The sequence below is a fragment of the Mesoplodon densirostris genome, chromosome 10, assembly GCF_025265405.1.
Source record: "Mesoplodon densirostris isolate mMesDen1 chromosome 10, mMesDen1 primary haplotype, whole genome shotgun sequence".
Taxonomy (NCBI): domain Eukaryota; kingdom Metazoa; phylum Chordata; class Mammalia; order Artiodactyla; family Ziphiidae; genus Mesoplodon; species Mesoplodon densirostris.
This window is the reverse complement of record NC_082670.1, coordinates 3,284,732-3,344,071: the sequence shown is the minus strand read 5'-3', so window position 1 is coordinate 3,344,071 and position 59,340 is coordinate 3,284,732. Positions and strand designations below refer to the sequence as shown.

Here is a 59,340-nt window from a genome sequence, read left to right as displayed (position 1 = left end):
GGCCCTGGCGAAGCCCGTCCCGGGAAGGCTGCTCGGGAGGGCCGGACAAGCAGAGGGGAACACTTTCCACCCTGGGGCCGCAGAGGGGGTCAAACGTCATCAGGGCTCAGTCAATAGAACGGGTGTAAGAACCGGGCAGGACTCAGCTACGCACATCGGGGCCCAGGTTCTGAAAGGGCCCAGCCTCAGGGCTGCCCTGTCCTGAGTCACTGAGCTCCTGACCTACGGCTCCTGCAGGCCCCCAGCCCGAGGTCAGACCTCAGGCTCAGACCTGCAGGGGATGTCAGCGGCAGCTCTAAGGGCTTGTGGAGGCAGTTAGGCCAAGGAGGCCATCCCCGGCCCACTCCCTGCCCTAGACTCTGACCTCCAGCCACCCCTCCTGCTGTGACACGTTTGCAGTCAGCTTTGCTCCACCTGTCTCTCACCCGCCTGGCTTCCACGTGGCTGCCCTCTGGAAACGTTTTTCTTTCACTAATACATCCCTCAGAGGTGCTGCTGTTTCCAGACTTTCTTATTATTGTAAACAATTTGAGGAATTCTTTTTTCTTTTCTTTTCTTTTTTTTATGGAACTGTTAAAAACAACAGTGTAGATTATAGATGACAGAGACTTGGAACCATCTCCAGCACATCTTGTGAGATGAAAATTCAAGTTGCAGGAAAATACTTTTATCTAGCATGATTTCAATGCTATTATTTTTATGTTGGTCCGTGTAAAGATATATTTCTCTTTTGTTCGACATCTGTATGTATTTGGTATTTGTATATATTGTGAAATGATCACCACGATAAGTCTAGTTAACATTCTTAGTCACACATTTTTTTCTTGGGATGAGAAACTTTTAAATGTGCTGTAAGTATTATTTATTAGCTATAGTCACCCTGCTGTACATCGTCATTTTGGCAAAGTTTAGGGGTAATCTCTGTGGTGATTTCTTCCATGAAGGAAGTTCTGCTCTCACAAAAATGTATCTGAATGAGAAGAAAAATTCATGTTTTTCTTCCTTGTGAAAAGTGTCCCGTCATGGGGGCGGGGAGGGAGGTGAGAGGAGGGGCGCCTGTGAGCTGGGGACTGAGGGGCAGGAGGAAGGGTCCTCCCCACCGGGTCCCAGGGACCCTGAAACACCACTGCTAAAATGTCCACATGTCCTGGTGAACTATGTTTAAAAGTTTGTGAGGAATAGTTTGGAACTGGGAAAGCATTTTTCTGTGGAAACAGTACCATCAGTGGAGGATTCACTTTTCAAACAAATCCACACAAATGCATTTAATCCACGTGGGCCTCGCTGGCTGTGTCCCGTAGGGTGTTGGTGCGCGTCTGCCCATCTGCGAAGCCAGGGGTCCTGTCTCAGAGGGTTGCTGGGAGGAGTCCACGGGTTTCTAGCTGTAAAGTACTTGGGACAGTGACTGGCACATAACTAGGTATAGGTGTATATATATCTTATGTGGGTATACATATACCTATGTGTATGTATATATATACTCCTGGGGGGACTCAGGGCCCAGAGTGGAGCCCTCAGAGGTGAGGGCTGGGGGCTGCACTCCCACCTGGGGTCCCACGGCGGTGCTGGGGAGGAACCGCAGCTGAGAGGATGCGATGAAGTCAGCTGCTCTGCCAGGGGCCAGGGGTCGGCTGCGTCCCCTGCGCTGGACCCGGAACTAGCGTGGTCGAGGACAGGATGCTCTATGACAGAAGGGTTCAGGGCTGTGGGGGAGAGCTGGTGGCAGGACGGGCTCTGAGCACAGGTGTGAGTCTGGGAGCCACTGGGGCACCTGGAAAGGGACTGTCCCCCGAGTTGGCCCAGGAGCCCCATCCTGCCTTACAAGACCCTCGACTAAGATGTCCCCGACCCGTCCATGGAAGAGTTTTCATCTCTGCGGGTTGCACTTTGTGGCAAACGCCTCTGCCCAAGGCCACCAAGTGGCTGTTACAGAGGCCAGGCTTCCGGGTTCCTGAGCCCCTGGCCCCCTGGCCCCCTGAGCATCCCTTCCAGGGCCTCTGAGTCACAGAGCACCAAGGACTCGAGTGGGGATGGGAATGGGGGGCCCTGGCTTCCCGGGGGGCGAGGCGTCTCAGGAGCAGGGCCCGAGGGGCCGGGGGGCAGGGCTGCGCCCCACGGGGGCTGGAAGGGGGGCTGGGAGGGGGGTCAGGAGCACGTCATCAGGCCCCAGTGCGGGGGTCCAGCTCGGGCTCCTGCACCTGGTCCTGCCTCCCAGGTGGTCCTCCTCCGACCCCATCTCCGCCCTCAGCCCCGGCCGAACGTTTCAGCGAAGCTCCGCTGCTGTCTCATGTGGTTTACAGAGCTCAGCCTCCCGTCCTCATCTGTGTAGATTTATATGTCCTAATACTTTGTATTCTTTCACACATGCACGCACTTCTACGCTACCGTCTGCACACATAGCAATTCACACTCATAAACACTATTTCCACAACGTTCCGGAAATGCGGTTGGCGTCGTTTCGAAGGGTTTTGAGTACTAACGGGCGAGGCCTCTGAGGTGAGGCTCCTTCTCAAAGCTCCTCCTGCAACGCTACTTCTTTCGCCCGCGGTTATGTATGAAGCATCCACTGGGTCATCCCCAGTTTCACGGAAACTGGCATCACTCCAGGTGACGTGGCATTTCCAGAATCACACAACTTGCTGTTGTACCTTTTCTCTGCGTCGGCTCCCAGCACTGTTAGTTTTTGTTTGTGGCAGGTGTTCATCCGTAGAGGTGAGTGATCGACTGTCATGACTTAGAACAGATGTCTCTCACTTCCTGTGACACCCAGCTTTCACCCCCCCACCGAAGCCAAACGAACTTGCCTCGAGCCCCATCCACTATGGTGGTAAAGATCCAGGTGTCTGATGTGGGGGCACGGCAGGATGGAAGTCTGCGGGAGGTGCCGTGGGTACCACTGGGTCCCTGAAAACCTAGGCTGAAGCCTCACCATGTGGGATGTTTGTTTTAGACCAGACGACACACCTCTCTCGCGGGTGCTATCCTGTGCCTGAGACATGAAGACTCTCCCCTGCTTCCTTGGCCACATTTTTATCAGTCTGAATTGTCCTGCTGTGGGATGTCTAGGAGCATCCCTGGCCTCTGCCCACTGGGTGCCCAGAGCACCACCCGCAGTCATGACAACCAAAGATGTCTCCCGATTTTCCCAAGCTCCCTCTGGCTCCTTTGTAGTCAAGCCCTGTCCCAGCTCCTGGAAACCGCCGCTCTGTCTTCTGTTGCCATAGTTTTGCCTTTTCTAGAATGTCACCTACATGGGATTACACGGAATGTAATCTTTTGCATGCGGCTTTGGTTCTCTTAGCAGTTTCTTGAGATTCATCCATTGGCCTCCGTACTTCACATGAGATGACGAACCGTCTTTAACACTTCAGCTGCTGTCACGTGGGTTTTCCACGCCTTGAGGTTGGCATCTCTCTTAAGTGATAACGGTACTGGACACCACGTAGGAAATTCCACTCATTGTTTGAGGTCCTCCTTAACACGACTTCCTCCCCGGGGAGACTTCCATGATACTTCTGCTCCCACAAGTTACGATTCCTCTGTTTTGAATCCTTATGGTATTTTATGTTCCACCCCACACCCCAGAGACAGCCGTATTCTTCTCTGTAATACAGTTAACTGTGCTCCGGTTTAATCGATCCTGGTATTTCCAATCCATTAGACATTGGGCTTCTAAAGCCAGGAGCTGTCTTACTTGATGGCAATACCTTCCCATCTACACACATCACCCTCTGCCGGTCTGATGTGTGAGAGCGTTGCCGTCTCTGCTCTGGTCATTCCGGCCTCCTCGCTGCCCCGCGTGTGCCGTGCTCACTCCCGCTCGTGTCCTCAGGGGGGACAGTGGGCCGCAGTGTCCTCAGGCCTTCTGGTGGCATGTTAGTGACGGGTCAGAAGGCCAGGTGTCTGAGTCTGGGGACGGTCTCTGCCCGGCATGTCGCAGGACAGGCTGGCTCACAACGTGTTTCTCGGCAGAGGTGGCCACGGACCCTTTCGAATTCTCTTCTCCAGCTGTGGCCTCTCCAAGCTTTGTTTTGGACCCTTTAAGAAAACCGACAACTCAACCCATGTCCTGTGTGGCTATGCCATGTGGAAGTGGGTCCCAAGCCGCCCCAGGCCCCCGTAATGACTCTTGTTGCTCTGCTGCGGGACTTCTCAGAACCTTCAGGAAACCGTGAGCTTGGTGCATCCCCAACAGAAGGATGGCATAGCCAGCCTTTCCCAAGTGCATTTAACCACAGACCCTGCCCCATTTCAAAAATCTTCACTTGGAAATGATCCCAGGCTCTCAGCAAGCTGCAGAAATAGTCCAAAGAGGTCCTGGGTTTGCTCCCAGTTTTTATTTTTTGTTGCAGCAATCTGTCAGACTCCGAGACTTTTGGAAACTGCCTTTGAGAATTATGCGCTGCTTGTAACCTAAGGTCTCCTGTCAACAAAGACAGAGAGGATTAATGAGCTCCTGCAAGAAACCTGAGGGGTTTTCACATTTAGCTATGAACATCTGTTTGTTTGTGAACCGCACACACAACTGCTCTTTTCAAGCTTAGCTTCTATATTCCAAGGGCCAGACCCATAACATGTATGTTTCAAGCTTTAGCAGAAGCTACAGGCAAATTAAAACCCAACCAAAATACTGTATTTTCAGAGTAGAATGTGTGTCAGATGGCTTATTCCTTCCTGAGAGTTCGTGGCTGACACTGGTCATCGGCAGAGGAAAGCAAGCCCTAATCACAGAGGGGCCAGGACGTGAGCCGTCGCAATGAGAGCCAGAGTCCAGCCACACGCAGCCCCCCACTGCCCTACAGATTGCCACTTGCTCGGGAGTAACTTCTACTCAAGGGCAGGCTAAAAGGATGGCACTCCTGACCCAGGTTTTAGGAACACCTCTCCTACGAGCATCCCAAGCTCATCACAGATGCTCTGGCCTCACCCTGCCTTCGAGTGTTTCTCTCTCCCTGGTCCTCTCCGGCCCTCCCCACACCTCCCATCACATCAGACCTGGGCCTCCCCCCGGGCCAGCCCTGGCCGGCCGTACCTCTGCACGTGCCAGGCTGCTGCCTGGCCTGGCCCCCACCTCTGCCTGGAGACACCCTGCTACATCTTCAGCCTCAGCTGGACGCCCGACCGGGAAGGCCTCCCTGACGCCCCAGTGAGAACCAGCCCCCTCTCTCCCCTGCTTCCTTGGCCACGTTTTTATCAGTCTGAATTGTCCTCCTAGGCCCGGAAACCCAACCCCGACTGACTTATGCAAAAGAAGGCAATTTACCTATCTTGAAGCCAAACTGCGGGAAGAACAGAGGGTCCAGGAAGCAGAGCCTGGGCCGAGGTCGAAGCTCTCCTGGCCTCTCTCTTAGTGTCATCAGCCTGCGTCCCAGGACCCGTCCACGGGAGACCCCACGGCGGCCGTGTTCCGACCCAAGGCCACAGCCTCACCCCCAGGAAGGAAGGGCTTTGTCCTCTCAGCAGCAGCTCAGCAAGTCCCGGGGAGGAACCCTGGGATCCTCACTGGGGCTGGGGGCAGGAGGCATCCGGATGGGGCCAGGGCAGGTCGCGGGTGTCCGCGTCCATTCAAACCACTGACAGGGTGGGCGGGAGCAGGAGGCCCATGGTATTGGTAGAAGAACCGGGAAAGTGATGGAAGATGGAACAGTAGCCACCGGGAACAGGACTGTTCTGCTTCTATTAAGAGCAGATCGCATCTGAAACAGACTCACAGACGTAGAGAACAGACGGGTGGTTGCCAAGGGGGTGGTGGGGGAGGGCTGGAGGGGGAGTTTGGGATGAGCAAATGCAAACTAGTCTATACAGGACGGCTAAACAACAAGGTCCTACTGTAGAGCACAGGGAGCTGTATCAATATCCTGTGATAAACCATCATGGAGAAGAATATGAAAAAGAATATATGTATGTATAACTGAGTCACTTTGCTGTACAGCAGAAATTAACACAACATTGTAAATCAACTATACTTCGGTTAAAAAAAAGAAAAAAAGAATAGATCACATCAGATACATCTGGACCCACAGGGAACCTCTGTGCTTTCACTCTGGTCTGAGAGCTCTTTGAGGGAAAACACCTGGTCTTTCTGATCTTTCTGGTCCCCTGAGAGCAGCACCGTGCCATGCCTTACACTCAGGGGGCCCCAATAATGTCTGCTGAGTTGAATAGTCATTAATAAGGTTATTTTGCAGGGATGGACTTAATGTAACAGGATTCATGAAGTTTGTAAGATTTAGGATCTCTGCATATTTTCATTGAACCATGGGGGTCAAGGAGGAGGTTGAGTGAACAGTTCCTCAAGGTCATCTTTCCCCCATAGCACACTTATATACCGGCCCAGAGCCTGTCCTTAATTCTCTAATTAAAATTTAAAAAATAAAGCAAAGATCTACCGTCAAGCGGCTACTTTGTGAAATTATTATCTGTTAAAGATTACATTGTCGGGCCTCCCTGGTGGCGCAGTGGTTGAGAGTCCGCCTGCCGATGCAGGGGATACGGGTTCGTGCCCCGGTCTGGGAGGATCCCATATGCCATGGAGCGGCTGGGCCCGTGAGCCATGGCCGCTGGGCCTGCGCGTCCGGAGCCTGTGCTCCACAACGGGAGAGGCCACAGCAGTGAGAGGCCCGCATACCGCAAAAAGAAAAAAAAAAAAAAAAAAAAAAAGATTACATTGTCTGATAGGGCTTTATTCTGGGTTAGTTCAGTCATGATAAAGATTAAGAAAAACACTTTCATAGATTCCAACTTGCCAAGTTCAATATTGCTATATTTTATATAAGTGGCTGGCCCCCTTTTGAGTCCTATGGCAGAATTAGATAAAGTAGTTAATATTCCAATAAACTAGTAACTCAAAAAAGAGGTGTTCATTTAGACATATTGTCCCAGGCTCTCCAGGACAAAAGGTCACTCACATTCATACAGGGTTGTTTTGGAAAAACATATAGTTTGCCTATTAGGTCCAGGAAATGCTAGGCCTGGTGTGTACATAAGGTGTTTGGGGTGGGAAAGATGTCCCTCCCTCCCTCTCCGGAGAGATTATCTTGGGTCTTATCCCCTGTCTTTCTCCCTTTCTCTGTCCCCATTCTGCCCTGCAAATCCCAACCCCTCAACTTCACCAGGCTCTGTGTCCTTGTCTTTATCCTGATATGAGTGCCATCGTCTAGGTCTGCATTCTCTCCTCCGAGGCCAGGGACTGGCAAACTTTTTCTGTAAAGAGCCAGATAACAGACATTTAGGCTTTGTGGGTGTACAGTTTCTGTCCCAGCTTTTTAGCTCTGTCGCAGTAGAAATGGCCATAGACAGCGTGTCTGTGAATGGAGGTGGCCCTGGTCCAATAAACCCCAGGCTGCGGGCTGCGTGTGGCCCTCAGGCTGTAGTTTGCCAAGCCCCGGAAAGCATTCTCCAGCCACTTCATTCCGACGTCAGTGGCCTGTGTGTTTTTCGTCTTTATATCTCCAGGCTCTTACAGGGTGTCTGGTACCTAAGAGACATGCAATAAAAGTTTGTAGGAAGAGTGCTGAGTGCCCCAGGCCAAGCATACAGGCCGAGGATGTCGGTCTGTTACCGAGCTGTTAAATATTATTTCAGTTTCAGTAACTGAAAAGACTTGGAGCTCTTTTTAGATTTATTAAAAATTAGAAATCTATTCCCCTTCTAACAACACAATTACATGTATATTGTTTTGTGAACAGTTGTTTCAGCAACATGGCATCCAGCACCTCTAATTATAAGCCTTTTAAAACACATTCCTCTGGTGTTAAGTTTGACCAAGCCTTAGACAAGAGGCATTTTGTTTTTTGTTTAAACAAGAGCATCTCAGACACAGGAGAATGATGAGATCTGCTAGCTGCCAGGAAGAATGTCTATCATTAAACTCATTGTTGGCTCAGGCGTGTTTTGCTTATCTTTAGGGTTAATCATTCTTGGAAGAAATTCCTCACCTTGTTCCTCTAAGTCACAGCAAAAAAGCTTTGCTCTAAGTGTTTGCTCTTAGGAGGAGGGGTTGCCAGGGGTCACGCAGCTTCTCTCTGCCCAAACACAACTCCATGCTGGGTGTGGTCACGCCCCTGGGGCAGCCCGAAGCCATGTGTCCTGTGCTGGGCAGGCGCAGCCACCACCAGAAGGAAACCTTGTGTCAGAATGAGATTTGGGTAAATTATCCACCAGCCCCATCAGCAATCTCCTCCAAGGCATTGTGCTTTTGAGAAACTATTAGAGGATCACAGAGCCAAAATACCTCCCAAACAAAGCAGCTTTGGGGCTATAGACACCCTGTGATCTGCCCAGGAGCCAGGGAGGTGCTGCAGTCCCTTCCACAGCCCTTGAGAGCCAGGAAAGGAAACTGAGTTATTTGTAGTGAGGTGGATGGACCTAGAGTCTGTCACACAGAGTGAAGTAAGTGAGAAAGAGAAAAACAAATACCGTATGCTAACACATATATATGGAATCTAAGGAAAAAAAAAAAAGGTCATGAAGAACCTAGGGGTAAGACGGGAATAAAGACACAGACCTACTAGAGAATGGACTTGAGGACACGGGGAGGGGGAAAGGTAAGCTGGGACAAAGTGAGGGAGTGGCATGGGCTTATATACACTACCAAATGTAAAATGGATAGCTAGTGGGAAGCAGCCGCATAGCACAGGGAGATCAGCTCCGTGCTCTGTGACCACCTAGAGGGGTGGGATAGGGAGGGTGGGAGGGAGGGAGACGCAAGAGGGAAGAGATATGGGAACATATGTATATGTATAACTGATTCACTTTGTTATAAAGCAGAAACTAACACACCATTGTAAAGCAATTATACTCCAATAAAGATGTTAAAAAAAAAGTTATCTCTTAAATTCCAGTGGGATGGGAGAATTCTCACGGTAGAATTTTAAGCAAAAAAGCAGGATTTAAAACTATATATAGAATATAAAGCATAAATCTAATTGTGTGTGAAGAAACACACATACACATATACACACACAAATACACACACACATCAACTAAATCAAGGTGTTAACAGAGTTGTTATCTATAGTTGTGGAATTCTGAGCAATTTTTAATTTTCAATTCACTCTTTTGGTTACTTTCAAATTTTTCTACAATGTCCATATGTGCATATATTACTAAATTAACTTTTTAAATAGAAAACCCCATAAACACAATTAAAAGTGAAAAAGGGTACCAAAGAAAAATTTTGCAATATATGTGTGTCATAAAATTACTATCATTAATTTATAAAGAACTCACATGCATCAAATAGCAAAAGATGAACACTCTCATAGAAAAATGGGGTAAAGCCTATTGTGGTAGAGATTAGCTTTCCACCTAAATCCCTCACCCAGACCCCGAGGTCCTGGTTTCAATCTGGGTGCCTGCCCAGCTGCACTGCATGTTCCAGCATCCCTTGGAGGAAGGTGTGTGGTCTTGCGACCAGGTTCTCTCCAGAAGAGAATGATGAAAGTGGCATGTACCGATTTTATGACTGGCCCCACAACCCTGGGGGTCGTTTATAAAACAATAGAACCCCGTTTCTAAACTTAACGTATACTGAGCTATTAACGAGAGCTCAGCACTTCACACACATGATCTCATTCAATCCTATCAACAACCCCTTGGAGAAGTAGTATTATTCTCCACACTTTAGAGATGAGAAAACTGATACCAGAGACTGTTTACACTGTGGCATGTGGTATATGTATGTACAGAAATGGCCTGAAGAGTATATTCAAACACTTTAGTGGCTTTTCTGGATGTTCAGATTGTAAGTACCATATGTTCATATTTTCTCAACCAACATATATTACTTGTATAATTTTTAAATGGTAGAAAACTTTTAAGTGACAATAATTCATTAGAATTTTATGGACAATAGACTGCACAGCTAAGACATTAGCCAAAGAACTTTCAGAGGAGTATAAATTATCCTTCCTCTCTCTTTTTTTTTTAGTACATTCTCTGCACAAAAAACAATTTTCACTTCCACAATTGTAAACCAAATCTGAAAGCTTCAAAAGGAGGTCAGACGATCTAATAATTACTGTGACTTAAAAATGTACCTTGCCCCTCTGAGGGAGGGAGACCCTCTGAGTCACCACCATCTTATAATGATCATGACCTACAGCCTGGGTCATTGAGTTCATAAGAGATATACCAGCATTAATTAACACGCTTTAAACCAGGGTTTGGCATGCTTTTTCTGTAGAGAGCCAGATAGTAAATATTTTAGGCTTTCAGGTCATACGGTCTGTTATAACTACCCAGCTGGGCATGGCTGTGCCCCAATAAAACTATTTACAAAAATAGGCATCTGAGGGACTTCCCTGGTGGTCCAGTGGTAAAGAATCTGCCTTACGATGCAGGGGACACGTGGGTTCGATCCCTCATCAGGGAACTAAGATGCCACATGCGGTGGGTCAACTAAGCCCATGAGCCTCAACGAGAGAGCCCGGGTGCTGCAGACTACAGAGCCCACGTGCCCTGGAGCCTGCGCACCACAACTAGAGAGAAAAAACATGCACGCCACAGCTAGAGAGAAGCCCACGCTCCATAACAAAAAATCCTGTGGACCACAACAAAGATCCCATGTGCCACAACAAAGACCTGATGCAGCCAAAAAAAATTTTTTTAAAAAGCATCTGGCCTCTGAGCCACGCTTTGCCAAGCCCTGTTTCAGACTCGCTATTCAAAGTGTGGACAAGCAGAATTGCATCAGTGGAGAGCAGGTCAGAAATGCAGGGTCTCAGGCCCATCACAGACCTGCTCTTCCGAATTTGCATCTTTAGTAGGATGCCCTGGTGATTTGCATTTTCATTCAGGTTTAGAAGCTGATTCTCAAGCATGTCTGCTCACTGGTGTCACCTGGGGAGTTTCTGTAAAAAGCACCGATGCCCAGAGATTCTGATTTCTTTGATAGCAAATAAAGCCCAGGCATGGGGATCTTTAAAAGCTCCAAGTTGATTCTAATGTGCAGCCACAATTGCAGACCTATAGACCTGGTCATCTGAGCATACCTAATCATGACTCAAACCCAAAGGACACCGCCCATGAGAAAGACAGAACATTTAGCATCCCTGGCTCAGCTATTGAGAACAAAATGCGCCTTGTTTGCCCCTAACCCTGAGGATGAGCCCTATGAGGACCCTTCCACCAAAAGGCAGAACTGCCACTGCTGGTTCTCGTCATCTCTAGCAGGTTCCTGCGTGGCTTTCACAGACTTGGCCACGGAGTATGCCAGGCCCTGGGAGCTGGGCCGGCCGCACTCAGCGAGAATCCGGCTGCCATGATTCAGCTCCAGGAGAACATGGAAATGCCTACATGTCACTAATCCAGAAAGGATGGATGACTGCGGGAGTCGGGAAGGATCACGTGATCAGAAAGCCTAACCTTAATTTCACTGCAGAACATATTTACAAGAAGAGCAAATGTAAAGATGCTGAATGCCAGATGGAGTCCTTCGGAAGTTTCTTGGGGGTGGGGAGGGGGCACGTGATAGCATGAGTTGCACTGCTCAGATCTGTTGGGAACCAAAAAGGCAAGGCACCAGTGAGAGTTTACAGTTTATTAGAAAATTGGAAGCTGCTTTTGCAGAAACTCCAACTGGGTCAAGAACAGCAGTGCTACCTGGCAGTGATGCTCAAACCTGATCCATGGGACCTGAGACTGCATCCCTGTTTGGAACGAACCAACAGGCCAAGGTTCAAAGTCTCAGAACGACGCCTGCTGAGGTGTTCAGGGGCCAGGTGTCATAGGGGCTGCGACTTGGACTCAATAATTGAGTCTGGGTGCTGCAGCTACTCTTTCAACTCTTCTGTGTGCTAGTAAATTAATAAATAAAATGGGCGGAGTTTAAAAGTCTCTGTACTAGTTACCAGGAAAATGCAAATCAAAGCCACAACGAGATACCACCTCATACCTGTTAGGATGTCCACAATCAAAAATCAGAAAATAACTTGTGTTGGTGAGGATTTGGAGAAATTGTGACCCTTGTGCACTGCTGGTTGGGACACAAAATGGTGCAGCCACTTGGGATAACAGTATGGAGGTTCCTTAAAAAATAAGCAAAGGGCTTCCCTGGTGGCGCAGTGGTTTAGAGTCCACCTGCCAATGCAGGGGATACGGGTTCGTGCCCCGGTCCGGGAAGATCCCACATGCCACGGAGTGGCTGGGCCCGTGAGCCATGGCCGCTGAGCCTGAGCGTCCGGAGCCTGTGCTCCGCAACAGGAGAGGCCACAGCGGTGAGAGGCCCGCGTACCGCCAAAAAAAAAAAAAAAAGCAAAGAATTCCCGTATGATCCAGCAATTCCACTTTCAGGCATATGTCCCAAAGAAGTGGAAGCAGGGTCTTGAGTAGGTATTTGTGCACCAGTGTTCATGGCAGCGTCATTCTCAACAGTTATAAAACACGACCCAACGACCTTAGCCCCCCGTCAGGTCGTGCTGTGTGAGGGAGGGCTGCCCCTCCACTTACCAGTGCGTGCAGGTGAGGGCGTGTTCATTCATATTTGCACCTTCTATCTCTGTGCAGAGCTCCTGGATCAATTCAGCTGCTTGGAAGACATCTTAGACGGGAAGCGGTCAGGGAGTGAAGGGGACAGAAGCTTGGTTAACATCGATGCTGAAGGTCCCCACCGCGTTCCAGGAAGGCCACAGAGACTGCTATGCATTGCAAAGCTTCCAGACTGGCGGGTAATTAGCCGTGGGCCCCCTTGGTGCCCTGGCCTCCCTGGCCCCTCCCCTAGCACCCCCAGATCTCTCCATAAGCTGCATCTAAGGGGTCACAGCTGAGAGCCTCTGGAACCCTCCTCAGCCAATGCCCAAGCTGACCCTTGGGTGCCCCTGCCTTGCATGTTGTGGTATATTTTGCGGTAAAAGTTCCATTTGTGTTGATGGTTTCAAGTAAGAACAAATAGAAGAGAAAATAATGACAGCTAGGAGATCCACAGGTGCAGAGTACGCTGGCCTGAGCCTCTCAGGGCCCTTCCACCACGACCCAGCGGAGCCCTGGGCCCCGGCAGATGAGTTTCAGATGCTCACCCGCCGTGCAGAAGTGAGACCACCCTGGCAATAAGCAAACGGGGGCGGCAGCCTCCTGGCACGAAAGTGCTCTTGGCTCTGTGCCAGTGGGGTGACTCACACAGGGCTTTGGAAAGCTTCCTGGCGAACACGCACCTAGGGCGGATGGTTCGTGACAAGTGCCGGCTGGAACCGGAACAACCAAGCATTGGAGGGAGCCCACCGCTCGGCCAAGGGCAGGCTTGTCCCACCTGAGCGGACCCTGCAGAGCGGCAGCTCCATCGCCGCAGTGCACTTCAGGTCATACCAAAGTGGTGAGCACAAAAATGATGTATACTTCGCATTTTAAGAAGGAGAGCCATCGCTGTTTACCGTCAAATGCAGACTCCCGGAGTAACCTCAGGCTGGTTTGGACATGCAGGATGGGAGGCAAGAACCGTAAAGGTGGTTGACAGGATTAAATAAGACACAAATTAGTGCAGTTTTTCAGATACCGAAATACGGCCTTGCACAGCACGTTTCCCAGGGCAGAGGTGATTAGGGGCTGGAAACCATGGCTGGGGTCAGGGGAACGTCGTACGGAAGATCCACTCCACACCCACCAGGGGACGCAGTCCTGGGCCTTGTACTGGTACCCAAAGCTCAGCTCGTCCAGCAGGACGGGGCTGCTGGCGTCCAGAGCTGTGGGCAGTGTGAGAGATAAAGTGTCTCACATACACTCACACACACACCTAGACACACACACACACTCACATACACACTTACATACACACACTCACTGTGAGGCCACAAGAGGTTCATGCCTGGATGGCGTATAGAAATAATGAGTTAACGTGGATGTGGTTTCAAACATAGACACCGATTTCAGTTATGAGTAAGGGATGCAAGTCGGCTGAACTGGGTTAACTCAGACTCAGACAGCCTTTCTGGTAAAGAAAGGCTCTATTTTCATGCCAAGCAGGCGGCCTGGGCAGGACAAGCTTCCGGAGGCTTTGGCGGCTCCCCCTACCCCTCCCACCCCCCTGTCTGGCAGCATCGAGCTGCGTGTACTCACACGTCTTGCTGACTCCACCTCATTCTGTTCTCTTAGAAGGAACTTCAAGCTGCTGCATGAAAATTACACGTTGGTGACGGGAAAATGAAGCTAAACCCCCAAAGCCGCTTTCCCGACCAGCTTTCCGTGGTGGTGGTGGAGGGGGTCCTACAGGAGGCTGGGAGGCTGAGGAAGCTTTCTTCCTGCCCTGCTGGCAATCGTCACTTACTGATCTATTTACTTGGAGGAGAAAAGAGCTGACGGAAGAGGCTGTCTCCCGAATTCTGTGCTGAGTAAATCAGCAGAGCGCACCCCTCCCGAGAAGAGGGGCGGCCCTCAGGGCATCAGGGCCAACACCCCCAGGCCCTTGAGGGAAGCTGCTGCTGGGGGGGCGGGTGCACCTTGAGGGCCCTGATGTGGGTCCCCCCGAGGCACAGGGCCGGAGAAACCCCAGCAGGCCCCTGGGGGTCTTCAGGGCAGCTCGGCAGCTCTGCATCTTCCCTCACCTTCTCCACCGGTTCAGGGTCCTGACTGCTCCCTTCATCACATCCAAAGGACAGTGAGCTGGCCCGACGGGGCCCCAGAGCTGGACACGCTGCCCTGGGCAGCTACCCCTCAGGCCCTTCCTGTTCCTCGCATTTTCCTCCCTGTCCCGTCCTCTCTCTTAGACGATGTCTTAACTAGTGTCTGGAGCTCCAATTTCCCTTGAGTTCGGCATCTCAGGCTCAACCAAGCCCCACCTGAGCTCAGGGGCTCTCCCATCCCCTCGGGTGCCCCTCGCCCATCAGAGGTGCCATCAGGCACAGGAGCACAGCTCACAGCCCTGCTCCCCTCCCCCAGGCCCCGCATCTGGTTGGTACCAAACCTGACATCAGTCCCTTTTCCACGTTCCCTCTCCCACCCCTTTCCTACTGTTTCCAAGGGAACTTTCTGACTCAACGGACTCCTACCCGCCCGCCCTGCCCCACCAGAGACTGTCCCCCAATAGTGTAGAGCACAGCTGCTACTAGGGGTCCCCCAGGATAGGTGTGCTCACGTCACACATGCTCTCCAACACACATGCCTGGGCATGCACACACACGCACCACACGCCACTCACCCACACGACATACACCCAACACACACATACACAACCACCCTCCCCCAACGCATGTGTACACACATGCGCGCACACACACGGCTCTTCATAACATTCAGAATAACGCCTCTAAACAATGCCCAGCCTGGCATGCAAAGCTCCCACGTTAGCTCCAACCCACTTCCCCAGCCTCTTGTCCCACGAGCCCCCGATCCAAAGATGACACGTTTAGGCACTATTTGAAATGAGCCCATTCCTTGCAGTGGAAGGAAGTTTTCCATGGGATACTTTGCGGTTGTTCGTCTGTTCTGTAGACAACAACGAAAGCTGTATATATACACACCCACACAGGTACACATACACAGACATGCGCGAAATAGACGTGTTATAGATATTTTAATGTATTCTATAGGTTTCTATATAATATATCTGAATGTACGAAGAAGGTGAAATTGCTCAAACGCTGGTCCCCACCCTTGTCACCTTCGGGACGGTGGCAGGGGTGAGGATGCTGTCGGCACCCTCGTCTCGGCTCTCAGCACAGCGGCTGTAACCCCTGGTCTGCTCATCTGTCCCCGACTGGATGGAGGTTCTTGGGGCAGGGCCACAGCTTCACCTGCGTGTTGTCAGTGGTCAGTGTGAGGCCGGGCACAGAGCCAGCGCTCAGGAACGCGTGTGGGTGGAGCTTGCGTCTCCTATAAGACACTGTCCTCAAGCGGGACTTGCGGAGCAGTCTGTACTGGCGGGGGTGGAGGGGACAGTGTGCTCAGTGATGTGGGAGTGGCCTCCAAAACCCACATTTGCAAAGGTGTCATCTTTAACAGTAACTTGCAGGCAAGTTTCAAAACCCTTCAGGCAAAATGCTTTTTCGGGTGTGTGTGCTTTCCTCAAGCCGCTGTGGACTCCTTGAAGACACGGAGCATCGGGGAGAAGGCCAGGATCCTGATGGGGTTTCAGGCCTGAGGCCTAATTGCCCCCAAACTCCTTCCACCGCTAAGCCTGTCACAGTGTCCGATTCATCCCCTTGGGCGGCTGGCTCACAGCCACACGTTGGAATCACCTGTGGACATTGGTCCTGACACTGGAAGCTTCCACCCAAGAGTCTGGTTAATGGGCTGCGCTGGGCCTGGGCACCCATTTTTTAAAAGTTGCCCCGATGACTCTGATGGGTGGTCGGGACGGAGAACCTCGCTGAGGTACCAGAGCCACAGAGCCTCCCGACCCCTTCCCGGGTCCCCAGGAGCGTCTCTGAACCTGTTCCGGAGGGTCATGTCATGAAGGTGCTGACAGCACCTGCTGCTCCTTCCGTTTTAAAATCATAAATGGACCAAATAGCTCTTCAGAGATTCCCCCTTTACTACTGGACAGCTCGCAGCTCTGAGAACTGAGGAGGGAGGCCCCGTGGTGGGCGTGCAGGAGGGATGGGACTTTGTCACCCAGTTCGCCGAGAACAGCTGGCCGCGCTGCCTCTCCTGACAGCATTTACGTGATTTCTTATCTTAGTTTTACACTGTGTAATTCATGCCCGCAATGGGCCATTGGTTAAGTCAACAAAGCATTTGGAATACGGACATTTAAATCCAAGTTTATGAAGAAAATAACAATCGTTCCTCACATAAGCTTCCAAAATGTTACCAGTTATGTTCAATAAATTGAAATTCTTACAGGATGTCAGTTCAGTATCTCCAGACCATTGTCTAAAAGAGAAAAAACAGTAATCATTGTATCCAATTGCTTTCCCATTTATTGAAATTAAAACTTAACAAAAGAAACACCCTCTCCCTTATCTTATCATTTTGAAACAAAATAGGAAAATTCTTTAAAAATTAAGTCCATGGTCCACTTTTGATGCCCTTAATGTGGTTAAATTTCAAGCTGCATTGTAATATTTGTTGTTTGCCCAAACCAAACACAATATAAAAATCATTTAAAAATTGGTTTGCCAAAAAACTGTATCCTTGTTTTTGTATAAAATTAAAGTATGTTACATATCACAAGCCACTCATGAAGGGAGAAAAAGTAAAAATGCATCTTACAAATTATGATCATCATTAACATTACATTAGAAATACTTTTTGACATCCTTTGATATATTGATCTGAAATAAGATACTAAAATAAATGACTTTTGGCGAACATCATGTAAAAATTTTTTTTAATTTTGAAGGAGTTTTTTTAATTTGAAGGTGTTTTCAGATTATATATTACATGAAAGGGGTGCATGGGTCAAAACCTTTGGGGAAATGACATCTCTTCCCCAACTTGATTATTTATCAGAATTACACAAAGAAACTTCTGGGCCCCTGCCCACCCCCAGCTCCATGAATCAGAGTCTCCAAGAGATGCTGGGGCACCTCTATTCTTTGTGGGGGCACTTCTATTTTTAATAGATGACTCTGGTGATGAGCCTGGTGTAGAAAACGCCCATTTGTCAGAAAGCAGGTCCCGAGGCAAAAAAAAAGCCATAAGAGGAAGTGTCAGCTGGCAAAGCACATAGTTGGCAGAAAGAGGTCTGATGTGAGTGTGGTCTTGCCCTGGAAGGTCTTAGAAAACCGGCCTGAAGACACTGAAGGGATAGACCCAGTACTGGGTGACAGTTGAACCTGCACATATTCCTGCAAACCCACAGACCCGGTGACCCGACTCTGATCCGTCCCTTACCGTGGAACCTAGAGAAAGTCGTTTGCCTCCGGCCCCTCATCTGTATAATGAGGATTAAAAAAAAAACAAAAACAAAAACAAAAAAAAAAACAACCTCCAAGGATTGTGCTAAGAGTTAAACGAAATCATTTGGACAAAGCATTTGGTCCCAAAGCAGCTAACCCCAAGTGAGAATGCAAAGAAATGGAAATGACTTGGAAGAGTGATTTTGACTCTGCCTTTGACCTATCTCAGCGAAATTCTGATGGTAGTTTTTGCAACTGCAACCTGTCTGTTGTCCTATACTTTTAGGGATGGACAGTTTCTTCATCGATCCCAGCTATCTGGGGTCCCACGCCGTTTCAGTCGGCTGGCACTTCAATCACTGAACCCTGTCTCCAAGGCTGCGAAATGGTTATTCTCTGGGCTGATCAAATGAAAGCGTCTCAGTGAAGGGGGCTAAACAATGCTGTATTAAGAGCGTAGTTCCTGCAAGGTTCTCTGGGCGAAGATGAATGTTCGAGAGAAAGGGGAGTTTATTCTCCAGCCTCCACTGAGCAAGCAGAGAAGTTGGGCTGGGGGTAGGGGGCCACTCATGCTGAGATCTTTGATTTATTCTCCCCACAAGGCATGCTTTCATTTAACATCTTTCAGAGATGAAAATGTAATCGTTAGCTCAGCTTACAAATTGGAGGTGCGGTTCTAAAGCCTGGAGAATAATTCAGTGGAAGCACACAGGCTGGTAATGAGATTAGAGGTGCAACTTTCAGACATCGCACAGAATAAAATGCATATTCAGGAAGCTGGAGGTGGGGTCCCATGCGGACCAAAACTATGTTATGCAAATACAGTGTGTCTGTATTCGTCAGGGAAGTGATGCAAAATAGAAAGAAAGCTGTGTTCCTTAAAGAAAAGCTGTGGCTGCTCCAGAGCTGTCCCCCTGAGAGGATGCCTGGCTGTGCAGAACGTGGACGGCTGGCTCTGGGGAGGCACCTGGGAAAGACCCCCATTTGGCACTGAAGATGCAAACAAACGGCACATTAGGGTGAAAAGGGGGAAAGAAGGAGATGGTTATGTTCATCTTTATCCTCGTCGTTCTCACAGTTACTCTCAATCTATTGTGAGATCTGACTGTGTTCTCCTGTCTCTTTCTTTCAGACACAAGGCTCTTCACTGCTGAAAATTAGTAGTGCATTTCAGCAAAACTCCTACAGCAGAAGTTTACCATGTGGTGATCATTCTTTTCATCTGAAGATTGAAATTGGAAGTTTGGGAAATTCCTGTTCATAAAGTGACATATCCATAGCTTCTCTCCTTGATGAGTGTTTCCCCTAGTCAACAAGCTAACTAAATCCAGGACAAGACATGTGTATGTGAATTTTATAAAGAGAACAGGAGGTATTTGCTATGACAAATTGAATGTGCTGCTCTAAATTTACTACACAGGTCCCACAGGGGAGCCCCTAGAGATATCAATCTGTAATTGAGCTCATTACCACAGAGAAAGGTCTCTTAAAATGGGGGAGAAAAACTGGTGCAGAAATGAATGGTCTGATGTCTGGGTGTGCAGCAAATACCCCAAGCCTTATCTCCAGGGTGCATTCTAGAAAAGGAATAGACAGCACGGCCATCTACTAAAAATGAAACAGGGCTCTAAAGAGCTCACACTGATTACAGTCAGGGATGCGGCAGCTACTGCTTCCAGTCTGCCACAAATTTCTTCCACTTTGAAATTAAACCCTGGTGGCATTAAAAATTGATAGATAAACTCATCAGAGGTACCTGACCAGCTTCTAGAATATCAACTTCCCTCTCTCCCGGTCCTCAAGAGCCAGGAATTCCTGATCTCTTGGGCTAACAAATCTAAATTAAAAAAACATAAAGGAAGACTCACAGACATAGAGAACAGACTTGTGGTTGCCAAGGGGGTGGGGCTGGGGGAGGGAAGGACTGGGAGTTTGGGATGAGCAGATGCAAACTAGTATATATAAGATGGATAAACAACAAGGTCCTACTGTAGAGCACAGGGAACTATATTCAATATCCTGGGATAAACCATAATGGAAAAGAATATGAAAAAGAATATACATATATATGTATAACTGAGTCACTTTGCTGTACAGCAGAAATTAACACAACATTGTAAATCAACTACAGTTCAAGAAAATTTTTAAATAAATAAATAAATAAAAATAAAAAACATAAAGGAAAACCCAGACCACCTGGTTACTTCTCAAGATCCAGAGGGATTGTTTATCTTTTCTGAAGAAGCACCAAAACTTCAGACAAACTCCTGCTCATTTTGGTGCTGTTCTCACTAGATTTATGACCCAGCAATAAAAAATCTGTTGAATCAGTGAAGGAGTGAGTGGTGAAAATAGATGGACATGTGACAAGGAGGGACTTTTACAAGGAAAGGGAGATTGTGTTGATGAATATTTAAAAAAATTAAATTAGAGGGGTAAAAAAATGACACGTGAAAAAAATCATTGCTTAATTGGGTAAAGAGTCATAAGCTTTGAACCTGGATTTATAATCAGTGAACTGAAAAGAAAAAAACAAAAAACCAAACAAACAAAAAAAGCCTTCTCTTGAGATCACCAGTAAAGTCACAGAAGCTTTTAGGAGTTTCATTTCCTTAGGAAGTGTGCTCATTCATACCACGTTGTCATAGAAACATTTTTAAAAGTGTTTTCCGGCCATTTTGTTGTTTCAGTAAAGAAGCAGGGGACCACCAAGCACTGGATTCAGAGGAGACAGAAAATTTCCCTCCTGCCCACTCCCCACAACTGAAAGAATTCTGGACCAGTTCTTTGACTTAAGAGTTCCTGGAAGTGCCTTTTGTTTGAAAACACTGACTGTTCCTCCCAGCTGGGAGCCAATTCAGAGGAAAAGTTCAGCTATTAAGGAACAAACCTTGCAGGCAGAAGGAGGTGGACGGTGCAAGCTTCCTGTATGATGGAGCATCAAATGCTTGATCATTTGGAATATGTGTAAATATTTTTACCCACCTTATTAAAATGCTTTTAATTCTAGATTTGTACATAACAGTTAAATGGTGTAAAAAATGGTCTAAATAACACACTTTAGGCCTATTTGTTTTCCTGTGAGCCTATGACTTAAACAGGGTATTCCCAGATTCCATGTCATTTTCTCCGGAGGGTCATCCTTCCTCATTTCTTATGCCTCTTGGGGTGAAATGAACAGCCAGAGCAATGGGAAAATGAGGTGATTTAGGTATGCTTGGTTTCTGCCCCAAATCCTTAGCTGTCAATTTCATTCTTTTATTCGTTGTTTTGGAAGCCACTTTGAACACGTTTTGGAATGAAGTTGTTATAATAAGTACTTGAACCCTTGGTATGTGTTTGTATTCCAGGAAGAATTGCATTTTTCTAACGTGGGACTTTAAATTGGGATAAATTGGAAAACAGTCTCCTCGATTCCGTTTGCTCTCAGTTTGAAAGATACTGACTACATGTCAAAACCCGTTTCCCTGAAAGCGACCAAAAGCAGCAAAATTAATCACCAAGAGCTATTATCATGGAAGAGTAGACAGTGCCTAATATCCAGGAGGTCACAGTTACAGGGGTGAAGTACGTGGAGATCACGCAGACCTTGGTCGTTTGCCTGGAACAGGTCCACACTGCCACCCAGGTAGACCAGTTCTCCCAGGGAGATGGCCTTTAATAAAACCATCCTGCAAGGGACAGTGCGGGCTCCACCATGGCAGCTGCTTTGGGCGGAGTCTGTCTTTCAAACGCGGTACACTAGCAAACCCAGAAAGCAATCTCACTTACTGTCAGACCGGGATCTGCTGACATTGAACTTGGAGGGTTAGGAGTATAATCAGACTCAAAGGAGGTGCCGGCGTGCTGAACTGTAAAGAGATGATTAACAAAGGGCAAAGCTTGGTAGAGCAGTCTGCAACTGCTCACCTTCTAGACTGCAGCTCAGCCCAGAGTTGGTCATCAGACTAGCACTGGTTTTCTTGAATATATGTATATATATATATATATATATATATATATGGGGAGGTGATGGTGGAGAGAAAGTCCCTCAAGCATAAACTTTCCACACAGACACTCTCTTCTCACTTAGAGGGTCAATATAAGCAACCTAAACAATTTTAAGTAAGGAGGAAGCAAGCGTTCCACATATCCTGAGCTCATCTTCAATCACTGGCCCGAATCAAATGTTTTCGGAAAGCGGTGGTTCCTCCATCTCTTTAAAAATTTATTTACTTATTTTTTCGATCTTATGACTTCTGCTCTGGGCCAGCTGAGGCCAGGTCATTCGGAATGTTTGAGTTCAGGAGCACTTGGGAAAAGAAACTTCCATTATTTTCCTGTCTGGGTGAGTGTCAGAACAATTCATCATAACAACGAATACAAATGTACTTAACTTCTATAAAAGTCAACTCCTTGAACCGCGACATGGGCATTTGTGCCATTGCCCTGAGCCTTTTTTCTGGTTTCAGTTCACTGAATGCTTTGTGCCTGTTTAAGCCCCATTGGTGAGGTACTCACAGTCCTGAGATAACTGATAGCAGAAAGTTGACAATTAGCTGAAATACTTGGGATGCGCAAACAACCAAGTGAAGTCACTGGGGCTACCACGTGGAAGTCAACATCTAGGCTGATCAGAGAGTCAGAGAGAAGACTAAAATCAGAGGCTCTGTGAACATGGCCTTGCCTGCACTGAGCCCATCTGGGAATGAAAATACAAATGTCCACAAAAGCTAAAGAGGAAATCAGGATGTGGGTATCAGCCTTAGAAAGGAGGGTCGGGCTTCCCTCGTGGCGCAGTGGTTGAGAGTCCGCCTGCCAATGCAGGGGACACCAGTTCGTGCCCTGGTCCAGGAGGATCCCACATGCCACGGAGCGGCTGGCCCGTGAGCCATGGCCGCTGAGCCTGCGCGTCCGGAGCCTGTGCTCCGCAACGGGAGAGGCCACGACAGTGAGAGGCCCGCGTACCGCAAAAAAAAACAAAGAAAGGAGGATCACCTGTGACTCCTGTGTATGATAACTTCAAACATGATCTTGATGGACATTTCCTCTCATTTCCTTAGACTCACACTCAGGAAGAACTAGAATTGTTGTGTCAAGAAGGCAAAGAGAAACAAGGGTCTCCCACCCCAGAAGGATGCTCTTCCAAAAGGAAGGACACAGTGGGGCAGGAGAAAGAGTTTATGCCTTGGAAAGAGGGGAAAGGAAGAGGCTGTCACCTGGGGGCTGTGGCCGGGAGCATGGCAGTAGGGATGCTCTGGAAGGTGGGTGCGAGGTGAAGTGGGAACCCGGAGGACACACGGCAGCCGTCACACGCCGCCCCGTGGAAGCCCCGCCATGCGGGGCTGCAGGTGGTGAGGACCTGCTTGTTCTCGTCACCGGCTCAGGAGCCTCGTGGACCCCGGCCTGCCCTCTGCTGTGGACGGGACGCCCACCTCTCCAAACACCTGCTGAGCCCCAGAACTGCCCCATATTTCCTTTCTTAAGTGGCCCCAATCATATAATTTCCCCCCAAAGTAGGTCCTTGCTGCTCAGCCATGCCGTTGGGGACAAATCAAGCCCCTCTATGTGGGTGAGACTGAGTGGCCAAATACATCCCCCCTTTACAAAGTTCTGCTCCTTTTAATCAAATTTATAGACACTTACTTAGTCCACATCTTTTCAGAAACATCTACTGCATAAAGTGAGGGGCAGTGGGATTCAGCCTTGGTCTTCTTTCCTAGGAATTCTCTCTCACCTCGTGCTACGTGGCCGATGGTGTGAGTGGATTCGGACGCTGCACAAAATCGACGGGAGGCTGGGGCATATAGACATGAGCAGATGTCAGAGGACGTGAACATCGACCCAAACCTCCCCCCTTGATTTCTTGAATGAGCCGGAAGTACCTCCGTCTCCTTTTCATTCACTCATAGAATGAATTGTGCCCAGGGTACCAGTCTAGACTCTGGGTTGTGAGATGCAGCCAGTGCAGATACATCCAGGACAATATCTCTACCCCCAGGAGCATGAATAACTTTACAACCAACATTCACTACAGTTAAGTGATCATTATTTACTGTAACGTAATGTTTTACACTATGCAAATGTAAAAGAAACTTTACACGGAAAACTGTAAAACTCCAGCAGCCCTTCCCAACAGGATTATTTCGTGCTGTGACTAAGACAGATAGTCTTGGGTTTTCATTGAGTTTTTTCAGTATCACGTTAAAAAATGGTGACTTAAGTTTATGTAAACACCTCAGCTGCAGCGGGGAAGTCTGTCACTCAGGACTTAAACATCCAATTCCATCCTCAGAAAAGGGGTATCGTGGAATGGTATTCCAGGTGGCAAGAACCCACAGAGGTGAGGTCAGCGGGTATGAGATTAGGGTTCCTTGCAAGTCACAGGGATGAGAAGGAATACATGGATGAAAAGACAAACTCAGAGAGAATTCACGTCCCAGGGAGGCTCAGTGGTCATCTGCAGCCCAAGCTTACTTTAGAGTCTGGAAACTAAGACACTGAGCACAGTGACTGATTACAGTACAGCCAGCTCAGCGTCTGCGGTGATAAAGCAGAAGAGGCCAAGAGAGAATCTGCTTTTAAGTTTCCTGTGAATCACTGCAGTAATGCTCGCTTATTGCATTAAATTTGGAAAACATGAAAAGCGCACAAAGGAAAATAAAAAGCCTGCAATCCCACTCCTAAGGGATGATCACCATGAACCCCTTTTAGAGGGTTTGATGCATGGGATTTGGGTCTCCAGGAAAATATGGATTTGATGGTACGACTATGAAACCCTCCCAAATGTCTCATTGCTGGGAATCGGGGGACGGCGTCGTTTTGGTGGGAAGCACAGTGGTGGCTCAGCCTTTCGTTTCCCTCCCTCACTTTATTCATTCAGCAGATATTTAGTGAGCATTTATCACGCGCCAGGCACTATGTTAGGCACTGGGTGTACCAGGGTGAAGGAGACAGTCATTGTCCCTGTCCTCATGGAGATGACATTCCAGCCAGGAAAACATAATTAACACTTAGTCACAATCATGAACCGATGAGGACACCATGAGATGGTACAATGGGTTGCCTGACACCAGACTCGCTTTGTCTGGTTGAAGCTAGAATCAGCCTTGCTACTCAGAGCGGCCTGCAGAAAATGAGCTCTGGGGCCTCCTGGGAACTTGTCAGAAATGCAGACTCTCAGGCCCCACCCACTGAAGCAGGATCTGCTTTTTTACAAGCTCCCAGGGGATTCACAGGCCTATTAGGGCTTGAGAATCACTGGTCTAAAGGATGTGGGACTCCTCAGTCCAGGGGGGCATTGGGGCAGGTAAGGCCTGCCAGGCCTGCGAGCCTGACACCCACCGTCCGCATGGGAGATACTTTGGAGCCAGCAGAGGAAGCCAGTGCGGCTGGGCCACAGCCAGAGGAGGCTGTGGGATCAGCCAGGAGGCCGGGGTCTGGGGCCAGCCCTGGGTCTGGGAGCACTTCAGCCCCTTTTGGAGCCCCAGTTTCCTCATCTGCAGGGGCAGCTCTCCTCCCCACCCCTGAGGGCTGTCATGAGCATCAGACCAGTCCCGTGCCGAAAACATTCACGGCGCCGAGGCCTCACCACTGCTCTTCATTTGAAGAGGGACGAAGAAGAGCTATGTTGGCAGGACCTTCACTGACCCGCCTCCCTGTGGGCGGAACTCAAAGTGAATTATTCCTCAGCCATAAAAAGGAATGAACTAATGCCTTTTGTAGCGACATGGACGGACCTAGAGATTGTCCCACTGAGTGGAATAAGTCAGACAGAGAAAGACAGATGTACGATATCGCTTATATGTGGAGTCTTAAAAAATGGTACAAATGAACTTATTTGCAAGAGAAACAGAGTCACAGATGTAGAAGACAAACTTGTGGTTACGGTGCGGGGGGAGATAAACTGGGAGATTGGGATTGACATATTCACACTGCTATATATAAAATAGATAACTAATAAGGACCCATTGAAGAGCACAGGGAACTCTACCCAACACTATGTAATGACCTATATGGGAAAAGAATCTAAAAAAGAGTGGATATATGTATATGTATAACTGAGTGACTTTGCTGTAGGGCAGAAAGTAACACAACATTGTAAATCAACTATATTCCAATAAAATTTTTTTTAAAATCACGGTGCCCCTGTAACTAGGTTACCCAACTCATTGCAAGCACAGGCAGTGATGGAAAACACGCTCTAGCTCCAACTTTGCGTATGGCGGTGGTAGCATGGAGGGGGGTGGTTACGAATTGTGGAACCAGTGGGGTTAGGGCCCCGCTGCGGCCAGGAACACCTCCCCAGCCCCGCCTAATCTCCTGGCTTGAGGCCCCAGCTCCCTACCATGTTTTCCGATGCAGAACAAGGGGGATACGGAGGGTGACCTGGAGTGACCACCAACCCTTGCTCTTTCTTTTCTTAACTGTGAGGGTTAGGGAGCAAGGACAGAGCTTACAAAATAACCTAAGCCCAAACAAGACATCCACAGAAGAAAAGTAAACAGAAAAATGATCATCCCTTCCAAAATAAAGGCCTTGAATTTCATGAAGTCTTTCTTTTATTCCCATTTGTTACTCTTAAGAATCAGATTAAAGTATCTGGTTTCCCAAGCGCTTGCCTACAACCAGGGCTCCTCCTCGGACACGCCTTTGTAATTCTACCCACCTTGGCAGACAGGCAGGTGACACAGAGAGCTTTGTTCCCCGGTTTCACATTGTATTATGTAGCCTCAGGCACCGAGCTACCCAGTCAGCCCGATTTACAACCTGAAACCACTGGTCTTTTCTGTGTCTGTTCCTGACGTTTATGCAACACAGGTTCTCAGAGGTGTACCAGCACACTGCCTGCCCTTTATCATTTTATTTGTCCCCACAGCATACATGGGCTTCTTATATTTTTGTGTTCAATTCCTGATACATGGAGAGGCAAATCCAGGCAAAGAGAGTTCAGGTGCACCGTGTGAGATGATACATTGGACTTGGTGGCTGGGCTGGACCAGAAGTCAGAAGTTCTAGTACTTACGTCAGAGATTCTTTCAGCATCATCATCATCTAATATTTAAGTAACAGAAAAAGCCTGAGAAGAAAAGCTCACTAGGACCTAATCCCACTTCCCAGAGTCAAGCACTGGGCACACCCTGGCTCTTTATTTCCAAACTCTCACAGCGCCGAGATATCCCTTTAGAACGCTACACAAGTAATACGTGCATCCATTTAATTCAGAAATGTACACAAGAACACTACAGATAAAGCAAAAGTCCCTGTTGACATCTTCCCATCTTGACTTTGTTCACTACGCCATAGGCACCTTGATGGATTTGGCAGGTATCTTTCCATTCATTTGTTTTGTCATAGATATCCATATAACTGTGCTGTACCCAGAGTCATTTTCATTGACAGTTTTTTTCCACTGACATTTTGTTTTTGAGATCTATCCATACTTTTAGGACTGATTCATCTTTTGTGGCTGTATAGTATTCTATCACATGTATGTGCCGCTAATTTATTCATTCCACTTTTTTAAAGTATTTTTTAATTGAAGTATAGTTGATTTACAATGTTAATTTCTGCAGTACAGAAAAGAGACTCAGTTATACACACATATATACATTCTTTTTTATATTCTTTTCCATTATGGTTTATCCCAGGATATTGAATATAGTTCCCGTGCTACACACTAGGACCTTGTTGTTCATCCAGTCTACATTCCATTCCACTTTTGATGACCACTGAAGTCCTTTCCACTTTCTCACCGTGGCAAACACTGCGCATTTCTCTCAGTGCCCGTGTGGAAATGTTTCTCGGGACTTACTCCTAGAAGAGGAACTGTTGGGTCACAAGGGCTGTGCGCTTTCAGTTTCAACAACAACGGCCAAACTGCCTTCCAAAGAGCCTTTTCCAACCCAGATGCCCCGAATCAGTGCGCGAGGGTACGTGTCTCTCCATAAGCCGGCAAAAATTCCTGTTCTTGTCAGACTTCCCCAAGTATAATTTTCCAAAGTTAAATATGACTCTCAAATCTTTCTACAAATATGGCAGCACATGGGCCAAAAGTTTACACACCTCATTAACTAATGAGGACATTTGTAAGATGAAAAAGCTGATTCAAAGACCATTTGGGGAAATGGGTTTACAGAGTCCTTAACCTATATTAAAATAAGATTGCTAGGCTAGATATAAACATGGTTAATGTCCTACAGGGAAATAATTATAACCTTTGAAGTTACCTTTTCTTTGGAACAAAGATTATTTGCATCCCTACCAGGCACAAATCTACAAGTTGGTACATAACCTTATAGAGACTCAGCTTTTCATTAATAGTAAACAGCAACATCAAACAACAGTACATTCTCTTATAAAAGTAAGTAATCCTTGGGCTTTTAAACAACGCTTCAATACGAGGTTGAAAGGAGCACTATCCTTTTGGTCTTATTTCCAGATTTTGGATAATTTCTCTTAATAGATTTTTTAAAATCTGTATCAATGCAATGGATTAAAAAGTGGCAGTTCATTGTGTTTTACTCGGAATTTCTATAATGATTAGTGACTTGGGGGCAGTTTTTATTTTTACTCTCTAGTTCCAGGTCTCTTTAACAAACAAATATTGCGGACAGGAAAAAGCTTCCTTCTCTTTAGTGACCAGAGTGCCTGGCACAACTGAAGAGCAGCCTCACAAAGTTAGGTCTCCTAGGCAACAGGGAAAAGAAGACCTGATTGCTCCTAGGACAGATTTATTGGATGCATAAAAACACCTTCACTGTGGTCGGAGAGGTTCTGCTCAGCCCAGTGGCAGTGGGAGAGGAGGTGTGTGCCCAGGGAGGATGCGGTGGGGGGAGACCTCAGTGGGGCTTTGTGGGGGACGGCAGAACTCAGCTCTGCCCGCTTCCTCAGCCTCTACCCTCAGGTCCCTCCTGCGGACGAGGTGGTGAGTCCATCAGTTACCAGCATTTACTGACTGTCGCCACGTTGGGGGGTCTCCAGGTTGGGGAAAACACCTTCTCTTCCCAGTTCACAAGGCAAACGGAAGGTAAAGATAAACTTGGATGAACTTTGAAGGTCTGATATGGGCAAGTCACTGGAGCAGTCTGAGTAAAACCTGGAGGCGGTGGGTGGGTGGGTGGGTGTATGTGTGTGTGTGTGTGTGTGTAGCAGTGAGACACACCTCTCGGGCTGGACCGAGTCACGTGACCGACAACCTGCCCTCGGGCTGGATCGAGTCACGTGACCGACAACCCCCGGGTCTGGATCGAGTCACGTGACCGACAACCTGCCCTCGGTCCCCATCGTTTCTGCGCCCTAGCTGGGCTTTCGATACTTTCCTGGAGCGCAGAGCGCTTACGGGCCTCGCCCTGGCTCTGCCTCCCCAGCCTGGGGCGATGTGAGGTCACCCGAGACTCTCTAGAACCAACTTCCAATATTGAACTAACCGGATTCTTTAACTATCGCTCGAAATTACCTCCCAATTAGGAGCAGCCTAAGGAGCAGGCGGCCGTGAATCCCGGTTCTCCACGGGGGCAGCTTCCCCGGGTCCACTTCGAAATCTCTCCGGCTCACCAAGCGCCCCAGCTCACGCGGGGACGCTCTTTCCGAGGGGACCCTTCCCCACCGCCGGCCCATCCCACTTCTTAGCAGGAGGTCCACTCTCCTTTTGGGGGGACCCTGTGGCTGGCTGGCCCGGGCCTGCCGCGTCGTCTGTCCCGCCGCGTCCCCATCTGTCCCCAGCCGCGTCCGCGCCGTGGCCGAGCGGTGGCGCGACTGGAATGCGCGGGGGACGCGGGGCGGGCGGCTTCGGCCTCCGGCCCGGCCCAGGGTGGCTGGGCGGGCGGCGCGCGGACGAGAACCTGGCCGACAGCACCGGCGCCGGGTCCCCGGAGCGGGTGCGCCCCGCCCTCGCCCCCCTCCCTCGCCCCCCTCCCGGCACACGTGCAGCTTCCACCCCCGCGGCTCGGGTGGGGCGCGCAGCCCCCCCGACCCGACAGTTTCCGAGGATCGAGAAACGGAAAGAGAGAAGTCTCCCCGTAGCCCGCCGAGAGCAGGCCAGCCCGCCCTCCCCGCCCAGTCTCGTCCGGTCCCGGCCTGCGGCTCGGGGCCCCGGAGGGGGAGGGAGGGGGCGGGCGGGGCGGGGCGGGGGCACAGAGGCGGGGCCGGCGCCCGGGTTTCCGCCCCTCCAGGCAGCCTGGGGTCCCCGCGGCCCCAGCAGCGCGGGCTCGGGAGACGGCGCGGGGCGCTGAGGCCAGGCCCCCCTCCTCCGCTTGGCGCGTCCTCTCACCCGGAGGCGGGGAAGGCGGACGCGACCGCGGCCTCGACGTCGGCGACCGCGCCGCCCGCGAAGGGAAGCGCCTTATAAGCCGCTGCTCGGCCGGACCCGCGGCTCGTCGCCGCGCCATCCCGGAGAGCTCGCGGAGGCCGGGCCGACCCGGACAGACCCCGACTCCGGACAGACCCCCGACCAGCGCCGGCTCCGGACAGATCCTGGATCTGTCCGACTCTGGACAGACCTCGGACGGACCCCGGCCCCGGACAGACACCCCGGCCCCGGACAGACACCCCGGCTCCGGACGGGCTCCCCGCGGACCCAGGCCCGGGCGGGCGCGCCCCCTGCCGGCCGGGGCATGCTCGGCCCGCGGCATGGCCTCGGCGGTGTTTGAGGGCACGTCGCTCGTGAACATGTTCGTGCGCGGCTGCTGGGTGAACGGCATCCGCCGGCTCATCGTCAGCCGGCGCGGCGACGAGGAGGAGTTCTTCGAGATCCGCACCGAGTGGTCGGACCGCAGCGTGCTCTACCTGCACCGCAGCCTGGCCGACCTGGGCCGCCTGTGGCAGCGCCTCCGCGACGCCTTCCCCGAGGACCGGCCCGAGCTGGCGCTCGCGCCGCTGCGCGAAGGTGGGCGCGGGCCCGGCCTGGGGCAGGGGGGCGGGGGGACTCCTTTGAAGTGCAGGGAGGGGGCGCAGGGGCGGTTATTAAGCGGGGATCGCGACATCCCGGCCCCCGGCACGGGACAGGGACCCTCAGACCTCCGCCCGCCCCCGGGCGGTGAAGTGCAGTGGCGGGTGCGCAGGAGTCGGCGCACGGGGCCCGAGGCCGGCCAGACGGGCGTTCTGACCGTCCCCAAGGCGAGCCACCGGCCAGCGCCAGTGTTGGGCGGCCCCTGCGACCCCCGCCGCGGCCGCGGCTGGAGAGGCCGGGGGAACGTTTGGGAGGAGTTAAGGACAGCGTCCAGCCGGGGTCGCGTCGTGTCTGGCAGCCCCCTCCGAGGCCTCCCCCAGCAGGGCCGCGCCTCTTGTCCCCGGTGACCGACAGCCCGAGTGCGAGGTGCCACGCGGCCTCCTTCCCTCCTCGGGAGGGGCCACCAGGGTGGGTCCGCATTCGAGTTTGATGAGCCCAGAGGCCTCCTCCCGGGCCTTGTGACTTTCCTGGCTCGCAGGGACTGGGTGGCTTCCCGTTTCCTCTCCTCGGCCCACGGGCTGGCGTTTGGAGGCAGCGGAGAGGAAGCGAGAGGCCGAAGCCGAGGCGGGAGGACGGGGGCCCCCCCTGCCCCCTCCCCCACACACGCGTGACCACCTGCAGCGCTGAGACTCTGGTGACACTTCCCAGCGCCTTCCTCCAAGCAGATCCCTGGGGCACTTTTGGGGGCACTTACTGAAGCTGCCCATCTGCCTGAGGTCTTGGGATAATCTCCACTCCGCCCCATGCCCCTCTCCCCGGGACAGCTCCCACCCCAGTGTGTGAATTATATGGGTAATTAGATCATTCTCATGACACATTCTCGGGCAGACGCGTCACTTGGAAAGGCTCCCAAAGCCAGCACGTTTGCAGGCCCTGCTCCCCTGAGCCTCGCTTTGATGCTGTTCTGGAGGGAGTTTAGTATTATTTCAAGCATGGCCGCAGTTCACCTTGATCTACTGTTTGGGTGTGTGTGTTGTTATTTATCAAACGGATGCCCGAATCCGGAAAGTTTAGATGAAGGCACAGCTGTTTATTCAGTGACTTACATCCTTTCTGGAACAAGGCAGGCCATAAACAAACAGGAGTCCCTGAGAGCTGGTGGAGGGCCTGCCCTCCCCCCATACCCTCCCCCTGCCCTCCGCCTGCCCTCCAGGTCTCACTCTGTCAGAGGACCCAGCTCAACTGTGACTCCAGGCTCCCCACTTGGCTCCGCCCCTGTAACATAGGACCCGAGACTCACTTTTCTTGTGCGGACTGGAGTGCATGCTCAGTGTCCAGCAGTAGTAAGCCCTCCACAAATGTGGCTTTTGTTGTCACCCCCAGCGGCTTCTGGTGAGGGTCATAGAAGGTGGGGAGGAGGGCGGAGCTTCGGTCGCCTTGGGATCTGGTGAGGAAACCACCTCGCCCGGAGCAGAAGGGTTAGGGTGCGCTGTGCACACGCACGCCCTGGGCTCTGTCCCTGCGTGCAGGTTGTGCCTGGTTGGTTCTGGGTTTGTGAGGTGTCAGGGTGCGCTGTGCACACGCACGCCCTGGGCTCTGTCCCTGCGTGCAGGTTGTGCCTGGTTGGTTCTGGGTTTGTGAGGTGTCAGCGCACCGAGTGCCTCCACGGAGCGGGCCATCCGCGAGGAGACAGGAAGAGGGTGACCACCAGGGAGAAAGCAAGGCGCAGAAGGGGTATGATAGCTGCTTTCAAGTGTCTAAAGGGAGAAAAATCAGCAAGAAATGGGTATTAGGTTTGGTGGGGGACATGCGGGGCAGGAGTCAGACGAGGACCAGGTTGGGTGTGAAGCCCTTTCGAACAGCCCGCGATGGACTGTGGGAACGTCTTCTTGGCTGGAGTCCTGACCAGAGGGCCTCCTGCAAGGCCAGCTCGGCACCCCTGGAGGAGAGGAGGTGGAGGCCCGGGGCCGGAGGAGAGGCGACATGAACCCTCTGTCTGGTTCCTGGTTCTCTGCCTGGAGGCAAGCTGGCCCCTCCCCCAGCACTACCTGAGTTTGTTGTACACCCAAGGGAAGGACTTTTCCTTCCTTAGAAGGAAGGAGAGTCCAGGGAAGTTGTTTGCTAAGTAAAATACATCGCCATAATGCAAAAGAAGAGTTCACCTTATTTCCAGGTGGATTTACTATTTGAATAAACAGATCGTCTGGACATACAAACCGTACACACAAAAGGCATCCAGATGTGTGTGCTGTTTTAGAGATGCCAGGTTTTCTCAGTGTAATTCCCCATCAGACCCCCTCAGTTTAAATTTATTGCATATTTCTGGGCTGGGTTACATTGGCCTGCTCATCTCTTTAAAAAGCTTTGCAAGTGTAGGTTTGAGAACTCGTGCTGGCAGCAGGCTGGTAGCTCTTGTAAATGTAGGACTGAACACCTCCAGAGGGTGGGAAAGCCTTGGGTCCGACTTGCATCTTTGATTCTGCGTGCAGTGAAGGGGATGCCGAGCCCTTTGTCTTGGTCCCTGGAGTACTGCAGTGGGAGAGTGCTTCTGTGCAGAGAGTCCTTTTCCTTGATTCTGCACACACACTGGTGCTGGCCTTGGCTGTCTGTCCGTGGAACGCGTATCTTTCCTGGTGACACGTGCGCAGAGATATTTAAACCCCTGCGTGGAGTGGCGGCACGGGGCTCACTAGCCCACCTCTCTGGTCTTCTGTTTGGGCGAGGCTGCCCTCAGGACTAGGCTTGCTTCTTCTAGCCTTTTCCTTGGCATCTTGGCCTCTCACCTTATGCTCTTCTGCGTCTGGATCTGATATACCCGTCCTTCCTTTCTTTGTCCCCCTGCCTGGGGGAGGGAGGTAGCTGCTTTCTGTGCATATTATCTCTGGGTGACCAAAGTGTCCCCTTCTGCGCTTTCCACACTCTGACACAGGTAGGGCCGAGTCTTTGACTTAAATCCCCTTTACATAATACTTACCATGGTTCAGGGCTCCTGACCAGATATGGCAAGGTCTCTTGCCTGTTACATCTCTCGTCTGGGAAGGTTCACACTTTAAAAGACAAGCGTGCAGAATTTCCCCAGTGACTGTTTGGGGCTCTTGGATTATTTTGATCCTTTTTTAAAAATAACACCTGTTTCAGGCCTTATGAAGTTATCACTGTAGAAACAGATTCTATTTCCAAAGTAGTCAGGTGACCTTTGATTCCTGATTACTGTCAAATCCACACTTTGGTTTTATATTCACTCAGCAAGTCTCTACCAGATGCCTCCCCTGCACCAGCATCTTCTAGGTGCTGGGGATGCAGCAGTGAACGACACAGACAAACCCTGCCCTCCTGATTCTATAGTCGGGTGGGGGAAGCCCAATAATAGACCAGAGAGGTTAAAACAAATGTTAGACGGTTCTGCACCCTCAGAAGCAAAGAAAAGGGAGGAAGGAGAGGAGGTATGACTTGCAGGGGCGGGGAGGGGGTCACTTTCAGATGGGCTGGTCCGGGAGGGCTCAGAGGAAGTGACCTGTGAGGAGAGACCGGGAGGAAGTGGGGAGGAAGCGATGTGGGTGCCTGGGGAAGAGCTTCCAGCCAGTGGCCAGAGCAAGTGCAAAGGCCTTGGGGCCGGCATGTGCCCTGTGGCCCTGAGTCCTGGGGGGGCCGCTGTGGTTGGAGGGGAGAGAAGGGGGTGGAAGCAATGGGAGATCGGGGTAGGCAGTGGGCAGATGATGCTCGGCGTGGGGCCCTCATGGGAGATGGAGAGCTCGGCACGGGAGCGACCTGACGTGAAGGGCGCTCTGGCTGCTGAGCCGAGCATGGCTGGAGAAGGGCCAGGGCGAGCCGGGGAGACAGGGGAGGCGTGAGAGGTGGTCAGACACGGACCGTCTGGGAGGCAGTGCAGGGCCTGTGGAGAGACCAGATGTGGGTGTGGGGAGCCTTGGGCGATGCAGGAAGCCCGCAGGGGGAGCTGACGGAGGGCCCAGCTTTGAACACGGTATTTAGCGTTTTCTCCGTATAAGGCCCCTCCTTGGGATCCTGTGCATGGTGCCGGGGTAACGTCTGGTCACCCCTGTCACCGGGGACGTGGATCTGCCTGCGTCTTCATAGACCTTCTGTTAGGTGTGACATGGAGGGGCAGAAGCGAAGGCGTCTGGCACCGACCAGAGAGGCCTGAGCGCAGGTCCGCCAGCCGGGACACGCCGCCTCCCCACGGCTCTAGGGGACAGCGCTGTGCTCCCAGGCCCTGCTCTCACGCGGATGGGGGGAAGCTCTGCGCTTCCCCGAAACAAGCGGGGGTAGATCGCCGTCTGGTCTGGGGGTGAACTGCAGAGCCCCGAGTTTCCTTTTTTAGTGAAAGTGGCTAAAAAAGAGCAGAGGCCGCCCACAGGTCGGGGCAGCAGATCAGGGGGACCGAGGCCGCCTCTGTCCGGCCTGACGGGCCCTGCACTGGGCTGGGGTCCTGTCCTCCCCCCTCACAGCCCAGCCCCCATGCATGGCTTCCCTGGAGGGGGGGTCCTGCCCCTTCTAAGGGGGAGAGGGGCAGTTTTCACTTCTCTGGGGCATTTGGGGTGATCTTTCTGATGCACAGACCTACTTTTGAATCTCTTCCATATGTAGGGCTGCCGGGCTCTGCCGTCCCCCGCCGTCCCCCCGGGTCTGGTGCTGGCACCATCCTCCTCCTGGGAGCCGGCTGTCTCCTCTCTTCCTAAGGTTTTACGTTTCTTTCCCAGACCCGCATCCTGCTGTTGCTCAGGCTTTGTTCCGAATTCGGACTCTCCTTCCTCCGTAAGTGACGGTGTGTTCCGTGGTCCCATGGTCTCGTCCGTCAGAGCTCCGGCCGTGCCATGGGCCCAGGTGACTCGGGCTAACTCCCAGTCAGAGAAGGAGCGGCCAGAAACTCACAGAGGTTGTTCATTCTGGAGCTTCTAGGCCTCGCTTACTTCCCACCAGATTTCCAAGGGGAAACTTGGTTCTGCATCTCAGCACTGGACCGGCTGGTAGCATCTGGCTACCCTCAGGCTGGCCCCCAGGGACGCCGACCTTTTCTCTTTTTAAAACAAGTCTGGGCCTGGTGTGCCTCCACTGTGTGGTGGTACGCAGGCCTCTCACTGCTGTGGCCTCTCCCGTTGCGGAGCACAGGCTCCGGACGCGCAGGCTCAGCGGCCATGGCTCATGGGCCCAGCTGCTCCGCAGCATGTGGGATCTTCCCGGACCGGGGCATGAACCCATGTCCCCTGTGTCGGCAGGCAGACTCTCAACCACTGCACCACCAGGGAAGCCCCACTGTGTGTTTTTATAAACACTTTTCCAAACAGCAGGAGGTGTTTCTGGTTGGGAGCTGTCAAAACTAGGGAAGACGGGCGTGCAGTGCAGCGAAAGGTGGCAGCAAGGCCTCCAAGGTACGAAGCAGGGTCGGGCCGGGGTGCCCGCTCCGTGAGGCTCGGTGCGGAGCTGTGGGGCGGGGCTGCGGAGAGGCTGGCCAGGAGTGATGGGCCCCACAGGCGACCCCACAGGCGACCATGGGCGCCCCAGGCCCCGGCCCCTTGGTGCAGGGCGTCCTGCAGGGGCAGCGGCCGTCAGCAGAGTAGATAGGGGACAGTGAGTGAGAACGTGGCGTTACCAGGGGTTGACGTTGTCCCACTGAAATCGTTTTTATTGGTGTTTTTGTTCCCTTTCACTTCCTTGGGTGACAGTAGGCATCCACCAGCCCTTTCTGTCGTCACCACTGAAAAGATGGTCCCCATGTCCCTGAACTGGCCTGAGAAGCTTCCCCCACCCACCCCCGCCAGGCCCTGGATCCAAATCCTCCCCGTGACGGGGGCAGGGAGGGGGCTGAGGCGAAGGGCTGGGCGCCTTTCTTTTCTGGTCGGGCCTGGGCTCCCTGGAACCGTGGCAGCACAGACAAGACGTGTCCTGTGTCACATAGAAGCACAGACCGTGTGCTGCGACGCTGTCCTCCAGGCAGGCCCCGCAGGGCCCCGCTCCTCCCGCCCCGACGTGGGTCCTGCTGCTGAGCACAACCGCCCTGCTCCGTTGCCGACTTACACTGCAAGTCGTGCTGCACGTTTAAGAACAGGCACCTCAGTCGTCCTCTGCTGGTGTGTGACTTACAGTCAGTAGGAAACACGACAGCAGCATTTGGACGAGGGTGGGGGGAGGGAAGGAGCGGACGTGGGATTAAGGCTCTTACCACGGTGCCTGCGCACCACCAGGACCCCCCTGCTTCCCGTGGGGGAAAATCCAGGCCCTACGAGACTGGCTGACCCGCCTGGGGACACAAGGTCACGGCGGGAGGGTCAGGGTCCGGATGTCCCGCCTGGGGACACGAGGTCACGGCTGGAGGGTCAGGGTCAGGATGTCCCTCCTGGGGACACGAGGTCAGGGCGGGAGGAGGCTGGGCTAAGCGGCCGAAAGCACCAAGCAGCAGCTCTGGGACCAGGCAGGTGAGGATGCAGTTTCGGGCTCTGTTTCCTGCACCCTCCCACGTGACTTGAGGCAGGTGGTTCAGCTCAAGCCACCGCTGCAGGCTTGATAAGATGGCAGGGGTGGCCTCCGCATGGCTGGCCGCTGTGAGCGCTGAAGCCGCGACAGAGCCATGCTGGACGGGTGAGCACCACGTGAGGCGGAGCTTCTGCCCTTTGCTCTGGGTAGGCAGCGTCCCCTCACCCAGAGCCCTCCCGGTGGGGGAATGGTACCAGCCCCCAGGTGTGGCCTCCAGCCTCCCATCCTAGGGAGGTGGGGACAGCGATGGTGCCTGAGAGCCCGGGGAGTGGGTCACCCCGATACCTCAGTGGGGCCCCTACCAACCAGGCCTGGGGCTTTGCTGGTCCAGAAGTTGGGATTTGGTGCTTGGCGTGGGTCAGGCTTGGGGCAGTTTTCCGGGGCAGATGCTTTCTGTGTATTTTCTATGAGGAATAGAGCTGCCACGGGGGCAGAGCCTGGGTGGAGAGCCGGCCCCCCTTGGCCCCCAGGGGTGTGGAAGGCTTGCCTCAGCCCTCCCACCCCGCCCCGCTCTCACCCCTGCGCCGCTCCCTCCTTGGGCCTCCGGCCTGGAGAGGTTTTTCCTGGTGACACCTCCCTGCGGTCAATTTTGGCCTCGTGTCCATCATCCTGGCCAGCATGTAGGGGCAGGTCTTGTCACCCTGGTGCCCCCTTCGGGATCAAGTGCTTCCTGTTTTGAGAGCCTGGGTGGTGTTTATTCCCTAAATTCCTTCCAAGTTTTAAGACAGACTAAGGCGGAGTGAGTGACTCCTTAGCCGGGTTGAGTCTGAAGCTTAGTAAGGAATTCTGCCTGTGGTGGGAGAAGAACGAGGCGGCCGGAGGAGGAGGGACTGGGGCGGGGATGTGGTGAGAGGCGGGCATCTCACAGGCCTGGGAAGAAGCGGAGGACAGAAGTCTTCCCGCAGCCCCTTCCCGGGGCCTCCGGACCTCTTATCTTTTTTTTTTTTTTTTTTTTTTTTTTTTTCGGTACGCGGGCCTCTCACTGTTGCGGCCTCTCCCGTTGCGGACACGCAGGCTCAGCGGCCATGGCTCACGGGCCCAGCCGCTCCGCGGCATGTGGGATCCTCCCGGACCGGGGCACGAACCCGTGTCCCCTGCATCGGCAGGCGGACTCTCAACCACTGCGCCACCAGGGAAGCCCGGATCTCTTACCTTGTCTCTGCTCGTCTCTCTCCTCCGCCTCCTTTCCCGGCCCTGCTTCTCGTCCTTGCAAAGACAGAGAGGAGATGTTCCTGTCCATCAGTGTTGCCTTGGGCATCACTGGGCCAGGGGAGGGCGATGGGGGGAGGGGGATCGAGCCTTGTGTGCAGCAGGGTGGGCATGGGGGCAGAGGGTGGGACCTCCATGGATGGAGCCTGTGAGGTCAGAGTCGCCACGGGTTCCCCGGGAGCGAGGGCCGCATTGGGATGCTTGAGTTCAGCAGAGAATAACCACCTTGGTTGCGCTCAAGCTCATCGCTGAGTGAGTCCCTGCTGGCTTTATGTTGACTCCCTATTTAGAGGACAAGTATTTACGAAGTAATCATTGAGAATTTTCCTGGAAATTTTAAAATATTTTATTTCCAGAATTTGTATGATGCTCAGCCTTTAAAGAATATACATCTCGTGACAGTGCCCTCCTCACCTCGGCCGAGCCGCCTGCTTCTCTGGGCTCTGCGTGGATGGACTTTAGAACGATGCCTCCTTTAGCTCAGTTGGAAAGTCCACATCACAGAAGATTTCCCTGGGGTCTGCCATGGGAGTCTCCTCTTAAGGGACGGGCATCCTCTGGGTAACGGACACTCCTTCCCAGTTGACCCGAGAAGCATCTGTCTTCACTCCCAGAATCACAGCGGCAGAAGGCGCTCAGCCAGATTCAGGCCTGAGTCTGTCCCTGGAGGCTGGGACAGTCCCCAGAGATGTTCAGTCGGAAGCCTCCACCCATGGAAGTAGGACGTGTCTGAGGTTAGGACACTGGTCTGTGTCTGCTCTCTCAGCCAGATCTTTGTGCTGATACAGTTTGGGTTCCGAGAATGAGTCAGGTGTTTGTGTTTGTAGAAAGACCTAACCCTGGAACTGACAGAAGCTGGCTTGGAGTTCTCTATTTTCAAGGGTAAACTGGTTTAGACAGAAGGGGAACCCTGGCTGCTCAAGGCTGAATTTCAACCCCCAGAGGGATGTGCAACTGACATACTGAAATGTACATAGTCGTGTTATCAATCTTACAGTTTCAGATGTTTTGACAGTTTGGGGCTATATCTGGATAAATTTCTCACATGACAAATTGTGTAAGTGAAATTTTTAAAAATTGAGATTATATTAGTGATGATGCTTTATCAGAAATGAGAAAATTTCCTGGGGCTGTGAAGTCTTCTGAGTCAGTTTCCTTAGAACTTGGGTGTGGCGGGTGGACGCATCCCTTCCCGCCGGCCTCGCTGGACTGCGTCCCGCACCTTCCATGGACTGCTGGCGCCCCCTGCTGGCCGGCCCTGGAACGGCAGCCTCATAACCAAGGGGGTGGTTTGAGTTTTTCTGTCCAACTGTGCAAATTTACAACCATTTTATCCGCTTGCATTTTTTAGAATCACGATCTCAGATAGTAAAACTGAGTCAAACAAGATCCCCACAGTTTTCGTTCAATCAGCAATATTTGGAATACAAAAGCTAAAAGTTCTAGATAATCCTAAATTATTGTACGTAAGCACATTTTTGAAAATGAAGTGTAAAATAGTTACTGTAAACAAGTGACATTTGGAAAAGCTCTGCCGGTCATCAAAAGCCAAAGCTCTTGGGTCACAAAGGAAGAATACAGAAGGTAGAACAGAAAGCCCCCCGACTGCCTGTACGTAGTTGGGGGTCTCCATATGCCATCTGTCCTGGGCAGTGACACAGGCCCCCGATGTGGGCTCTGCTCACAACCCGCGCCTGGTGCTGTGTCATTTTGAGAATCGATCTAGATCTTGGGTGTTGCCAGCAGGTGTTTCGTCTTCCAACAGTTGTGAACTTGAGAAACCTGATGGGGGCGGACCTCAGTGGGTTTTGAGACATGAAATTTTTTTTTTTTTTTGGTGGTGGTACGCGGGCCTCTCACTGTTGTGGCCTCTCCCGTTGCGGAGCACAGGCTCCGGACGCACAGGCTCAGCGGCCATGGCTCACGGGTCCAGCCGCTCCGCGGCATGTGGGATCTTCCCGGATCGGGGCACGAACCTGCGTCCCCTGCATCGGCAAGCGGACTCTCAACCACTGCGCCACCAGGGAAGCCGGAGACATGAAATTTTAAAAGAAGATTTATTTCATTTCTGCACTATGGCCCCAAAGCACAGCTTTGGGTTTGTTTGTTTGTTTGTATGTTTTCCTTCCGCATTTAGTACACCTCCCTGTTTAATGGGAAACACCTTTAAAACAACTGAAGGAGGGTGATTTCCAGGCTCAGGAGAGGAGGGAAATGTGGGTGCTGGCGTTTGAAGAGGGACCAGGCCATTGGAAGCCCCGTAGCCAGTGGTGACCCCTTCCTGCCCTGATGTGGGGTGAGGGTGAGTGGCTCTGTGGGGGCCAGGTAGCCTTGGGGGCCGCCCGTAGATGGATGCCAGTTGGTCCAGCTGAATCCATAGCTTCACGAATCTCCACCTTTGATTCCCTCCCCAGGGAAGAGGTGAGCGTCCTTGTCATTCACGTGGACGGGTTTCCTTGGGGAAAAAGGAGGACGTACCGTGGGAACGCTGATCCCGATCGCCTTGGTTGTCACCCAGAAGCCGCTATGCCACGGGGAAGTAAATTATGAAGAAGGGCCCCCAACCAAAAGCCAGAGCTTAAAGAACTATCCCCTGTCGCTCTGTTCTTGCAGGAGGGATTCCAGCATGTTCTTTCGCCATTGAAATGTTTTCAGCCCCTCTTGTTTTGAAGCATGTTTTCATTTCCGGAGAGCACCATTTGGCTTCTCCTCAGAAGCATAAAGGCAGGTGAAAGGCAGCGATAAGGTTGCAGCTTCCACAGATAGAACCAAACCAGAGTGGGTGGCAACTCAATGGGTTTGTTGCCACCTTGGTCTTGGGCAGCTCTCCTCTGAGGCCTGTGACCTTGAGCCTGCTGGCTGGGATCTGGCTGGGGTCAGTGACGCCGAGAAGCAAGAGATGCGGTTGGCACCTGTAAGCTGGTGGACACACACACATGATGACTTGTCCTTGACTCTGTTCTCTTGTGCAACTTTATTCCATCAACAAACGGCCAACGACCAGTGAATCCCCTGCGGGTGTCAGTGTCAGTGTCAGGCCCTGTGCTGACGGCTGACGACAGGAAGGGACCCTGGGTACCTCCTACACTCAGCTTCACAGGTGGGCTTGGGGAGGCCACTGGGCAGGGAGCAGGTCTGCTGCAGAGGTGGGGTGGATGGAGCTCTCCCAGAGCTCAGAGCAGACCGAGTCCCGCCTGGTGGGTGGGGGGCTTCACAGAGCAGAAGGCGTGTCCCACGTGGCCTTTAAGGGATGGTGGGATTTTCCCACTCGAGCCTGGAGGTGGGGGAAGGCCAGTGGGAATGAGCTCCCCAGAGGCAGTGCTGTGTGGGCATGGGGGCCGTGTTCTGGTGGTTTGGACCCATTCCTCTGGGTTGGGATGAGGCTGTGGTAGCTGGTGAGGTTGGCGAGGCTCGGATCCTCAGGGTCTGTGCGCTGAGCCTAAACGCTTATGTGTTCCCAGAGGCCTGACCACGTACTTCTCGCCTTTCTCTGCTTCATTCTGGAAAGCAGGTCGCCAAGAAGATAGGGTTGCCAGGTAAAGTACAGGACACCAAGTAAGTTTGAGTTTCAGATAAACACTGAATAATTTTTTAGTGTGTCTATCCATACTGTTGCATTATTCATTGTTTATCTGAAACACACCTTGAACTAGGTGTCCTGCTTTTTGCTCGCTAATTCTGGCAACCCTAAAAGAAGATCAGCACAGAGCAGAATGTGTTTATTTGACTGAATGGTACCCTTGGTGGTTATAAACCCAACCATGGGCTAAACATGCTTTACATCCTAGGAAATGGGTATAAATATGCCGTATGCATTGACCAGACAAGAGGCTGGCTGATCCTATACGTTGTCCTTACGGAATACAAAAACACAACTACTGTGTCATAAACTCGAGTGATTTAACACTGGTGTGCTAGATGTAATCAAAGTTGAAACATGACAGTAGTTTTGCTTGTCTTAGAATAAAGCAGCTTTTTGTGGGGATGATTTACATAATTGTCCTGTCTCTAAAAACAGCTTTTCAGAGGATTTTTCAGTGTCCCTCTTTTCCTCTGTAGACTTGTCCATAGCAAGCAAGAGGTCACAGAGGGGGGTGTGTGCGTGTCTGCGTGTGTGCTTGTGTGTGTGTGTAATTCTAAACAAGAAACTCAGGGCTGAGACTCTGGCACCCTGGTGTTGTCCTTCTCCCTTCTCGCTGCCCCCAGCCTGCAGGGTGGTGGGTAGGTCAGACAGCCTAGGTGAGAGGGGAGGAGGTGGCCCGGGCCCCTCTCTCCGGCGATGGCTGGGGAGTCGTGCTGAGGTTGCCAGCCCAGGCTGTGTGGACTGAGGCTTGGGGTCTTTGGCTGGCTGCCTGGGCCCGTGTGGCTTGAGGTGCGGTGGGCAGGACCAGACAGCCCACCGAGAAGCAGGCCCTCGGGTGGCCAGGTGAAGGTGCACCCAGCCTGTGCTCCAGGAAGTCCAGGGACTGATTCCTGGCCTTGACTGGACGTTCCTGACCCCGGCTAATGCGAGGGACCCCCTGCTCAGCCCAGGCCTTCAGAAGTGCCCTTGCCCTATGTCTGGGGCGCCCCTGGTTTCCATGGACCACGTGTTCTGGGGCCTCCTAATTTCAGTCACGTAGTTTAGGAGGTTAATTTTAACACTATGTGGACTTGGTGAGCTGCCTGCAAAATGAACAAACCTTTCGCCTGTAAAACAAAACCAGAACTTCTGAAAACTGGGATTCAGTGACTGCAAATAGTTCTGGGATTTCAGCCTCTGTGGTTTGGTCGTAGCTCACCAGGACCAACATCCTGGGGCACGTGAAATGTCCTTGGGAATCTGACTTGCTCCATCCCTGGGAAGCTGATGTGTAGAAGCTGTGCCGGGAAGGTCTGCGCTCTGCGCTGCTCAGAGGGAGATGGAAACGCACCCCGAGTCTCCGTGCCACTCGCTCTCGTGCTTTAGAGACAGAATACTGCGCTTTTTAGTAGCCAGTCGAGACGTCCGGTAACCGGAACGAGGGTAGAAGCCGATTCCTGGAAAGTGCTGTGAGTCATGCCCACGCTGGTTTTCTCTGGGTAAAGATGTGATTGTTTCCCTTCCAAAGCCAGTATCTAAATGACTTGTCTAAACATAGGCTCCGTTTCCACGGGGCCTGTGGTCATCTCAGCTGTGTCATTGGGGTCTGGTGGGTCCAGCCTCCCCCAGCTACGGCCACCGCGCTGGCAGGGGCTGAGCTCTGGCCTTGTCCAGGGTGCGGCTGGAGAGTCCCGCTCGGAGATACCTCTGACGGTGTCTCTGTGGCTTTCAGACGGACAGCGTCCACTGCAGCACACACGTGAATCACTCGTTGCGTCGCTGAAACTTAAAACGAGGTTGAGAGCCAGGCTTTCAGGGCAGGGCTGCACCCACGTGAGGCCGAGTAAACTTCCCAGATGTCTTTCGTGGAGGGTGACGCCAGGGAGGCGTCCCCATTGCGGGGTGCCTGTTGTTCTGTATTTAATTCGGGAGCACACTTCTTGGTGTGTTTTTCTAATGGAGGCATTTCTGTCTCAATCCCAGGGCTGGTCGCCATAAAGGATGCCCATGACATCGAGACCAGGCTTAACGAAGTGGAGAAGCTGCTCAAGGCCGTCATCAGCATGCCACGCAAGGTGGGTGCGCAAGGTGGGCGTGCAAGGTGGGTGCGGGCGGACGGGCGGGGCCGGGGCGTGCTTCCTGGAAGTGTCAGGTGGGGTTAGGTGTAAGCCCAGGGAAGGAAGGCTCCTTGGGCTCTGGGGGCTCCGGTGCTTTCTCCCTGGGGAGGAAGCGGAAGTGACGGGCTCGCGGTTTACTGGAAAGTGAGGGGAGATGGACGTGCGTGAACTCTGGTGCGGACCAGGCGCGAACTGTTCCCACTGTCCCCATCCTGTCCGTCCCTGGGCCTCGAGCCACCTGAGCACCTGACAGGTGAGTGGGGAGGCGGCCCCGTCCACGCTCAGTCCCGCGGTCTGAGCAGTGCGGGGCCACCAGTGTCCGACGGGGCTGCCTTGCGGGAGGAAAATGTATAGGAATGAACGTGTTTCTTCCCAGTATTCCAGGTCAGAAGTTGTGCTCACCTTCTTTGAAAGATCTCCCCTGGATCAGGTGTTAAAAAATGACAACGTCCATAAAATTCAACCCAGCTTTCAAAGTCCGGTGAAAATATCAGGTGAGAGCCACAGGGCCACCAGAAACCTTCCCAGCCCACTGTCCACGTGCTGGACACGCCTCCCCCGCTTGGGATCCAGAAAGACAACAGAAGGGTGGAAGCAGCAGGGGAGGGACCATTTCCCGATTTTTATGAAAGTGTGTGTTTCTACCTACTGACCTGCAGTTTACACCCTTCCTACCTCCAAAGCGAGTTATCTGGCATATAAATTGGAACGTACTTAAATAGTCTATGAAGAAAGCATCAGTGAAGCTTTTTTTTTTATTTTTGCGGTATGCGGGCCTCTCCCTGTTGTGGCCTCTCCCGTTGCGGAGCACAGGCTCCGGACGCGCAGGCTCAGCGGCCATGGCTCACGGGCCCAGCCGCTCCGCGGTGTGTGGGATCTTCCCGGACTGGGGCACGAACCTGCATCCCCTGCATCAGCAGGCAGACTCTCAACCACTGCACCACCAGGGAAACCCTCAGTGAGGCATTTTGAAGTGAATTACTAGAATGCGTCATCCAGCCTGCAAAAATAAGAATTCACCTAGTGCAACACTGACTTGGTTCTTGGCTTTAGGGCGGGGGGACAGAAAGGGACACACGGTGTAGGTCTCCTTAGCGTGGATGCTGGGTTGAGCCTTCTGGCAAATGTCAGCAGCGCTAAGAGGGGATGGTCAGCCGTCCTGCGGGTCAGAGGGGAGCGAGGGAAGCCTGGGTTCAGCCCGGTGGCCGCTTCCTCAGATCTGGGCCGCACGTGTTGCTACAACGCTAGGCTCTGTCCTTGCAGTGCTGTTGGCAAAGCCTGTGAGGGGCATTTTGTAGGAGAAGAGGTCTGTCCTGGAAGTCTCAGGTACCAGGCTTCCCCAGGCAACTTGTCTGGCCTGAGTGAGGCTGTGTGGGCGTTTGCCGGGCGCAGAGGGGATCCAGCTCGGCCAGCGGTGACATCCCACAGGGCACCTTGATGTAAGGGGAGGTCGGGGGGCGGGGTCCCTGTGTCCAGCACTTGAGTTCTGAGTGGAAGGAAGGAAAGAGGAGGGAGTGGAGGAGGGGGACTCAGAGGGAGGTGATGGGGAAGCATCAGCAGGTGAGGGGACCTGAGCCCAGAGCCCTGACCTTAAAAGGAACTGGGTCCCAGTGATGGGAAGACGGAGGGGGCACATGGGGGTGACGGCTGACGCCACTGGTATAAAAGTGTCCTTACTGAGTGATGCATCACGGCAAGGATGAGATGCCTTAATTGTGTGCTAGGGCGAGGCGGGCAGGGCTGGCAGACTCTGGGAACCCAGGACGGAGAAGTTACTTCTTGCTCTGACCGTGTGTGAGCAGGACAGGGTCCAGCCTGGGTCTGCGTGTCCGCCACTCTTGTCACCTTCCCAGGAGAGCTTCGTGTGTGTCCTTAGGAAGATGAGCAGGGGGCTGGGGGCCTCTTCTTAGCTAACACCTAGCGTCCAGAACCTTCTCTACAGGAGAGTGAAAATGGCGGTCAGCCCTCCTGACCGGATGTCCGGGGACCCCAGTGTCCAAGGCTCAGAGAGGCTTCAGAGCGCGTCGGGCTCCCTGTGCTGTCACCTGGAGCGTGGGCACCTCTGTCCTTTAGTCTTGCGCGGAAGAGCCCCAGCACTGGCATCTCCATTTTGCTTTCTTTCTTTCTGTTTTGAGCCAACAGGAGAACCGAGAGCCTTTCAGGGCCTGGGGTCGGTGACAGGCAGCAGGTTGACCCCAAAGGCCCCAGGGCGTAAGAGGGACAGGCCGGCGCTGCATGCAGGTGCTTCTGATGGCGACAACCTGGCGTCCCCGGCCCCTGTCTTAGTGCCTTGTCTTTACTGCTGATTCAGATAAACGCACGACCCAGGTTTACCCCAAAGCGCTGAAAGGAAGGAGACAGGATTGAATAGGGGTAGCGCTGGGGTCCCACGTCGAGGTTTTAACCACGTTCTTGTGTTGTTTCGAGGACTGAGGACAGAGGTTTGGGGTCCCTCCTGCCCACGAGCTCAGGAGGCCTGGCACGCATGTCTGGGAAGGCAAGGCCTTGGCCTCCCCGTGCAGGCCGGGAGCCTGGGTCCTGGGGACATCGCAGGGGGGGAGTCACTGCAGTCACTGCAGCTCAGCACGGAACACTTTGTGACACAGGGCTGCCTGACAGTGGGCTTGGGAAACAGCTATTGCGAGTCAGCTGCAGAGAGCCTGAAGCCTTGTGCCAAGACCACGGCCTGAAGGCAGCCCTGTGCGGGAAGCTGGCGGGGTCGCCCCTTCTGGAGCTGAGGCTCTCCCATGCCTGGGGGTCCCTCTTCCTCGTCCGCTCTCATCGCTGGCCCTCCCTCTGCCCGAGAGCGTGGCTGGGCGGGGGGCTCCCACGCATGGCATGTGAGACGTGCTTTCGTTGTCCACTGAGCGAGGAAGTAAGTGTGCTGAGGCAAGGGTGTGGCAAATTCAGAAAAACTTCTAACGAAAACCGTTCCTTACAGTAGCCCTGCCGGCCCCAGAGGGCCTGGTCCCGCGTGGGCAGCCCTGCTCCTCAGTCTGGGCCCGTGTTTGAGCTGCATATGGACTCGGGAGTCCCCGGGCGCTGGGCCTCAGGACCCGGAGAGCCAGGCGCCCCGAGGGCCGAGTCCCCAGCAGCCCAGCCTCTCCCCGGCGTGTGTCCTCAGCACCAACATCGGCCGCCCGGACCTGACTCCCTGGCTCATTCGTTTAGGGATTTCCTGTCATCCCGGGCGTGTCAGGCTGTGGTCACTCTGGCTTTTTCCACGTCACCGTCGACCACTCTGCTCCAGGCCCTGGGCCTCCTGCTGGCTGGGCCCTGTCTCCTCCCTCCCCACAAGCCCTGCCCGTCCACGTCCACTGCGGTCCAGCTAAGTTCCACTCGTGCATGGAAACGGCCGTGCCCGCTGTCACCCCCTCCCCCAGACTTCTCAGCACCCTCTCAAGCCTCTGATGTGGCATCCTGGGAGGTGGTGCCCTGGCGGGCAGCCCTGACGTTGGCCCACTCTCAGGCCTCCTGCAGTGACTTCTAGGTTGACCGGCTAGGGATCAGGAGCTCCACTAGATGGCGCCAGGCGCCCGTGGTGTGAGAACCAGCTGCCCCCGGGGCCAGGATTCTGCAGTACTCTGGCCTCTTAGGTGATGCTTTGGACCAATGCAACCTTAAACATTCTTCATCCGTGTTAATCTAAAAGTTTATTACCGAGTCTAGGAAAACTTAAATTTAGTTTTCTACACCATGGCTGTGTTTGTGCAGCTTAAAAGAAAGCATAAACCTCAGCCTTGGTCTGGCTGCTTGGATTAATTGATATTGGCCTCAAAAATCATAGTACTCAGGTTTGGGAAGGCTGGAAATATAATTTCATTTTCTAGTAACCAGGCATCTGTACAGTCTCAACCTTAATTTTCACCACACGGGGAGAGTCCTGGTCTCCAGTTAATGAAACGACAATGTCTCCGTTGCTAGAGACATTGAAAGTAGAATAGGAAAGGGGATCGGAGAGCATGTGAACGCTTTCAGGGCTGAGACTGTCCGCAGAAAAAAAAGAATAGATGAATTAATGAACTGAGATATGGTGGCACATGGGGCATGTGAAAACAGGGCTGCAAGTAAAAAAATAGCAAATCACCACCAGCCGGACACTGGTCATTGTTGTAGGAATGTTCACTGGTAGATGCTGAGATTAGTGGGTGAAAGTTTGAGGAGAAGCAGGATTTGCAATTGCATCTCCACGAGGATAGTTCTTAACTACAAAGAGAGAGATGATATCCTCATTTTGGAGAAAACCTCCTGACCCGAGAAATCCAGACGACATCCCAGGAATAAGTAAGGCCCGTGGGCATCACACTCCTGATGCCCAAGGGAAGGCAGCGTCCCTGCAGGTTCCTGCCAGACCATCCACCTCTGTCCAAGCACGGAAACGCCAGGCAAATTGAGGCACAGTCAATGAAAGACTCACCAGTCTGCGTCCCAAGTGTTGCAGCCAGGAGAGATGAGGCAAGACCCAGGCCCTTGAGGCCGTTCAGGGGTCATAGGAGGCTGAACCACCGCATCTTCCTGCCCCGAGGGATCCGGGCCAGGCCCAGAACAGACAGAGGGACATGGCTGAAACTCAAGTGCAGGAGGTTTTAGTTTAGAGTATTGTTCAGATGTTCGTTTCCTGGATTTGCTTGTCGTCCCATGGTTATGTGTAAAATGTTAACCAAAGGATGAGCTGAGCAATCTGTGAAAGCTCTATACTGTTTTTGCAACTTTTCCGTAATTCTAAAATTAGCTCCAAAAAAGTTTTAAGAAATAAGAAATGGCAAAGCAGGACTCTTCTTCGTGTGAAAAAAATTCTGTATGCAAAAAAATGGCTTGTAAAGGAACTATTTCATGGAACTGGCCATGTATGTGATTAGTCATTAAATGGACCAGTGATTTTGGCTGTAGGTACTAAGCTGACTTCTAAGAAATTCCCATTTTCAGTATATTTGAAGGTAGGCTTCAGATGCTGAAGTTTTTCAGTAAGCGTAACGTTTCCTTTGGTCCTTTTTATTTGGGTGGCCCAACAGGTATGAGGACATTTGGAACGATAGCAATAACTCCCATTTATGAGCCTTAGCATTGGTTAGATTCTTTATAAAAACCATCTCGTTTAATCCACACCTGTGCCCCTTAGGATAGCTGGATACTGTTATTCCCCTTTTACAGACTAAAACGCTAAGCAAGGAGTAACCTGCTTCCCACGCTTAAGTGGCAGAAGTGGAGTTTCCCGGAGGGCCCAGCTGGCCTTGCAGACAATTGGCTTCTCTGCACAGACAATTAAGGAAGGATTTGTAACAAATTTGTTTTGGGGGCTGGTTCCATTTTCTAGATTCCACTTTCTAGAGCTCCAAATCTCACATTTAAGAAAGATTAGGAAGTTCCTATACTAGGTGACTCCTGGCCACATTCACAAATGTTTTGCAGCACTGACGTTTGTTTTCACTTGTAGGGTCCTCCCCTCCAAATTCCCTTGGGAGGAGGTGGGAGAGAGGATCTGGGGGCTGTCAGCTGGCTGTCCTGAGGTCCCTGAGGTTTTATGTGCTTCCTGGGACAGGTTTCAGTCAGTTAATAAAAGCAGTAAAGCAAGTGGTTCTGTGCTGTTGTGCGTTTTAAATTGTGACGCAGGGGCGTCTTAATCTCTCTTGTCGGGGTGTCGTCCTCTGCAGCGTCTGTCTCCTCACTCAGGCTTTGGTCAACATCTTCGTGCTCTTTTTGCACCTGGTGGTGTAGTTGACCCCAGAGGTTCCAAGCACTGACTTTTTGCTGGTTTTCAGCTCCTTCTCATGACTTACGGGCTGTCCGAGGCGGGTGGGCTCTGGGTGGGCTCAGCCGGGGAGAGGAGGTCGGGAAAGAGCCACATGCTAATGCCCCATGGAGTGTGACCGACCTCACTTCTCCAGAAAGCCAATTGGAAATTTTAGCAATTACTTGGCAAATCCGATGGATGGATAGTCGTTTTATCCTGGGGGGCAGAGGTAAGGAGGAAATCTACTTTTTTTCCTTCTTTTTTTTTGTGTAGTTTCCCTAAGTGTCTTCATATGGAGAGAAATTCAAAGAACTGAGAATCAAATACCCAGAAAGATGAAAAGTAAATAGGAAGTTACAATTTCACTTATTAAAGAAAAGCACATCTGTACATGGGGATAAAATAATCTAAATTATGGAAAGATGTAAGAAATAAAACAATCCCGCAAACAACAATAGCATCAGATGCCCAAGAAGATGGGAAAGCACTGGACATCCTTGTGGCCTGTGCCAGGGCCAGAGGAAGGGCTATTCTGAGCTGTTTCCGTGCATCAGGCCCTGAGTGGGAAGATGATGATCATTGGATTTGAGAACCCGGCAGGGGTTTAGAGTCTGTTTGAAGCACGTTTTTAAGGTGAGGTAAGTGAAGGCCCTGATTTGATGGGACAAACAAGGCCCTGAGCGCAGAGCTCGATGACCAGGGGCTGAGGTTGGGGATGAGCCAGCACGCGGGGAGCTGGAGCCCTGGTGACCCCCCAGGTCTATCCTTGGAGAGTCTGTGATCCACTGAGGGAAGGGAAGGACACACAGTTCCCGGGAAATGTCAACAAGAGCTTCCCCAGGTCGGAGAAGGGAGTCAAGTGCACTTATGTTTAAATGGACCAGATGACGTGATGGAGCCTGGGAGCTAATAGGCTCTTAGAGTTGGAAGGGTCCTTGGAGAGCCTCCAGGACAATTTTGAAATTTCCAGTTAGGACACTGCGTCCAGTGTCTCGGGGTTCCTTGCTGGGCTGCGCCGTGGAGTCCCAGGTCCCGGGCCGGTGCTGTTTCAGCTGCCCACGCCTCTGCAAACACACACACACACCCCGCCACCACCGATGCTCTGGCTTCCCCGTCCCCCACTCCCCTTCTAGAGCTGGGTGAGCCCCAGACTTTGCACTTGGAATCTAACTGCACAGCCATTGTAGACACACAAAGACGATCTCTTTGTTGCCCTTTTAAAATTACCACAAGGGCTTCCCTGGTGGTGCAGTGGTTGAGAGTCCACCTGCCGATGCAGGGGACACGAGTTCCTGCCCCGGTCCGGGAAGATCCCACATGCCGCGGAGCGGCTGGGCCCGTGAGCCATGGCTGCTGAGCCTGCGCGTCCAGAGCCTGTGCTCCGCGACGGGAGAGGCCCCAACAGTGAGAGGCCCGCGTACCGCAAAAATAAATAAATAAATAATAAAATTACCCCAAATTGTGCTTGTTGGTGAGAAGTCAGTTTATATATAGGATTATATAAAGTAAAAGGTGAAGTCACCCGTTTGGTTGAAAATGCACATGGATCGCGCTGGATCCTCACGGCGACCCTGGGCCGTGTTATCCTCACCTGAGACACAGGTGAGAGCTTAGAGAGATCGGGTGACCTGGGCAGAGCCCACGTCGTGTGCCTGAAACCCAGCGTCGTTCTGCTCCAGCTTCAAACCCACAGGGCGGGTGTGTGGCGAGAGCGCTCGGGGTGCCGGAGCACCTTTCTGCGGTGGGAGAGAGGCCCCTCTTGACTGGTGTCGGGTCAGCAGGTGTGGCCCCTGAGTCCGGGCGGCGGAGCGTTCTCTAAAGTGTGGGGAAGGAGGGAGCACAGTAGGAGGAGGGGGATGTGGGGAGATCAGTGTGAGCCCCGACTTCAAAACTTCAAAATCGGATCCCCTTCTGAATACTTCCCTCACTGCTTTCACTTTCAGAAATCATGAGGTCCAATGGATTTTGCTTAGCAAATACCGAAACAATCGTTATTGACCACAGTATACCCAACGGAAAAGACCAGCACGCAGCTGTGGACCCCTCGGAGCACCTGTAAGTGCACTGATTCGAGTGTCATTTTATTTATTTATTTTTTTTGCGGTACGCGGGCCTCTCACCGCTGCGGCCTCTCCCGTTGCGGAGCACAGGCTCCGGACGCGCAGGCTCAGCAGCCATGGCTCACGGGCCCAGCCGCTCCGCGGCATGTGGGATCTTCCCGGACCAGTGCATGAACCCGCGTCCCCTGCGTCGGCAGGCGGACTCTCAACCACTGCGCCACCAGGGAAGCCCCTGAGTGTCATTTTACACACGAGGTCCCGAGCCGTCAGCCCAGGCCAGGTTCCCCGCCCACTCGGGGCTCTAGGAAGGGGACAGAGTGTGACCGTGCGGCTGGCAGTGGGGAGGGGGGACATTCAGGAGGAGTTGCCTGGCTTCACATCTGGGCTGTGCTGGGCCCTGGAGGGTCCGGGGCCGCAAGCCTCCTCGTGGGAACCTGGTCTCCTGGGAGTGGGGGGCGTCAGCTGCATGTTGGCCTCTCGTCGCCTCCCAGGTGGCTTCTGTGTGGCTCACGGGCCTGCCCTGCGGGGAGGGCTTAGAGAAGGCGGGCAGTTAAAGACCCCCTGCCCTCCGTCGTTCCTTCCTCGGGTGATAGAACTTGGACCGCGATGGGGGCTCTAGGAAAGCCACCTTGGGTGCCGCCAGCCGTCTCGGGATTATCAGGCAGGACCTGGCTCTGGTGACTGTCAAGGCCACGCCCGGGGCTCTCCCTGCTCAGGAGCTCAGGGAGTTCGTTCCCGTCTCCTGGCTCCTGTTCTCTCCGGGTGGGACCGCTGTGCTCTCACAGGGTCTCCTGAAGGCTCAGGTGACGAGCGTGGACGCCTGACACTGGGACCCCCAGGCAGCTCTGGAAACGCAGGGTCTCCCGCGGGCACTTGACCGGCACAAGCCCGGAACCAGGGGGCCTCTCAGAGTCCGGGGGTCCCTCCGCACTCCGTCAGCCCCACGTGAAAGCGGACCAGGACCGACCCAACTGCTGCCATGCCTCGCGCTCAGCCGGGACCACACATATAGTACGCACCGTGTGTGCACAGACAGCTCCCAGCCCGAGGGTCCCCCGAGCCAACTTGGAGCTGGCATCGCGGGTCCGAGGCTGACGTGGATTCCACGGTGACGGAAGGAGGGCCTGCTTCATGGGAGGAGCTTCTGGCCGGGCTTGTCCTGGTGGAGTGGTTGGTGGGCCACCAGGGGCTGCAGGGTCCTGGCTCTGGCTCTGCAAGGGTCCCAGGGACCCTTTCTGTCTCTGAGAGGCCCCGAGAGGCCCTCTGCCCCTGGCATGAGGCCAGCTCTGAGAAGGAAGTTCAACCATGGATCGTTTTGGAGGAGAAGCATGGAGAGAAAGCAAGGTCTGTAATGTAACTTTTCCAGCCAGCCCGGGGCTCTGTGTGGACAGGGCGACCCATCCTCAACCTGCAGCGCCGGGCTGGTGGGAGAGAAAGATCGCGGGGAAACCTCTGCGATCCCAGGATAGCTTAACAAGGAGATGTCGGCCTCTGAGCGGCCCGGGAGCATCTCCAGGGAACTTGGGCTTGCCGGGCATTTCTCCAGGTGCCTGACCTCGGGCAGCCCCGCAGTGATGGTCTGCTGCCGTCTGTCTCAGGAGGGTCTATCTGAATGCTCCAGGGGCCAGGAGGTCACAGAGAGAAGGCTCTCCCCTCAGTGGTCCTCGACAGCGACTGTGTGGCCCCCAGGCTGTGGATCAATGCTGCCGGGCCTGCTGTTAGGACCTGTTGGTCCCCACACTGTCCCTGGGGGAGAGTAGCTACAGTACTCAGACCAGAGACCCCCCTGCACTCAGGGACCAAGCGTGTGTGCCTGGTGGGGACGTGTGTGAGAGCGGGATGGCTGGGCCTCTGCCTCGTGACCACCCCGGTTGGCTGGAGGGGTTGCCAGGCTCCGGGAGATTCTGCCCAGGCCTGGGGCGAGCCCTGACCCTGTCTGCACGGGTTAGAAGCAGGGGGTTTTCCAGGCCTGCTGAGGACCACGGGGGCTGATGAGGACCCTGGACTCTACTGAGCATCCCAGGTCCACTTCCTTCCCCAGTTCTCAGGGGGTCTGAGGGCAGGAGGGGTCGCAGGGGCAGGAAGCTGCCGGGCCCGTCCCTCGCCTGCCCGGAGCCTTTCCCTGCCCCTAAGGGCCCCCTCTTGGCCTCACTGCCTGCACGGACGCAGGGCTCCACGCATCTCCACACACGCCCGTCAGCATGGACTTCGAGGGAGACCCACCTCCCTGCCTTTCCCGTCTGATTTCCAAGCTGCCATCGCCGCGGCCTCCGCTGCTCCCTTGCAGCTCAGAGGCAGCAAAAGCCTCCCTGGGACCCCGTCCACCCCACGTGCCCCGGATGCTGGGGAGGCTGGTGGGGCACCTCTCCGCCCTCCCCCTCCCCCCTCCCGGCGGGTCCCCAGCCAGTGTAGCCAAGCCGGCGGCTTTGTGGTCTGGACGCCTCGTGCCCTGCCCGTCGCTGCCCGGCTTTCCGCTGTAGTTGAACTCCTGTGAGGTCTCAGTCACCGGGAGTCAGAGCAGGGACAGCGTGGACAGTGTGCTCGGTGGCCCCAGGCCCTCTCCGCTGCCCTGGGCAGGGCCTGCATCCGCCCGCCTCTGCCACTCCCCTTTGTTTGGACTGGTTCTTAGCTGGGGAACAACGGAAAGCGTACAGGCAGCATCTGTTTCCCCTCCTGGGGAGAAGGTCCTCCGTGCACTGTTTTCTCTGTGAAGCATCTTTTAAAATTTGTCGTCCTTTTTTTCCAGCTTAAGCAAGTGTGCTTAAGCCGAGACTGGGTTAGGCAGGGCGTGGAAATGGTTTCCATTCCTGGGGAATCCACGTTGAGAGGGTATTCAGGTCACCTCACATTTGGAGCACAAATCCTTCCTTGAGCCCTTCCCGTGCCCCATGTAATGCCCCACATTGAATGCAGGGCCCAAATGCAGGGCCCCTCCCTCCGCTAACCTCCTCTGCCCTCACCCAGCTCCTCCCTGGACTCCTCCTGCCTCCTTGGTCGTGTGTGCAAGTGGCCCAGGAAGCAGTCAGGCTTGGAGCTGGGACCACACGGCCTTCTTCACCCGTCTTTGCCATGGTCCACCGGCCCAGCACGCGGCAGGTTCCTGTGCCTGGTCCACTCTGTGTCCCCAGCGCCTGACCCAGAATAATCCCCAGATGGAGAGAAAAATACTCACTGAGTGAGTGGATGGATGGTGGATGGATGGATGGATGGACGGATGGATGGACGGACAGATGGATGGGTGGATGGATGGGTGGATGGATGGATGGGTGGGTGGATGGATGGATGGGTGGGTGGATGGATGGATGGATGGATGGATGGCAGGCTGGCTGGCTGGATGGACGGATGGATGGGTGGATGGATGGATGGACTGATGCATAAATGGATGGATGGTTGGATGGATGGATGGATGGCTGGCAGGCTGGCTGGCTGGCTGGACGGATGGATGGATGGATGGATGGATGGATGCCTCAATATTGGTCAGTGAGAGTAAATCACAGTCTCTAAGGCAGTGAAAACCAAAGCTGTGATGGCTCTGGAGTCGGGCCCATGTGACTGATCAATTTGCAGTCACGGTTCCTTCCACACTCTCTCCACACGCAGCCTGGTGGTGGACAGGCCGGTGTCATGGAGAGCCCTTCCGTGCTGTTTGATCCAAAGACCCCCCTGCCAGTGACCATCTGCCCTTTGTCCACTTCAGCGGGGCTGGGGGCCAGCGAGCCAGCCCTAGCCTCACCTCTGCTTTCCCGTTTCAGGTTTGAGAACGGCGGTGAGTTTGCCTCCGAGCTGGAGGATGGGGATGACCCAGCAGCTTATGTCACCAACCTGTCCTATTACCACCTGGTGCCTTTCGAGACGGACATTCTGGACTGAGTCTCCACGGGGCCCCTCCTCCCCCAGCCGGTGACCGTGGCTCCGCTGAAGTCCATCATGCCAGGGACCAGGCCTACCCAGCCGCCCGCGCCCATGGAGACCCTCAGTCTCCGACAGCCAGGAGTCGGGTTATGGGGGTCCGGTGCCCCTGCTGCTTCTAGGGGTCTTCCTGGCCCATGTATGCATCCCCGGGACACGCCCCCTCCACGCCTGGAGGGGCCACAAGTGCCTGCAGGACGTCCCGGGCCGGGTCTAGACACCGGCTCCTCCCCCCACGTTTCCTCCCTCCACAAGCGCACAGAACGTTCTGCGTGGCATCTCGGTGAGTCACCAAGTCCTGGACAGCACAGGCGGTGTGTTCTGTCATCCGGATTTCCCTGGAAACCAGGACGTGCAGCTTCCATTCCTGTTTTTTATCTTCTATCCAGAAACTGGGGGCTTCATGCCAGCCAAGGGAGTGTTTGCAGAAGGTTGGTCGTGAACGGGGTTTTGGCCGCGGGCACAGGGGGACCACTGACTGGTGCCCATGTGATGAACTCTGAGTGGTGACGATTCTCCCGAGAGGAAGGAGTCCCCACCTGGGGACACCCCACCCCACGAGGGGTGACAGCGCAGTGACCCCTGGGCGGCCGAGGGTCCCCCTTCCTGCTGGTCGCCAAGATCTCAGTGACACACTTGCCATATCAGCCTGAGCGGACGGGGATCAGGGGGTCACCGAGCGCCCCCGACGCGTCTCCCTCGGCCTTCGGGGTGGGGGGTCTGTGCTCTTCGTGTCCGTCGCTTCACAGAGAATACTAACGACCAGAATCTCTCGTGTAAATAATAGTAAATTATTGAGAATCCTAATTCTTTTACACAGTCTGTTTTTTACTCTATTTTAATTAAATAAAACACATTACTCTACTTGTATTGGTTTAAGGTGTGGCTCTTGTTACGCCTGCCTCGCACGCTGCGCCTCCGGGCTGCCCCCAGCGCTCCCGTCTCATTGTCCTTTAGGAAATGTGCTGTTCTCCCCCTGGGGAATGATCTGTCCAAACTGAAAAGTAAACAGAGAGTGTTCTCTTGAGTTAGGGCTTCCCCTTTCTCCATGTTCCGTGCTGGCAGCCACGGGAAGCCTCCTGGAACCCAGCTGCGCAGCAGATGGGCTTCCCGTGGCTTTTGCATCTCCCTCTGCTTCCAGCTGTGCTTGGTTGGGTGCAGCCTGCTTCCAAACAGGCTGTCAGGCAGCCAGTGGGGTCGACCAGTTGCCTTCTTCTCTTGGGGGTAAAATTCAGGTCTGTAGAGGACGGGGCCTCTTACCTGGCAGGGTCCAAGTTCCAATCATTGATTCCTGGGTTTTCCTCGTTATCCACATTCTGCAGGGGACTTCTCCCCAGCTCTGGGGCCACAGTGATGGCAGCCCCCTGAGCTCATCTGCTCACAGGGGCTGTGTTACCCCCTCACGGCCCAGCTTGGCTCCCCAAGACCCGCCCCCCCCAGCTTTCATGCAAGAAGCTTCACTGTTTCCAGTCAATGCACAATGAGATCTCAGATGTTTGGATATTTGTTTTCCTATAAAACACATCAGAGTGTTCTCTGGCTTCTTTTTTTTTTTTTTTTTCCTGGAAAAGCATGATCTTCTAGACCCATTTGTTATGTCCCCGCATTTGAAAGATGTTGCCAAGTTGTCTTCCAGAGAAGTCATACCCACCACCAGTGGCTGTGCCCTGGCTTCTATTGATAGAAATTGAGGTCGTTTCAACTATTTCACAAAACAAGAAGCAAAGGATGTGTCTGAACACACACAAATCTCCTCATGAATAAGAATGAATTTGTAGAATAAGGTGACTATTGATTTGTGGGAGTTTTTTTAGATGTGAAAGATACATAGCTCTTTTCATGAAGGAAATTGGCCTTTATGTCACTTAGCTTCTGCAGCCTAATACAAGCTCCAAACTTAGTGACTGAACAGTTCTGGGGTCGGCAGTGTGGATTGGGCTTAACCAGGTGGTTCTGCTATTGGGGCTCAGGCCTGGTGATGCTGGCCGGGCTCACTGAGGGAGAGCTGGTGTAGGAGGGCCTGGCGGGCTGGACCGTCATCTCTGCATCCGCTGCCCTCTATCCTCCAGTTGGGTAGCTCGGGTTTTTCACACTGCGACTCACCATTCCAGGGCAGACAGAGGCCACGCCCCAAAGTGCAGGTCTTTTCCAGTCTGTTTCCATCCCATTTGTTACCTTCCCAGAGGCTTAAGCCCGGAGTCGGTGTGGGAAGTCAGTGGGTACAGGGAGGTATCGACAAGTTGGGGCCATGTTGCAATCAACTCACTTCACCCCATAAAGGCCTGATCTTAAGTCTCTGCTTTAAGAATCTGGGCTTATCCCTCTAGTCCCTCTTGGTGGTAAAGCCAGGTGCAGTGTAGGATGGGGGTAGGTGAGTTATGGTCTCCAGGCCCCTGGTTGGGTTTGGAGCAGCTGGTCACACAGTTTCAGGTCTAGAATGCAAGCTTCTTTCCACTAAAGTTCATTTTTTCTGAAGAGAAGTAGCTCTGGCTAGAGCGATGGGGCCCTTGAGACCCAGGGACAGGGCTGCTGCTGAATGCAGGACACACCTCCTTTTGGTGGTTTTGAAAATATATTTTTATTTTCTGAACAGTCTGCTTTCCTTCTCTTTAAGGGAGCTTAATGACCAGGTATCCCTCTGGTGTTCCACCCCACCCAGCAGGAAGGGTTTGATTTTTGCCTATTTCAGCTGCAAATGTGTTTAATGGAAACAGACGACATCAAAACAGGGGTTTTGAGAAACTGTAACAGCCGGATGAGGGGATGAAAAAGCCCTCCAGTGACTTGAAATGTTGACTCATTGACAGCAGTCTGGTTGACCCTTATCCTCCACCCACTGTATTTTTTTTTTTTCATTTCGTGAGTGGAGTTGACTTGATTGAGTCAGCCCGGGAGCCTGCTGTTTTGGGGAGAGGAGCCTGCAATAAAATCCATGACATTAGGGCTTCCCTGGTGGCACAGTGGTTGAGAGTCCGCCTGCCGATGCAGGGACACAGGTTCGTGCCCTGGTCCGGGAAGATCCCACATGCCGCGGAGCGGCTGGGCCCGTGAGCCATGGCTGCTGAGCCTGCGCGTCCGGAGCCTGTGCTCCGCAGCGGGAGAGGCCACAACGGTGAGAGGCCTGCGTACCGCAAAAAAAAAAAAAAAAATCCACGACATTAGTCTTCTGAGCACTTAGGCAGAGCTGCCGTGACTTCCCAGCCCTAAGGCAGGAGTGTTGCTGGGATGGGACTGGTGTCACCAGTCCCCAAGCCTGGAGACCAGGCACGGGAAGAAGGAGGGGGAGAAGGAAGAGAAGTGACACTCGCCGAGCATCCCCGACGCCCCAAGTACTATGAGGGGCGACGCATGTACAGGCGTGTGTGCGGGGCCGTCTCGGTTCTGAGCAGACGTCAGCCAGCAGGTGGAAACACACAAACAGAGTGTGACGGTCCTCTTGGACTCTGCGGACAGGAGGCCTGACTGCCTCAGTCTCTGGGGAGCTTCACAATGCAGTCAGCTTCCAGGACAGTCTAAGTCCACTCCACTCCGATTTGGGGGGCAGGTTGCCATCCAGTCTGGTCCCAGCTCAGACTTGAGTTAGAGCTGCTTTCTTCAGAGCTGGACTCCCCGGGCCTGGGCTCA

At 52.9% G+C, this 59,340-nt stretch overlaps 1 protein-coding gene and 1 long non-coding RNA gene across 2 annotated transcripts; one reads left to right on the top strand and one right to left on the bottom strand.

Annotated features, from left to right (window-relative positions):
- Positions 1-15,562: 15,562 nt before the first annotated feature.
- Positions 15,563-29,484, bottom strand: LOC132497266 (uncharacterized). The gene is made up of 3 exons (XR_009533569.1): positions 29,209-29,484; positions 23,397-23,547; positions 15,563-16,803 (listed from the first exon to the last, which is right to left on the bottom strand). It is a non-coding gene; the product is annotated as an uncharacterized LOC132497266 (long non-coding RNA).
- A 426-nt stretch (positions 29,485-29,910) lies between these two features.
- Positions 29,911-56,580, top strand: PXDC1 (PX domain containing 1). Its single transcript, XM_060110325.1, has 5 exons — positions 29,911-30,636; positions 43,883-43,974; positions 44,393-44,510; positions 51,691-51,802; positions 55,560-56,580. Exons 1-5 carry the CDS (start codon positions 30,381-30,383, stop codon positions 55,675-55,677), a joined length of 696 nt encoding a protein of 231 aa, XP_059966308.1. The 5' UTR covers positions 29,911-30,380; the 3' UTR covers positions 55,678-56,580.
- Positions 56,581-59,340: the final 2,760 nt, after the last annotated feature.

Excerpts from the sequence above, each read along its gene's own strand:
- PXDC1 (XM_060110325.1), top strand. The coding sequence starts at position 30,381 with ATGGCCTCGGCGGTGTTTGAGGGCACGTCGCTCGTGAACATGTTCGTG. Across the intron at positions 43,975-44,392 it reads TCATCAGCATGCCACGCAAG|TATTCCAGGTCAGAAGTTGT; the intron begins GTGGGTGCGCAA and ends GTTTCTTCCCAG. Across the intron at positions 44,511-51,690 it reads AAGTCCGGTGAAAATATCAG|AAATCATGAGGTCCAATGGA; the intron begins GTGAGAGCCACA and ends TTTCACTTTCAG.